The sequence below is a fragment of the Humulus lupulus genome, chromosome 7, assembly GCF_963169125.1.
Source record: "Humulus lupulus chromosome 7, drHumLupu1.1, whole genome shotgun sequence".
NCBI lineage: Eukaryota > Viridiplantae > Streptophyta > Magnoliopsida > Rosales > Cannabaceae > Humulus > Humulus lupulus.
Window position 1 is genome coordinate 51,481,436 of NC_084799.1, and position 72,089 is coordinate 51,553,524.

The 72,089-nt window shown below is 37.8% G+C and overlaps 3 protein-coding genes, 1 long non-coding RNA gene and 1 other non-coding gene across 6 annotated transcripts; 2 read left to right on the plus strand and 3 right to left on the minus strand.

Annotated features, from left to right (window-relative positions):
- Positions 1 to 28,700: 28,700 nt before the first annotated feature.
- On the minus strand, positions 28,701 to 29,842 carry LOC133792533 (uncharacterized). The gene is made up of 2 exons (XR_009874252.1): positions 29,489 to 29,842; positions 28,701 to 28,802 (listed from the first exon to the last, which is right to left on the minus strand). It is a non-coding gene; the product is annotated as an uncharacterized LOC133792533 (long non-coding RNA).
- A 102-nt stretch (positions 29,843 to 29,944) lies between these two features.
- Positions 29,945 to 32,913, plus strand: LOC133792532 (pentatricopeptide repeat-containing protein At2g30100, chloroplastic). Its single transcript, XM_062230441.1, has 2 exons — positions 29,945 to 31,097; positions 31,800 to 32,913. Exons 1-2 carry the CDS (start codon positions 30,354 to 30,356, stop codon positions 32,571 to 32,573), a joined length of 1,518 nt encoding a protein of 505 aa, XP_062086425.1. The 5' UTR covers positions 29,945 to 30,353; the 3' UTR covers positions 32,574 to 32,913.
- Positions 32,914 to 35,421: 2,508 nt separating this feature from the next.
- On the plus strand, positions 35,422 to 39,712 carry LOC133792535 (ethylene-overproduction protein 1). 2 transcript variants are annotated; one of them, XM_062230445.1, is made up of 5 exons: positions 35,425 to 36,561; positions 37,000 to 37,919; positions 38,018 to 38,309; positions 38,393 to 38,705; positions 38,888 to 39,712. In XM_062230445.1, the coding sequence occupies exons 1-5, from the start codon at positions 35,953 to 35,955 to the stop codon at positions 39,112 to 39,114; spliced, it is 2,361 nt and encodes a 786-aa protein (XP_062086429.1). In that variant the 5' UTR covers positions 35,425 to 35,952; the 3' UTR covers positions 39,115 to 39,712. The 2 variants fall into 2 exon arrangements, with proteins under 2 accessions (XP_062086428.1, XP_062086429.1); XM_062230444.1 differs by having other exon boundaries at positions 35,422 to 37,919.
- Positions 39,713 to 41,200: 1,488 nt separating this feature from the next.
- Positions 41,201 to 44,482, minus strand: LOC133792537 (inactive receptor-like serine/threonine-protein kinase At2g40270). Its single transcript, XM_062230446.1, has 6 exons — positions 44,244 to 44,482; positions 43,973 to 44,111; positions 43,065 to 43,576; positions 42,648 to 42,838; positions 42,435 to 42,567; positions 41,201 to 42,156 (listed from the first exon to the last, which is right to left on the minus strand). Exons 1-6 carry the CDS (start codon positions 44,344 to 44,346, stop codon positions 41,558 to 41,560), a joined length of 1,677 nt encoding a protein of 558 aa, XP_062086430.1. The 5' UTR covers positions 44,347 to 44,482; the 3' UTR covers positions 41,201 to 41,557.
- A 5,418-nt stretch (positions 44,483 to 49,900) lies between these two features.
- On the minus strand, positions 49,901 to 50,007 carry LOC133793039 (small nucleolar RNA R71). Its single transcript, XR_009874502.1, has one exon. It is a non-coding gene; the product is annotated as a small nucleolar RNA R71 (small nucleolar RNA).
- Between the last annotated feature and the right edge of the window lie 22,082 nt (positions 50,008 to 72,089).

Genomic DNA, 72,089 nt, shown 5'->3' on the forward strand with positions numbered 1-72,089 from the left:
CACGGGATTTACACTGACTTGCAAATCTACGATATGATCTACTTACACATTACAGTGTTATGTTCTTTCCAAAACATTAGCAAAGTAGATAAGATCGGATGTATTTGTTACATCGGACAAGACCGATATTGACAGTTGATAAGATAAGTAAACATACCGTTATTATCTATTCTAGTCGTATCATATAGTTGACCATAGGTCAATTCAATCTCAATTCTGAGTGGCTAGTATTCTAACTGATTGTATTATTTGAGTTCTTTGACTTGTTCTTTACCAGCTTACCCTACGGACTAGCCCATACTTACATCTTGGGAAATCGGTAGTATAATTGAGTGGGAGTATTAATCATAGATATGAACATCTATAGCTTCTGATGAAGAAGTGAAATGATGGTTTCCTTTTAGTTTGATTCAAGGTGTTAAATGATAGAGATCTCATTTCAGTAATTAAATTAGTTTACTGAAATATCATATATAAGGAACTAATTTTTTTAAGGATAAAATACAATAAGGGGTAAAACGGTATTTTAGTCCTATCTCATTGTAGACCGTTTATAGAGGATTGAGTGACAATTATGGTTGTAACAATGGATAATTAATAGCGTATCTATTTGTTATAGAGCGTTCTATGAATTCAAGAGTGCAATTCCGAGTCTATACTAGAGTCACGAGGAATTAATAAGTTAGTAAATTTATTTGTTAGATTTATGATAACTTATTGGAGCTTGATTTCATAGGCCCATGGTCCCCATTGTACCTTGGATAAAATCACCTAGATAGTCTCAATTAATTGATTTAATTATCAATTAGAACTATCAAAGTTGACCAGGTCAATTTTGGATAGTTTCACAGAGTTATGTAATTTTGAAAAGAAAAGAGAAATTATGGCAGATTTATTAATTAAGATAATGTTGACGCCGTTTTTCGTCAGCAGTGAAAGAAGAGCACGTAAACAATAATTGATAATGGCCAATTTAAATACGACAACACAAACACACGATTTTTACGTGGTTCAGCAGTTAAATCTGCCTAGTCCACGAGTCTCTGTTATTAAACTCAAGATTATCCCTAAAAATTCTTCAGCATGAATTCTTCAGAGTTTTCTCTCAAGGTTAAGAATTTCGGTCCATTACAATGGTGCATGACCTCTCTATTTATAGAGTAGGCTGCAGAATACTATCCCACATATTTTGGGTAGTTACTCTTTTTGTGAATAAAATTAATGGCCTTAAATGCCTATAATCAGATATAAAAGGAAACGTCCCCTGAAGACCAGGGGGCGTACAACTAACCAAATAATATCCCATGCTATTATGGGATTTACAACAATAAATGCATATTACATCTCCTATGGATAACACTTATAGATATTCAAGGTTTATGTCATATATCTCCAAGGCCTTAGCTTCCCAGGTTTCTCGTCAGCTTTCGAGCTAGAGACATCCCCCAAGGTCACATGGCTTTCGAGATCGTATGTGTGTCGAGCTCGGGACCCCTGATCCGAGGTCATCCCTGAGGATGGATGTGTCTCCGGAGCTACCTTTCGAGATCATGAACACTTCGAGGTCACCATATTCGAGGTCATATCGAGCCTTGACGGCTCGATATTCAATCCTGGAGCATACTTCAAACCATATGAGTCCACTTGCTGCGAGTCCAACTTTCAAGGTCATATTTAACATAGCTTGAAATCTAGGTATAACATCTTGCCCCCTCAAAAGTATTTGTTCGAATCCTAAGAGAAGGAAACTTTTGAACTACTTTCTTTGAGAACTGTACCGTCATACACTTTTGAAAATGGACACGCGTCAGCTGGGTATTGCTCATTTTTGGTACTTGAGTACCTTAGAAACATGCCCACAATCATCCGTCTGCCACCTTTTCGGCGCCATCTTGTCACTGATCCCCATCCGTTGGATCTTAGAAAGGATTTTATTCAACGCCCCGGATTAATCCCCTTTTTTCATCTATATATTTGAGACCTCATTCATCATCTTCTTTTTTATTTCCGTTCACCAGGAGCAAGAAAAAAAAAGGAAAAACAGAACCAGAAACCTTCCTATAAAGCTTCTCTCCCGTGCATGTTTTCTCAGCCAAAGAAACAAAGAAACCCTGGTTTGTTCGAGTCCATGAGTTCTTATTTGCAACCTCTCCTTCAATCAACGATCTCTCTGCAAACGCCATTATTGTGTAAGTATGCAATCTTTGTTTTCCATTTTGTTAGTTTTTGTTCATGCTGTTCTTGCTGTGTATGTGTATGTACTAGTTTACATCCTTAGCATAATATGATAGGAGGTTTCTATCCGATAGGTTCTTGGCTTTCTTTTTTTTTTCTTTAGACTCCCAACACAGGATTTACATCGCTGGTTCATATCCAGTTTTGATGTTTGAGCAAGATTCATGTTTTCTGGGTTTTAAAATTTTAAGAGACATTTCTTGTGCACCATGATTTCGGGTAAAAAACATGGGCCTTGACAAATGCACGAAACCCAAGGCTGCCTTTTCTGGTTAACCGCCACTCTTTTTTCCCTTGATTTTCGGGATTTTCAAAAAATTATCCACTCTCCTTCGTTTTTCGCGGAACGCACGTCCTGACTCTTTAATAAGGGCCTTAATATATAGCTTGTTTTGTTCCTAAACCCCGAGCTCGTAACTTCGAGCTCGCAATTCTTGCATGCATGGCCCTCACCATTTTTTCTTTCTCGCTAGATGTCACAGAATCTGGAAAGACGGTGGGGGTCGTTGCTAGCAATCCCTTACGAGCCAAAATCTCCGAGCCCATAATCGCTGTTCGCCCGGAATCATCGTCGGATAAGAGAATACGAGCTTGCACGCGAGCAGGAGGACATTCGAGCTCATTACCGCCGCCAGATAGACGAGGTCATAGAGGGGAAGAGGAGAGTTCTTTGGGAGGCCCTCTATCCAGAATCCAATTCAGGACCTAGGCCGATTCCCCTCGACCCTGCACTAAAGGTCACTGTCGCATACCATCCAGGAGAGCTCAAATTTTCACTAATGGGGGAACCTTCTTCCTTGCAGCCGAGGAGAGAAATGTTTGAGGCCGAGCACTATTGGAGCTCGGTTACCATAACCAGTCAGATAACTGAAATCCTGGCTTTCCATGGTCTCAGCTTGTCAGACTCCTTGAAGTGCCGAGCTCCGGCCGAGCATGAACGAAGCTGTTTCGCCCCTGGGGGCCATGACGCCAGGTTGAAGTACGCGACGTGGAGCCAGGAACACATGAGGGCGGGAGAACTGCTGCCCTTGAAGTCTTTTTTCAAGGACTTCACGGATTTCATTGGGTTGGCCCCATTCCAACTCAACACCAATTCTTACAGGGTGTTGTCTTCCCTGAGGTCCTTATACCACGAGATGGGGTGGAAAGGACCTTCGTCTCAAGAGATTTTGTATCTCTTTTGTCTGAAAAGTAACCCCTCCCGAGCTCGGGGAGGGGATGGCTTTTATTACCTCTCGAGCTATCCCAAGGAGAAGAAGGCCTTTGAAGATCTTCCCAATCATCCGCCTGATTTCGAAAGGGCCTTCTTCTGGACAGATGGTCTGTCCCCGTCTCGACACTACTCGTTCAGGTGAATTCGTAAGTATTCTCGTTATCTTTATTTCTGTGCTCGAGATTTTAGCTCTTAGATCCGTACTTAGTAGAAATATGTCTTGTCTTTCAGCCAATTTTCAGCGTCCCACTCTTGACGAGACAATGAAGGAGCATAGGGAGACCTTGCTCCAACTCCCCCATGGCAGGAGGTCTCTCTTATACCTTTTACACGAGGATAGGCTCCGAAAGTGCAGACTTTTGGGGGAGGGCCAGTCCACCTTTGACTGGTCCAATAAAAAATATGAACACTGGGAGCAGGTGCCCCTGCCACAGGCGCCCTTCCTCCGAGGAGAGAAACGAGGCCACAACTTCCAGTTCGCCTGAGGAGTCTGCTATCGGGGAATGAGGCTAATGATGAAGCCTCGAGCTCAGATTCGGATGAAGGTAAAGTCCTCCCTACCTCGAGAATGCGGTCCCCCGCCTTACTAAAACATAAGCCCAATAGGTTAGTCTCATGCCCACAGGATAAATACCACTTCTACATATGGAGTTAGGTAGATGACTATGTCCATAGGTTTGATAGTGGGCTCAGGAAATACTACACCATGTATACCACGGATGAGGTGTGGAACAGGATAGTTGTTCAGTACGGGACCAACGATTATAGGGACCTTTCGAGGTTATCACCCACATATAAGGAAGGCACTCCCCCCGCCTCCTCTGAAGACGGGGGAATTTCATGGTCCCCAAGCTCGAGCTCGGAGGAGAGTTCCAGTTAGGTTTCTTCTTTCATCACTTTATATGTCTGTGATACTAAAATAACTTGTACGCTTCTCTTTTATTAACTCACTCTGTGTTGTGACTTGTGCAGGCAAGATGGTCTCCGACCTCGACAACATCATCGATGGTGCTGGCGCCAAGAGGAGCAAGCGTCCCAGAGCGGGGTCGCTGAAGACCGACCGGCCGGGCAAGGGCCCCAAGAGGTCCAAGAAAACCCCTCCTCCTGCTCCGCCGGTTTCGAGCTCCATCGCTGCGGTGACTTCCCAGGCCGGTGCTTCCACAACGGCGTCGTCCTGGCAGGTCGTCGCCTCTGCAGTGGCGCCGACTTCGCTGGTCGATCCCTCCGTTATGGTTAAGTCCCAACCTCCTGTGGTGGTTCAGTCATCCTTAATTCCGCCTTCTAGAAGGCCTTCTGCTTCTCGAGCTCAGAAGCTATCAGTTTCCACCCATATGGATGCATATGTGGTCGACAATGCCGCTGGGTCCCATGGATCTACGCTGGTCTCGGATGTTATGTCCCGGATCGGCCAGAGCTTTGGCAGTCTCGAAGCTCCCCAATGGCAATGCTTGAACGATACCCAAGACTGCAATGTCCTCTATGAGAAGAGTATCGAGCTCGCTGCCGCGGTAAGTATCCTTCTATAGTCCTTCTTCTTGGTTATAATCGAACAGACTTGGTGTTAATGATGACTTTTTCTTTTTCATTCTCTTGCCTTCACCGCCCAGCTCAATTATAAGTTGAACAACGAGATTCATTCGAGCAAGTCTCATGCTCAAGAGGCGAAGAATCTCCACCTCAAAGCGAGCGATGATCTGAAGGCAGCGAATGCGAAGCTTGAGGCAGGAGCCAAGGAACGTGAGGACGTGGCCACCGAGCTCGGGAAGCTGAAAACTGAGCTCGAGGAGCATAAGAAGGAGATCACCCAGCTCTAGGAGACCAACAAGAAGCTTGAAGAGGAAAAGGCTTCTACCTTTGACATCATGGAGGATGCAAAAGCTCGTCTCCTTGTTGAGTACAAAGAGAAGAAGGATCAAGCGGTTGACTCGGCCATGTACCGAATGTGGGCCTACAACGAAGATCTGGACACCAGCTTCTTAGGTCCTCACGAGGCGACACTTCTCGACAGGTGGAATGCTCGGCTCGAGAAGGAAGAGGTTGATCAGCTCGAGAAGGAAAAGGCTGCTCGGGATGCCGTTTCGGAGGGAGCCCAGGAGGACAGCCATGTTATTCATCCTGAGCAATCCGGTGCTGCTAATGCTGAGATGGCCAAGGAGACTCCTCTTCCTTAAATCTGATCTCGGGGAAATCATTTATTAGGGCTGCGTCCCCTTATTTTTGTAATTATTTTAATTTATGCCCTCGGGGCTGATACAATTTCTTTAAATATTACTTATATATGCTTTAGATTTCTTGGCTCGAAATATTTTGCACATTTTTTATGGATGAACCATTTATGTTTATTTATTCATACAAACATATTGTGGATTTAGGTTCGAAGCTCAATGCATTCATGCACAGTTTGTTCAAATTATTCGCTTCCGACCTCGTTATTTTTCAAAGTCGGATATTACTTTAACCATGAACCCAAAAGTACTTATATGGTATGTAATGTGAATGATTTGGTTATATCTTTTTTGCTTAGTCACTTTTCCTCATCCTCAGTTTTTGCTCCAAGGTTAAGAGTTCGAAACTATTTTTCTTTAAGATATTCCAGCCTCGATCTCGACTTATTTCGAAATAGGTTTAGGTTCCTACTTATCATCAATTAGTTTTTTGGCTGGTTTGTTCCAAACCTGTTAAGTTTGCACATCTGGTTAACTCCAAACGTTTTCGGTTTTTGATAATTTGGTTATGTCCGAACTATCTAAGCTCGCGTATCTGGTTACATCCAAATACTTTATATGTTTTTGATAATTCGGTTATGTCCGAACTATCTAAGCTCGCGTATCTAGTTATATCCAAATACTTTATATGTTTTTTATAATTCGGTTATGTCCGAACTATCTAAGCTCGCGTATCTGGTTATATCCAAATACTTCATATGTTTTTGATAATTCGGTTAGGTCCGAACTATCTAAGCTCGCATATTTGGTTATATCCAAATACTTCATATATTTTTGATAATTCGGTTAGGTCCGAACTATCTAAGCTCGCGTATTTGGTTATATCCAAATACTTCATATATTTTTTATTTTTTAAGCTGATAGTATATCTACCGTTGATGCCCCCTTAATATCCTATGAGTGTGACCATAGGTTATTAAATTAAGAGAGATTGCAAAAATAAAAAATAAACAGAGATAATATACTGAATGAAATAAATCTTTATTTGATGGTAATCAAAAGGCAAACAAACTAATACAAATAGAAACTCATGGTTATAGGCAACACTTTTCCTATACTACTGATAGTAAGGTCTAAGGTGTTCGCCATTCCATGCTCGGGGTACTAGGCTCCCGTCCAATCTCGCAAGTTTGTACACACCAGGTCGGATGACTGACTCTATCTGGTATGGTCCCTCCCAATTCGGCCCAAGCACTCCAGCTGCCGGATCTCGAGTTGCCAAGAATACGCGTCTCAACACCAGATCTCCCATTCCGAACTTTCGATCTCGAACCCTCTTGTTGAAATATCTGGTAGTTCGTTGCTGGTAGGCAGCATTTCTCACCTGAGCCTCTTCTCTTTTTTCTTCAATCAAGTCTAAGGTTTCCTCGAGCTGAGTATGGTTTGAACTTTGGTCGTAAATCTGAGTTTGGATCGTTGGGATTTCGACTTCTATGGGCAACATTGCCTCGCAACCGTATGCTAGAGAGAACGGGGTATGTCCTGTTGAGGTTCGAGCCATGGTCCTGTATCCCCAAAGGACTTGGGGAAATTCTTCGGGTCACCGTCCCTTTGATTCCTCCAACTTTTTCTTTAAAGAACTCTTGAGAGTTTTGTTCACAGCTTCGACCTGGCCATTCGCTTGGGGGTGAGCCACTAATGAAAAACTCTTTATTATGTCGTTCTTTTCACAAAAGTTGGTGAACAGGTCGCAATCGAACTGGGTTCCGTTGTCGGATATGATCTTCCTCGGCACTCCGTATCGGCACACGATGTTCTTTACTACGAAATCAAGGATCTTCTTTGAGGTTATAGTTGCCAATGGTTCAGCCTCCGTCCATTTTGTGAAGTAATCCACGGCGACTACAGCATATTTCACTCTGCCTTTGCCAGTCGGGAGAGAGCCTATGAGGTCGATGCCCCATACCGCGAAAGGCCATGGGGATGTCAACATGGTCAGCTCGGATGGTGGGGCTCGGGGTATCGTGGCGAATCTCTGGCATTTGTCGCATTTCTTCACATACTCGAAAGAATCTGTTTTAATGGTTGGCCAGAAATATCCCTAGCGTATGATTTTCTTGGACAGGCTATGCCCCCCGGTGTGATCTCCGCAGAACCCTTCATATAATTTCTTCAATGATTTTCTTAGCTTCGGGAGGGGTTACGCACCTGAGTAACGGCATGGAATATCCCCTTCGGTACAGCCTTCCATCCAAAATTGTGTAACGGGGAAGTTGATACATCAACTTTCGAGCTTGGTTCCGATCTTTTGGAAGAACTCCGTTCTCAAGATAATCAACTATCAAAGTCATCTAGGTCGGCTCTGTTTCAATCATACACACATCTTCCTCTCCTGGCTCGTTAATGCTAGGTGCCGATAGGTGTTCTATGGGTACAACATTCAGTTCTTCGTTTTCGGCGGACGTGGCGAGTCGAGCTAAGGCATCTGCATTCAAGTTCTGCTCGCGGGGAACCTGTTCGATTGTATAGAATTCAAAACACTGTAACGCTGATTTTGCCTTCTCCAAATAAGCTGTCATTCTCGTGCCGCGAGCCTGGTATTCACCCAAGATTTGATTAACCACTAGCTGGGAGTCACTGTAGCAATGTATAGCTTTAGCTTTGAGCTCCTTAGCTATACGAAGTCCCGCGAGTAAAGCCTCGTATTCGACCTCATTATTCGATGCTTTGAAGCCAAATCTTAGGGCAGAATGAAATCTGCTTCCTGCGGGGGTAACTAAAATGACCCATGCCCCCGCTCCATTTTCATTTGACGAGCCGTCGACGTAAAGTTTCCACAGCTCGTGGGCCGTGGTTATTACCTCGTCGTCGGCTATACCAGTGCATTCCACTATAAAGTCCGCCAGTGCCTGTGCCTTAATGGTCATTCTTGGGTGGTAGGTGATCTCAAACTGACCGAGCTCAACAGCCCATTTAAGAAGTCAACCTGAAGTTTCTGGTTTAGACAGAACTTGCCTAAGTGGTTGATCAGTCAGCACATGGATGGGATGTGCCTGAAAGTAGGGGAGGAGCTTACGGGATGAATGAATTAGACTGAGCGCGAGTTTCTCCATCAATGGATATCTTGACTCTGCCCCCAATAATCTTTTACTGATGTAATAAACGGGTCTTTGCACCCTCTCTTCTTCTCGGACGAGCACTGCACTTATCGCGTGTTCAGTAGTTGAAAGGTATAGGTACAGTATTTCCTCCGTTTCAGGTTTTGACAGGATGGGTGGTTCCGCAAGGTGCTTTTTGAGCTCCTAAAAGGCCAGCTCGCATTCCTTTGTCCATTCAAACTTCTTACCTCTTCTCAGTAAGTTGAAAAATGGAAGACCACGATCAGTAGACTTCGAGATGAATCTGCTTAAGGCCGCCATCCTGCCAGTCAGACTTTGGACATCCTTGTGCCTTCGAGGTGAGGCCATGTCAATCAGGGCCTTGATCTTGTCGGGGTTAGCCTCGATTCCACGAGAGTTCACAATAAAGCCCAGAAATTTTCCTGAAGATACCCCAAAAGTGCACTTCTGAGGATTTAGCTTCATGTTATACTTCCTGAGCACGCCGAAGCACTCTTCAAGGTCATCAACATGGTTCTTGTTGGGTTGAGACTTTACAAGCATGTCATCAACATAAACCTCCATATTGTTCCCTATTTGTTCTGAAAACATCATGTTTACGAGCCGCTGGTATGTAGCTCCAGCATTCTTGAGCCCGAATGGCATGACATTATAGCAATATAGCCCTTTATCCGTGATGAAGCTTGTATGTTCTTGGTCGGGTGCATGCATGGGAATCTGGTTATATCCAGAATAAGCCTCCATGAACGACATCAGGCCATGCCCCGCCGTGGCATCTACGAGCTGGTCAATCCTTGGTAACGGAAAACAGTCTTTTGGGCAAGCTTTGTTGAGATCTGAGTAGTCAATACAGGTTCTCCACGTCTCATTGGGCTTTGGGACCAACACCGGATTGGCTACCCAGTCAGGGTAAAAGGCATCCCTAATGAATCGGTTCGCCTTCAATCTGTCAACCTCCTCCTTTAGCGCCTTCTTTCTGTCTTCGTCCAGCTGTCTTCGCTTTTGTTGCTTTGGGGGAAAGCTTTTATCTATGTTTAGAGCGTGGCTTGCTACATTCGGGCTTATCCCCACCATGTCTGAGTGCGACCATGCGAAGATATCCTGGTTTTTCTTCAAAAAACAAATTAATTGCTATTTTGCCTCGTCTTGGAGGTGTTTTCCGACCTTCACTTTCTTCGAGGGATCAGTTTCCTCGAGCTGAATTTCTTCGAGCTCCTCTAAAGGTTCGAGTTTCTCTTCAATCCTTGGATCAATCTCCTCGTCAATTTCTAAAACCGTTCCGTCTTTGTTTTGTATGATAACGAGTGCTTGAGCGTTTGTTTGTTTCTTTCCCCTCAAGGAGATGCTATAGCATTCCCTCCCTGCCAATTGGTCTCCTTTTAATGTCCCGACTCCGCTAGGGGTCGGGAACTTAAGGGCCAGATGCCTTACTGATGAAACTACCCCCATCCCGACCAGGGCGAGTCTCCCGAGTAGCACATTGTAGGCAGACGGTAAGTCTACTACCACGAACTCCATTATCTTGGTCACCGAGACTGGATAGTCTCCCAAGGTCACGGGGAGTTCAATGGATCCCATACAGGCATTTCCTTCTCCTGAAAAGCCGTACAAAGTAGTTGCACATGCTTTCAGGTCGCGAAGGGAGAGTCCCATCTTCTCGAGGGTTGCTTTATAAAGGATGTTGACTGAGCTCCCATTATCTATGAGAACTCGGTGGAACCTTTTATTGGCCAACTGAAGAGTAATGACCAGCGGATCATGATGAGGGAACTGAACATGGGAGGCGTCTTCCTCGGTGAAGGTTATTGGTTGTGTTTCAATCCTCTGGCTTTTTGGTGCCCTTGGTTCGGGTTCATAAGGAGACCCGTCCCCTGTCTTCAACTCGTTAACATACCTCTTTTGGGCATTCCTACCCCCTCCTGCGAGATGAGGCCCTCCCGAGATGGTTATTACATCCTCTCCATCTATCGGCGGGGGCCTGTCTTCTTCCCGAGCTCGAGAGTTATTGTTTTGTGTCATCGGAGGCGCGGCTACTCTCTGGCTCGAGGCCGCCTGACCAGTACTCTGGTTTTTGACATAATTCCGGAAGTAACCTCTCGAGATCAACCCTTCGATCTCGTCCTTCAGTTGTCGACATTCATCGGTTGTATGTCCGGTGTCTCTGTGGAACCGACAATATTTACTGGAATCCCTCTTGGATTTTTGATTTCTCATCGGGTCTGGGTACCTAAAGGGGACCTGGTTCTCATTAGCCAGGTATATGTTCTCCCGAGACTCATTGAGCTCGGTGTATACTCTATACACGGAGAAATACCTCTCCCCTTTCTTTTTCTTTCCTCCCTCAGCTTCAGGGTTACTTCCTTCGTTCTTTTTCCTCTTGGAGGGGTTCTCCGTGGCAAACTTTGGAGCTGCTGGGTCCACCGAGGTTGAGGCAGAGTTGATGTTTATCATTGTAGTTTCGGACTGGGAGGTCGCTTTGAGCGTCGACCTCGCTTCCTCTATATTGACAAACCTCTGCGCTCGTCTGTTAAACTCGGTTATTGACCTTACCGGTTTTCCTTGCATGTCGTCCCAAAGGGCACTTCCCGGTAATACACCAGCTCGGATAGCCATTAGGTGCCCACTATCATCCACGTCCCGAGCTCGGGCTACTTCCAGATTAAATCTCGTTAGGTAACTTTTCAATGTTTCGCCCGGTTGCTGGCGGACGTTAGTTAAGGTGGATGCTTCTGGTCTGACCCCCACCATTGCTTTGAACTGCTTCTTAAAGTCTTTAAACAACTGCTCCCATGAGGTTATTGAGTGTCTCTTATACTTTTCGAACCAACTTTTGGCAGGTCCTGCCAATGATGTTGGAAACAACATGCACCTGAGCTCGTAACTCACGTTACTGGCTCTCATGATAGTGTTGAACATGCTCAGGTGACTACACGGATCGATCTTTCCTTCAAACGTAGGGACGTGAGGAATCCGAAACCCTTGAGGAAATTGAGTGTCAGAAATATGGGGAGCAAACGGCTCGAGCTCCTCATCAGAGTCCCCATATCGACCATTTCCTCGTTCATTCTTTAAAAGCCTAAAGGCTCTTTCGAGCTGATCGATTCTTTCTTGGACTGGGTCAGTAGGAGGTGCTGTCTAGAATTGATTGTCATCGATCGTGATTCCAGGCTCGCGTCTCCGCAAGGGATCTCTACGCCTATTCAAGCGATCCCTTAGGTCCGGATTTGTTTGCTCTCCATTACCCCGACTCTGGTTCAGGTGATTTCGCAGGTTGGGATGATTCTTGCGGCTTCCAGTGTTATTACGACCTCGGTCATGTTTACTAACGGACCTGGTCTCTCCGGACTCATCACTGGTGAAGCTCATTGCTCGGTTATTCCATGATGGATTCTTTCTATGTTGCCTCGTCTCCGCCGTGCGAGATCGAGACGTTTGACTTTTCGCAGATGGATCGCCTCTCCGCTCCTGGAAAGTCTCCCTGTTTCCTTGTCTTTCCCCCGCGCGCCCTTCATTCTGATCTCGAACAGGTTGAGCGTTCCTGCGGGGGGGCGAAGGATATCTTATGGGTGACGGAGGAAACCGTATAGGCAACGATGGCTGCCACCCTTGTCGCGGCCTAGAAGGTCCGGAATTTGCCCGAGATGGGTCGGTCGCATTTGGTGCGCTCCCAGGTACCTGAGTCCGAGCCTCTGCAGGGGTTTGGTTATTCTCAGCTCCTGCCGGCACCTCCACAGGCGGGTTAACCGGGGCCCGAGCTCAAGTACTCCTCTGGGGCTTAGGTGGAGCGGATGGCTCTGCTGGTGTCGGAGGTTGAGTCGGCCTCCTTGTGGCAGCATCCTTTCGTGGACGCCCACGGGGCCTCCGGGGAGGAACATGCACGTCCCTTGGAGGAGAGACTTGGTTTTCGCACGAAGGCGGGGGCTGAGCCACCTGCGCCTCTGCGGCTATCCTTGTCAACTCCTCATTCCGTTTGTTGGCCTCTGCCAACAGCTGCTTCAGTTGCCGATTTTCAAGTTCCACAATAGGAACGTACCGCTCCGGATTGTAGTACATATCCTCATCCCTTGGTGGAGGGGGTGGTCCCCGGGAATCAGAGGACCCACTTCTCTCCTCAACATCCGGGTTTTCCATTGGTTATTTTCCAGGACGTCTTGGGTAATTTTCTTCAGGTGTGTTCTGATTGTTTGTGGCCATGATTTTCTCAGGGATGAATGCTTAAGGCTCTCAATGAAAGCACCAAACTGTTGACGCCGTTTTTCGTCAGCAGTGAAAGAAGAGCACGTAAACAATAACTGATAATGGCCAATTTAAATACGACAACACAAACACACGATTTTTACGTGATTCGGCAGTTAAATCTGCCTAGTCCACGAGTCTCTGTTATTAAACTCAAGATTATCCCTGAAAATTCTTCAGCATGAATTCTTCAGAGTTTTCTCTCAAGGTTCATAATTTCGGTCCATTACAATGGTGCATGACCTCTCTATTTATAGAGTAGGCTGCAGAATACTATCCCACATATTTTGGGTAGTTACTCTTTCTGTGAATAAAATTAATGGCCTTAAATGCCTATAATCAGATATAAAAGGAAACGTCCCCTGAAGACCAGGGGACGTACAACTAACCAAATAATATCCCATGATATTATGGGATTTACAACAATAAATGCAGATTACATCTCGTATGGATAACGCTTATAGATATTCAAGGTTTATGTCATATATCTCCAAGGCCTTAGCTTCCCAGGTTTCTCGTCAGCTTTCGAGCTAGAGACATCCCCCGAGGTCACATGGCTTTCGAGATCGTATGTGTGTCGAGCTCGGGACCCCTGATCCGAGGTCATCCCTGAGGATGGATGTGTCTCTGGAGCTACCTTTCGAGATCATGAACACTTCGAGGTCACCATATTCGAGGTCGTATCGAGCCTTGACGGCTCGATATTCAATCCTGGAGCATACTTCAAACCATATGAGTCCACTTGCTGCGAGTCCAACTTTCGAGGTCATATTTAACATAGCTCGAAATCTGGGTATAACAGATAAATTGGTATCTAAATTAATAAATAAGTTTAAATCAAGGTTAAAATTATAAATAATTAATTTGATAAAGGATTTAAATAATTATTTAATTAATTAAATCAATAGAAAATAATACAGGCCTTGATTTTAAGTCCAATGGGCTTATAATCAAATGGGAAATTTCACAGGCCTAAAGCCCGTGATAATTTCGACCTAGGGCTTTAAAATAGCTATTATTTTATTGATTTTTTAATTAAATTAAATGGCCTAGTTGAGTCTATAAAAGGAGTGCTTAGAGAGAAGTCATCAGTGAAGATTTTTGAAACGACAGAGAAGTTTAATCACTGGTTTTCTGATAGTCTTAGATTCTCTCTAAACACAAGTCCTTTTCTAAGCTTCTTTGTTATTTACTCTTCTTCTCTCTATATCTATCTCATGTGTTGAGAATTTCCCACACTAGTCTAGGTGATTCTAAGGATACATTGGAAGATTGTGAAGAAAATAGAAGAACGGTTCAGTTTCTTGATAATACTCTGCGACAGAGAGGATACAAGAGTTAGAGAAACTGAAGGAAGGACTCTTTCGTTCCGTTGCGTATACTGTAAGTATTCTATTCATTGTTTCTCTTTGAATTCAATTTTAGAAACATACTCTAGGTTATCTCATATTAATTTGTTGGCTTATTAGGATTTTTTCCCCCCGAACTATTACCACTACCAAATCGTGCCCCCTGAATTTTTTGGCTTGTTAAAAATTCCCCCTAAACTATTCACGTTACTGAAATGTGGGACTTCCATCCAAATTTGCTAACAGAATGGTGATATAGCGACATTGGACTGCTGATGTGGATTGCCATGTATATAATTTAAAAAAAAGATAGGATTTTACCCCTCGAACTTTTACTATTACCAAATTATGCCCCATCGAATTCTAAAATTTAAAATTTAAACAATAGTTTGAATATTGTTTGAATATTAAAAAGAAAATATAAAAGGCATTAAACTAAAAATTTATTTAAATTAAATTAAATCAGACAAAATAAAAACTTAAGGCAACATAGGCAACACCAAAGCTGAATGTCGCCAGGGGCCCAAATGAGCCCAGTCTATTGGCGATGCACTACCCAACCAACTTTGAGGTCATTCTGACGCATGCCCAACACCCAAGCCAATTTTTTGTCACCATCAATTTTTTTTAATGGTTTTTTTCTTTTTTTTTTAATATTCAAAAGATTGTTTAATTTTAAATTTTTAAAATTCGGGGGGCACAATTTGGTAATGGTAATAGTTGAGGGGGCAAAACTCATATTTATTCTTTATATTATAAACGAGATATTGACATGGCAATACAACATCAGCCACCAAACTGCCACATCACCATTCCGTTAGTGAAATTAGACAGAAGTCCCACATTTCAATAACGTGAATAATTCAAGGGGCACGATTTGGATTGGTAATAGTTCGGGGGGAACAAAATCCTAATAAGCCTAATATATTTAATATTAGGTCTACATGAAAATAAATAAAGATCATGTATAAGTTTCCCAACAACTGGCCTCAGAGCCTTTGATAATCTTTATTTTCATGCATGAGCATGTTTAAAATTGGGTTATTTGATATGTTTGAATAATTGGATGGTTTTCATGTTTTTATGAAGCATATTGATTTTATGTGATTATTAGCAATTTTTTAGGTTATTTTGTTGTGTTTTCTATGCTATTAATTTTCATATATGCTTTATTTTGTATAAAACATGTTAAAAATTAATTAGAAAATTGTTTTGGTTTGAAAAATTGCTCAAAAGAATTTTTAAATTTTTTTTGCACTGGCTGCCATGCGCGCGCACCTCCCGCTCGCCCCGCGCACCACCCCTGTAGCCGCGCGCGCAAGCCCAGCCAGCACCAACACGCGATGAACAGTACCCTGTGGTACTGTTCATCAAATTTTTTTTTTAAAATTAAAGAAAAATAAAATTTGTGGAAATAAATTATTTATAATCAAAACTAAAAATATCTTTTTTGTTTTATCATTTAATTTTTTTTAAAATAAGATATTTTTGTTAGTTGGCATTTAAATAATTAGATATTTTCTACAAAGATTCAAATTCAAATTTAAAAATAGACAAACAACTTAATTTTAAATCTTTTAATATATTAAAATATTATAATTATGATATCAGATATTTAAGATATTTACATTTAAATTCTTGATTTTTTTTTATTAAATCTTTATATGAAAATATAAATATATTTTTATTCTATAGTTTTTAATATTTGAATTATTTGAAATTTGAATATTGTTAGTTAGATATTTTTATGGATATTTGAATTTGTTTAACTATTTTGAGATATTTTAGGATTGTTATAACTATTTATATTTTATTTTTTTAATGGTTAAAATATTAGATAATAGTTGTAACAACACAAGATATTTTGGAAAATAGTTAAGATATTGATTTTAAAATTTAAAATTGATTAAATTTTGAAAAATATCTTTTTTTCAGCCAATTAATAAAATATTTTTTTTAATAAATGAGATATATATTAACTTTGGTTAATTGTTGATAAATCTTATTTAAATTAAATTAATATTTTTTTTCAAATTAACCTAAAACCATGTTGATTGTTATATTGACTTATTTTTTGTAAAAAAAATTAATTAATTTGAATTTTTTTGATAAATTCTAGATAATTAATTGCGGTATTTTTGCAAATGAAATAAATTGTGGTATTTTTGCATAAATTCATAGAATTGCTCATATAGTAACATGATTAGGCACATTCAATTATAACATGTCTGTTTGCACTATATGTGGTATTTTGCAATTGGGCTTAGATGCATATAGTGGCCCATATGTTTGTTAGATATATGGTATTTTGCCAAATAAAATATTCATAAAATGATAGGTTTTATTTGGGCCTATTAGAAAATGTAAAGTTTAAATTCCTCTCTTGTGGGTGATTCCACTTGTGAATGCTCATTTGCTTTGCATGACTAAGTTGGCCTAATCAATTAATAACAATTAATAAAACAAATGTTTAAATTCTTGTCTTTTGGACCTTGTATGGAAGATATGAGGCCTTTGTAGTGGGAACGACATACTGGACCCAGCCCTCCTCCATACAAGCCCAATTGTTAAGGCCCATTTACCTGAGTTGGACTTAATTATATAGGTTCATTATATTAGTTAAACCTAAATATTGATTAGCAACAAATTAATTGAATTTGTTTCAATGTGACATTTTAGAATTAATAAGAAATTATAGGACTTTGATTTTAAAAAAATTTAACCTGTTTAATTTTTTGGGAAAACCATAGTCATTAATTTTCTAAAAATAAATAATAAAAATAATTTTTTTTTAAAATTTTATAATGATCTTTTTTTAAGAATTATATTCGATCTCCACCGTTGGTTTAACATAGTCAATAGCTTAATGGGACCTTGAGGCGCTTTGATTCGTCCCCCTACGGAAGGTGTTCATTAGTTATTTTGACAATGTTAGATTTCGAAAGATAGATAATTATAGGTCAAATTCTACTAGACTCACCCCTACGGTGATTACTAGGACTAAATCTATGATTATTGAAACCGTGGGTCTAGCTCATAAAATAAGAGATTTTGTTTTCTTATCTTGATCGAATAGTAGGTTGTTAATAGTGGTGTCCATCATTAAATGAGTTTACAACTCTATTAAACTAGTTGTATTTTTTACTCTCGCCAACCGGGACAAGGATATCATAGATTAGTTAAAAACCTAAAGAAATAGAGATATGATTGTTTTTGGTATTTTTTCTCATATCTTACATATTTTTGGTATATGTTGAGCTATTTCTTGAAACATGTGTGAATAAAAGTTTTATTGAGCAAATGTGATTGATTTCTATTTTATTGGTAATTTGTAGTTTTGAGTTATGGTTGTGTCTACTCCCATCCTTTCTCAACTTTCGATGGAGAAACTCACTGGAGAAAACCTCCTTAAATGGAAGCAAACATCAACATTATGTTGATTGGTGACAACTCCAAGTTCGTCATGACTGAGGAATCCCCAGAAGTTCCAGCTGAAGGAGCTACCAAGTTTGTGAGGGACAAGTATGAGCGTTGGCAGGCGGCCAACAACAAGGCGCGGTACTACATGTTGACTAGTATGGTCGACACTCTCAAGACAAAGATGGAGAATCTCGTGATAGCCTACGAAATCATGGATCAACTCCAAGACATGTTTGGTGTAAAGTCAGCGCAGACTCGTTTTGAGGCCACCAAGAATTATGCCAATGCTCGAATGGCACCTTCTCAACATGTTCGTGATCACCTGATCAAGATGACAAACTACTTTCAGGAAGTTGAACTGCATGGAGCCAGATGAGGAAACTCAAGTTGGCTTAATCCTCAACAGTCTTTCTCCGGCTTTCCTTCCATTCACCACCAACTATGTGTTGAATAAACTCAACTATGGTCTGACGCAGCTCATGAATGAGCTTTAGAGTTTTGATTCTATCATGGGTGGACCTAGTAAGGGAGGAGAAAAGAAGACAACTACTACTACTGCTGCTGATCCAACTAAGGCTGAAGCTAACCAAGCTTCGTCTTCAAAAGCTGGAAACAAGAGGAATGGTGGGCAAAACAACAACCCCAAGCCTGCAAAGGCGAGTGCACAACCAAGTGCACAGACGCCTAAGGGGAAAAATAAGAAAAACAAGAAAGGTAAAGATAAATGTTTTCATTGTAAAGAGAAGGGGAATTGGAAACAGGATCGCCCCAAGTTTCTAGCAGATAAAAACAAAGGTAATGATTATAGTTCATTTATCTTGGAAACATATGTTTTAGAGAATGATAACTATGTTTGGATTATTGATTCTGGATCTACTAACCATGTTTGTAACTCTTTACAGCTTCTTGAATCGTGGGAGGAAGTGAACGAAGGCGGCTTAAAGCTTAGAGTTGGGAATGGAGCATTTGTTGCAGTCCAAGCTAGAGGAAGAGCTCATCTGAAGTTCGGAAATAAATTTTTAATAATTTAAAAGATGTATTTTTTATTCCGGATTTTAGTAGAAATTTAATTTCAGTTTCCATGTTGCAATTAGAACGATTTGTTATGACTTTCGCAAGTTTTAATATATCTATTTCTTTCAATGGATCACAATTGTGTATTGCATGTTTGGAAAACGGGCTTTATATTCTGCGACTTAACGAACCCCTCGCTCTTAATAATGATTTATTCAAAGTAGCTAAACATAGGACCAATAAACGTCAAAAGACCGATAACGATAATATGACGTATTTATGGCACTTGAGACTAGGTCACATTAGCTATGATAGCATTCAAAGACTTACAAAGGACGGACCTTTGAGGGAACTCACCTTAGGTGAATTACCTGCCTGTGAATCTTGTCTAGAAGGCAAACTAACCAAGCGTACATTCTCTGCAAAGGGTGATAGGGCCAAAGAACCACTTGGTCTTGTGCATTCAGATGTTTGTGGACCTTCGAATGTACAAGCCAGGGGTGGTTTTGAGTATTTCGTCACTTTCATTGACGATTACTCTAGATACTCATGTCTTTACCTAATGCATAGGAAGTCAGAAACATTTTCCAAGTTTCAGGAATTCCTAGCAATGGCTCAGAACTAATTAGGTAAAACGTTAAAGATCTTGCGATCTAATAGGGGTGGAGAATATTTGGATATGCAGTTCCAAGATCATTTAACTAAACTTGGGATTTTATCACAACTTACTGCCCCAGCTACTCCGCAACAAAATGGTGTAGCAGAACGGCGGAACAGAACTTTATTGGAAATGGTTAGATGCATGCTTAGTTACTCAACTCTACCAACTTCGTTCTGGGGACATGCAATTGAAACTGCGAACGACATTCTCAATGTCATGCCGTCAAAATCAATCCCCAAAATACCTTTAGAACGCTGGAATGGTCGTGAACCTAGTTTACGCCATTATAGAATCTGGGGGTGTCCCGCTCACGTCCTGAGGAAAAAAGAGGGAGAGCTAGAACTGCAAACTAAAGTTTGCATGTTTGCTGGCTATCCTAAAGGTACTCGGGGTGGACTTTTCTATAGTCATTCAGAAAAGAAAGTGTTTACTTCTACAAATGCAACTTTTCTGGAAAATTACTATGTCCAAAACTTTAAACCTCACAGCAAAGTAGTTTTAGAGGAGATGGTTAAAGAATTTACTCCAACCAATGTTCCATCGTCATCAACGCGAGTTGATGATGAAATTCCCACTCTTCACGTCCAACCGACGCAAGTCGATTTAAATGAAGAAAGTACCACTGTTACTGAGCAAACAGTCACGGAGCCTCGTCGTAGTGGGAGGGTTTCTAGGAACCTAGTTCGCTATGGCTTGGATGGTGAAACCAATATGGTTGTTGGTGACACTAGTGATGATGATCTGTTGTCTTTCAAACAGGCAATGGCTAGCCTTTAAAAGAAACTATGGCTTGAAGCCATGAAACAGGAAACGGAGTCCATGTACTCAAATTTCGTCTGGGATCTTGTGGAAGCACCTAGTGACTTTAAGGTCATTGGGTGCAAGTGGATCTACAAGAAGAAATGAGGTGTTGATGGAAATATCGAGACTTATAAAGCTCGATTAGTGGCAAAAGGTTATACCCAAAGAGAAGGCGTGGACTATGAGGAAACTTTTAGTCCGGTAGCCATGCTCAAATCCATTCGCATCCTCCTATCCATAGCAGTTGCTCTCGACTATGAGATCTGGCAAATGGATGCCAAGACAACTTTTCTTAATGGAAATCTTGACGAAGTCATTTATATGGATCAACCAGAAGGATTTAAAGTATCTGGACAAGAAGGAAAAGTTTGCAAGTTAAGTAGGTCCATCTATGCACTTAAGCAAGCTTCTCGTTCCTGGAATCTTAGGTTTAATGAAATAATCAAAACCTATGGCTTTGAACAAAATATTGATGAGCCCTGTGTTTACCAACTGAAGGCAAATCAAATAGTGGTATTCCTAGTTCTTTATGTAGATGATATCTTACTCATTGGAAACAGTGTTAAGAAATTATCAGATATGAAGAATTGGCTGAGCACTCAATTCCAGATGAAGGATTTGGGTGAAGCAAGTTATGTCTAGGTATCCAGATCATCAGGGATAGAAAGAAGAGACTCTTAGCTCTATCTCAAGAAGCTTACATAGATAAAGTGCTTGAACGTTTCTCAATGAAAAATTCCAAGAAAGGACATCTACCGTCCCGCCATGGAATTCATCTTTCAAAGAAGCAGTCTCCCAAGATTCTTAAAGAAGAAGATGCAATGAGAAAAGTTCCTTACGCATCTATAGTTGGAAGTTTGATGTATGCCATGTTGTGTACTAAACCAGACATCTGCTATGCAGTGGGAGTAGTGAGCAGGTATCAGTCAAACCCAGGACCAGAACATTGGATAGCAGTTAAGCATATCCTGAAGTATTTGAGACGGACTAGGGATTATATGTTAGTCTACAAGGGTGGTGTTCTGAACCCTGTAGGCTACACCGATTCAGATTTTCAGACTGATGTCGATGACAGGAAGTCTACTTCTGGAATGGTGTTTACTCTTGGGGTGGAGCTGTGATTTGGAGAAGCTTAAAGCAGTCTGCAATCTCAGACTCCACCATGGAGGCTGAGTACATAGCCGCGTCAGAAGCAGCTAAGGAAATAGTGTGGCTAAAGAAGTTTTATTCGGATCTTGGTGTTATTCTAGAAATGGATAAACTGCTTGTGTTGTTTTGTGACAATACAGGAGCGATAGCCAACTCGAAAGAACCTCGAAGTCACAAGAGGAGTAAGCATATAGAAATGAAGTATCACATTATTCGAGAATATGTGGCCAGGAGAGATGTGAAGGTTATGAAGATTGCAAGTGAAGACAATCTTGGGGATCTGTTTACAAAGACACTACCAAAAGCTACATTTGATAAGCATATCAAGGAAATGGGATTAGTAGAATTAAGGCATTAGTTTCAATTAGTGCAAGTGGGAGTTTGTCAGGGTTTTATGCCCTATTTAAAACCCAAATTCTTTGTAATCTCATTTTATTATCAATAAAAGAATAGAAATCATTTTTTGACTTGGTCAATCACTTTGCTCACATGTTTTGTTTTCATGATTATTTGTTTAATATAAACTTCAATTAAATATCGAGCATATAGCTAATCTTATTTATAGTGACGTAATAACAGTGGAATATAAGTATGATTATATGTTCAAAATAAGTTAGTCCTAAGATTAGTCAATGCACAGGATTTACACTGACTTGCAAATCTACGATATGAACTACTTACACATTACAGTGTTATGTTCTTTCCAAAACATTAGCAAAGTAGATAAGATCGGATGTATTTGTTACATCGGACAGGACCGATATTGACAGTTGATAAGATAAGTAAAGATACCGTTATTATCTATTCTTTGCTCCAACGCAATTATTCTGGATAGCAGAACATCATTTTCCTTCTCTAGCGCAGCTATGCGATTGCTTACATCTGACGATCCAGAGTTACGTCTTGCAGAGGAAAGATCCCTGATCCTCTCGTCCAGGCCATCTAGTTCCCCCACGCGCTTCTCAAGCGCTTCGATTCTCTGAGTGTTGCTCACCATTTGTGTGTTCTGCCAAGCTTTCTCTAACCTGGCTCTGATACCAATTGTCACGGGCCGACTATTTGGGTGCTCCAATGTAATGACCCAACTACTCTAGACCTTGGACCATTAACGAAAACTATACATAGACACTAATCTTAACAAAACTTACAAGTGAAAAGATCATAACTTTATTAAAACTTGTAAAAACAAATGTTAGACTTACATAAAATCTCAAGTAGGATATGAGATCCCATTGTTTTAAAAACAAAACATAACATAATGGTAATTAAAAAGAGATTACATAAATAGGTGCGGAAAAATATACATAAATCATAAATAAAGACTTCATCCTCAAAATCGAAACTCTCGACTCTTTGAATCCATTCCGCCTCAATACACATTCCCCAAGCTTCCAAGAATCTTACCTACCACTAACACTATTTTCCTGCACATATAAACAAAAAGGAATGAGCCTAATGCCCAGCAAGGAAAATCTAACATATAGTCATACACATAGAAATTCATAATGCAACATAAAACATACTATAACACTTATGTCACATGCATACTATAATGGCCATTATTACTTGGGGTCCCATAAACTAAACAAGTCATATGCCCATTAGATTAGTGGGGTCTTGCTAGCTAAGCAAGTCATATGCCCATAATCTATTTGGGGCTTGTTAGTCATATAGGTCATATGCCCAAGTCTACAATCATACTTAACATAACATATTACATAACATAAAATCATAAGATAACATATAAAATCATATAACACATAAATCCTATCCTATTTTCCTTACCAAAATAACCGGGATATGGGAACTGATTTGGGACCTTGGAACACTCCTAAAAACCATTTGTAATAAGGTGAGTATATTGAAGAAAAGGAATGAAGGTGAAAAAGGGACTATGCTATCAAAATATACTTACCAAAAACCTTGTGCTTAAGAACTTGGATTTCCTAACCAAGAATAAGAATAAGGTTAGAATGAGTAGAAGACTATGAGAATTTTTAAAGAACATAATACAGAAATGGACTAGAGTTTGGAAATACCTTGAAGACTTCTATGATCAATCTAAACCTTGAACTGAAATGCGAATAAACCTTACTTCCCCAAGTGTTTGATAAGCTTATAATGATCAAGCTTATAATTCTCAACCCAAGTGTTTACACTCTCACACTCACTTAGCAACTTGCAGCCTCTGAACTTAGAGTAATGGATGAATAAATGGCTGGGTACTAGTGTTAGGGTTTTAAGCCCTAATTAAAACCCAAATTCTTTGTAATCTCATTTTATTATCAATAAAAGAATAAAAATGATTTTTTGACTTGGTCAATCACTTTGCTCACATGTTTTATTTTCATGATTATTTGTTTAATATAAACTTCTATTAAATCCCGAGCATATAGCTAATCTTATTTATAGTGACGTAATCACAGTGGAATATAAATATGATTATATGTTCAAAATAAGTTAGTCCTAAGATTAGTCAGTGCACCGGATTTACACTGACTTGCCAATCTACGATATGATCTACTTACACATTACAGTGTTATGTTCTTTCCAGAACATTAGCAAAGTAGATAAGATCGGATGTATATGTTACATCGGACAGGACCGATATTGACAGTTGATAAGATAAGTAAACATACCGTTATTATCTATTCTAGTCATATCATTTAGTTGACCATAGGTCAATTCAATCTCAATTCTTAGTGGTTAGTATTCTAACTGATTGTATTATTTGAGTTCTTTGACTTGTTCGTTACCAGCTTACCCTACGGACTAGCCCAAACTTACATCTTGGGAACTCGGTAGTATAATTGAGTGGGAGTGTTAATCATAGATATGAACATCTATAACTTCTGATGAAGAAGTGAAACGATGGTTTCCTTTTAGTTTGGTTCAAGGTGTTAAATGATAGAGATCTCATTTCAGTAATTAAATTAGTTTACTGAAATATCATTTACAAGGAACTAAGTGTTTTAAGGATAAAATACAATGAGGGGTAAAATGGTATTTTAGTCCTATCTCATTGTAGACTGTCTATAAAGGATTGAGTGACAATTATGATTGTAAAAATGGATAATTAATAGCGTATATATATTTGTTATAGAGTGTTCTATGAATTCAAAAGTGCAATTCCAAGTCTATAGTGGAGTCACGAGGAATTAATAAGTTAGTAAATTAATTTGTTATATTTATGATAACTTATTGGACCTTGATTTCATAGGCCCATGGTCCCCATTGAACCTTGGATAAAATCATCTAGATAGTCTCAATTAATTGATTTAATCATTAATTAGAATTATCAAAGTTGACCAGGTCAATTTTGGATAGTTTCACAGAGTTGTGTAATTTTGAGAAGAAAAGAGAAATTATGGCAGATTTATTAATTAAGATAAATTGGTATCTAAATTAATAAATAAGTTTAAATCAATGTTCAAATTATAAATAATTAATTTGATAAAGGATTTAAATAATTATTTAATTAATTAAATCAATAGAAAATAATACAGGCCATGATTTTAAGTCCAATGAGCTTATAATCAAATGGGAAATTTCACGGGCCTATAGCTCATGATAATTTCGACCTAGGGCTTCAAAATGACTATTATTTTATTGATTTTTTAATTAAATTAAATGACCTAATTGAGTCTATAAAAGGAGTGCTTAGAGAGAAGTCAAAAAAATAAGATTTCTGATAAGAAGTTTGATAAATCACAAGTCAGATTTTCTGATAGTTTTAGATTCTCTCTAAACACAAGTCCTTTTCTAAGCCACTTTGTTATTTTCTCTTCTTCTCTCTATATCTATCTCATGTGTTGAGAATTGCCCACACTAGTCTAGGTGGTTCTAAGGATACATTGGAAGATTGTGAAGAAAATAGAAGATCGGTTCAGTTTCTTGATAATACTCTGCGATAGAAAGGATACAAGAGTTAGAGAAACTGAAGGAATGACTCTTTAATTCCGCTGCGTATACTGTAAGTATTCTATTTTTTGTTTCTCTTTGAATTCAATTTTAGAAACATGTTTTAGGCTATCTCGTATTAATTTGTATAATATTAGATATACATGAAAATAAATAAAGATCCTGTATAAGCTAATCCTACAACTAGGTCCTATTTATAGAGTTTAGGAATGAAAAGATCTCATTTAACTTGAATAAAAATAATGGCTTTTTAAGTGAAAATAATTTGAATTATCGTTTAGCAGAGGCTGAAGACTCGTTCAGAAAGGTGCTGGACTTATCAAGAGGTTGAAGGTTTGAATGGAAAACGTTTTTGAAAACTTTCAAAATATGCTGAGGGAGGCGATATATCGCCCCTTATAGGCGATATATCGCCTGGACCATTATGCCCGAGGCAATCGTGCATCGTTTCGTGCTTTCCGTATCTTCGTACTGCGATATATTGCCCCTTATAGCTGCGATATATCGGCATACGCTGAATATTTAAACATGAAATTACACATTTTTAGCTTAATTTGAATTGAGTAAACAGCCTTGACTAAGCCCTTTAACGTTTTCAAAGCTGCTGACTGACCTTAGAGTATTCAAATTTTACCCTTAATAAATTAAATCCTCAAAATACTTAATCATTAATAAACCTATACATAACATGTGCTATTATCTTATTGGTTCTTATCTAAACCTTATAGTATAATAAATATTATCCTCAATATCAGTCATATTAATCAAACCTTAGGTTAAAATTAATATTCCTAAACTATAGGTTAAACTTAGAAAATCTACAAGTACTACTATGAGTGTCCAAATAAATCTCAGTCTGAACCAAAAATCCACAGTCATAAAGATAATACTATTATTACTATAATACTACTATCTAACTTGCTAAGTAAAGTTCTTGGACTCTACATCCAAGTAGACAGAACGTGCGGTACTTGCAGACACTCCAAGCTAGCAAGTCAGCCTACAACACACACCTGTGGGCAAACAAACTCAGTGGTTAGCCACAAACACATCTCAGACATGCAACGGGAAATAACGAAGTATGAGCAAGCACAAAGCAAGTCATTCCTTACAACGTCCACACAACATGGCAAGTGGCATGCGATGGCCCAACGAAGACGAAAAACAAGTAACACATAGGCAATAAGCAAGCATACATGGGCAAGTATGGATAAACATCGTTTTATTAATATATAGCCTTGATAGGGCAAGGGAGTACACAACTTTGGCCCCTATCTACTGGTGGCCATGGTGCTTCCCTAAGTCACCAGGTCACCTCCCCCTAAGGAGCCTTCTAGGGATACAAGGTCTTTCCAGTAACATATATGATTTTTGTCTGGGAGACATATGTGTAATTACAAAATTGCCACTACCCTACCCCATGAGGTTGCTTGGTGCAAGACTTAACTAATGATCAAGCACCAAGGCATGCTCACTTACAAAATGCCCCATGTGGGTGTGCCAAAGGGGCAGCATGCCACATTAAGCAGCCCATAAAACAACCTGCTAAACAACTATTTAAACTCTTAAGCAACCATATAAATCAATATGTTAAGCAACCCTTTAAGCTACCTAACCAATCATTATATAAAGTAACTCAAATAAACATAATTAAACAATTCTATGAAATTTTTTAGTATTGATTTTGTTAGTTAAGTTAATTAGGTTTCTTATTGTTTTTTTTAAGTCATCATAAAAAATTTGAATGCCCTTCTGGCCACATTGTTTTAATATTTAAACAATTTAATCTTTAGGCTATCTTCATCTAATTCAGATTTGTTGTGTACAAACAAAAAAAAATTTCATTATGTATATGCATACCCCTTATTATATTAAAATTCATATATCATGGAAAATGTGATAACAAAAGAGTGAAGTGAAGATACACTAATTTTTGGTATTTGAAGGTAGCTACAAAGTGTCATTAATTCACTTATTATTTGTTGAAGCAAGTATAATATACTATTTATATATTAATTACTCTAACTCAACCTAATAATAATAATCTTCATTTCTAAAATGTCTAACTTATATAATATAGTTAAATATGTCTATCACTATTTTTTTTTTTTTAATAATGTTAGAATTGATAATTATAATGAGGTATTCATCACTTGATTTTAAAATTTGAAGCACATATATAAGGGATTGATCCTGGTTATATAAAATGACTAAATGAGATTATTGGATGAAAAAATATACTCTTCATGCACACTATTTTAGGACACGGGAAAGAGAAAGATAAGAAGAAATAGTAAATAAGAAATAAAAAATACAAATAAATCGCAATTTAACAAAAAAATTATAAAAATGAAAAGGAAAAGAAAATGACATAATTATGCAACCAAATCATAAAAATAGTACATAGGTAATTTCCCTTTATAATAACTACCAAATTCAGAAGATGCCAATTAAAAAGAAACATACAAACTTTGAAACAATTTTTTCGAGAAAAATATTTACATACCATTTAAAGAACAAAACAAAACAATATGACCAATTTATCTCTATGCATTGGGATGTTAGAAACAATCCTTTTGTAATGAATAATATAAAAAAGAGAAAATACAATTTTGGCCTTCTGTTTTTTTCAAACATGCGATCGGACTTTATGTTTTGTAAAGTGACAATTCGAACATTATGTTTTACAAAATTAATCAAAATAGTACTTTAGACCCGATTTTGATCAAAATATTTTTAATTATAAGAACAATTCTCGAATCGTTAATGATGCGATTAGAGTTGTAAATGTAGGCGGTCCGACCCGGCCCATATTTGAAAGAGTAAGCCTAGCACGGCCCATGGGCCTGGCCCATGTCGTGCCGTGCTCGTGCTGTATCGGGCTGACCCACTTTCCTTATTCGGGTTGGCCCACTTTCCTTATTTGGGCCCACTTATGTGAAAATGGGAAATTGAACCTTCTACCTCCTATTTAACAATCAATTGACTCACCTACAATCCAAATACATTTATTTGTTTAAATTATAGTTTTAGATATTTTTATATACTTTTTAACAATACTTTCCACAAAATTATATTAAAAATAATTATTAGAATTTGAATATCTAATAATAAATACTAAAAATTTTAACTTACAAATCTTAAAATAATTATAAAAATATAAATTTGAGAAAAATAATAGACTTTTATTATAATTTTAATTTATAGATAATTGACAAATAAAAATTTATTATCATTATTAATGTCAAAATATCGAGCTTTTTATGGTGTCGTGCTTTCGAGCTAGTTTGTTTGTGCTTTCGTGTAGTGCCTTCGGGCTTGTCATGTCGTGCCGTGTTCATGTCCATGTCGTACCGTGCTGTGCCGTGCAAATTTTCAATTCGTGTCGTGCCTGACCCAAGCCTATATTTTTTCGTGTCGTGTCGTGTCGTGTTCGTGCCTCCCGGGCTCGTGCCGGTTTTGTCCCATGCTAGAAAGCCCGGCCTGGGGTTCAGAGGAGTAGAGAAAGTAGTCGATGAGCTGAATATTTTTGAATATTTTTGGACCAAAATTGGGTAAAATATACTATTTTGATCAATTGTTGAAACACGACATCTAAATTATCATTTAACAAAATACAAAAATCAATTGCATATTCGAAGAAAAAAAAAAGTGTAAAAAATAGTATTTTAACTACAAAAGAAAATAGTGAAAAAATTGACATCATACCTGATTGATTGTATTAATAGAATATGAAGTAATAGAGTCAGAATTTGGAGATCGATAATAACACTATAAATGATGTGAACACATAAACCCTTTTTGAAAGAAATGATAATTCATACTAAATTATTGAAATATAAAACAAGACTTTGATCAAAAAATAATATGAATAAGCGTTTCAAGACAGATTATACTGTAGTAAAAAAGTTCTCCAACATGTCATACATTATAAAGTAACTAAATCAAACAAAGTCATTCAGTAACTTTGGTTCTCTAAAGCATTTTGTCAAACAGTTGCAAAACCCAAACATCCACAATAGAAATTATAAATAAAACCTTCATAAAGTTCATTTACATAAGAAAGACAAGAATCAAACCCGAGTAGAAACAGAATGAGAATGTGCGTGTGTTGGTTGATTAAAACCCTCACAGAATGACCAACCTCAGAGAGAAACAGAATGAAAAGCAACAAATGTCATGGTTGGCCAAAGCCACGAACAAACCTTTAAACAGAGGAAGATGATACAAAACCTGAATAATGTCTCCCGTGAAGACCGACGACCTAAGGAGAAGGAAGGCGCAAAGACCACTGGAAGCATTTGTTGGGGTTGGAAACCATTTGCAAGTGATGAATTTAAAGAATCAAAGAAAAAGAGAACGAGAATGTGCGTGTGTGCTGGTTGATTCACAAATTAGTTATTTTTTAAAACTTACCTCTCAAATAAAGCCACATAATTAGCTAGGATGACGAAACTAGCCCCACATTCTTAACTATAGCATAAGCTATTAACTACAAATCAATGCTACAAAAGGGTACATTCGTAAATTAAAACCGCGTGAAGAGGTCAGATTGGGTGGGCAGGCACCGTTATGACACGTGGCCAGAGCCAACGGTTCCAAAACCAAACAAAGAAGCTCACACACAGTGTCTCTGTCTTGCTCTTGGCCATGGTTAACAGTATCACTACGACCGCCATTAAAAGACCACCACCAAATTTCAAAACCCTAATACAGTTCTGGGGGAGCTTCAACGAGAACCAGTCGCCTCTTCTACTTTCTTCTTTGTTGCCCGTATTTTCCTTACGTTCAATTGCTGAATTCTTCTCCTTCTTAAGAGTATTTGTTTCGGAACCTGAGTTCGGTGTTTGGCTGCGGGGAAATTCTACGAAAATGGAAAGGAAAAAAAAGCAGGAAGTAGAATCTTAAAGGCTCCTCCTAATGCCTCTCCTTAACTTACTTGACGTGACATCTTATCTCCTCTCTATATTCCCAATTTTGTTTTCTTCTTTCTTCTTCCTTGGTTTTCCCGGGGACCGAACACTGTGAATTTAAGTTCCTTTCTTTCGGTAGAGTTGGGGGTTTTAAGAAATGGGCTCTGCTCAAGGGTTTACCCCGTTGACTGAATTTGGTGTTTCGTCTTCTTCGTGTATCTCTCTTCAACTTCAACGGAGCCGAATTTTCTTTCATCGAACTCATAAGAATTTCTGGGGAAGAAGGACTTCTGCCAGGGTTTGTCCCATAATTTGTTGCAAACAGCAAAACCCGGGTAAGTTTCGAGAGTTTAGGTTATTCAAATCCGTTGAGTTGGACCAGTTCTTGACCAGCGACGACGAAGATGAAATGGGGGAAGGTTTCTTTGAGGCAATTGAGGAATTGGAGCGAATGACCAGAGAACCAAGTGATGTGCTTGAGGAAATGAACGACCGGTTATCGGCGAGGGAGTTGCAGCTTGTGCTTGTGTACTTTTCTCAGGAGGGTAGGGACTCGTGGTGTGCATTAGAGGTGTTCGAGTGGCTTAGAAAGGAGAATCGAGTTGATAAGGAGACCATGGAGCTTATGGTTACATTGATGTGTAGTTGGATTAAGAAGCTAATTGAAGCGGAGCATGATGTTGCGGATGTGGTTGACCTTCTTGTGGACATGGATTGTGTTGGTTTGAGGCCGAGTTTTAGCATGATGGAGAAGGTCATATCTTTGTACTGGGAAATGGGTGAGAAGGAGAGAGCCATTTTGTTTGTGAAAGAAGTTTTACAACGTGGGATTGCTTACTCGGAGGGTGATGGAGACAAACACAAGGAAGGGCCTACTGGATATCTTGCTTGGAAGATGATGGTAATGACGTTTAAATATAGTTCTTAATTTCATGCTATTCAAACTCACTTATTTTCTTCACAAGTTATAGATTGCTATTTATTCTTGTTTATGTTATTTGGTGAAGTTGGGGTGGGGGGATAAAGAGGTCTTTGCTTTTGTGTTGTCTGCTAACTTGATGTTTAAGACCACATGCTTAATAAACTACCTTAGTGATACATTCCAGTATTGTATTTCTGATTTGAAATCGCTCTGGCGTTTTACTCAACGTAAAATTTTGTCTCACCATTTTGGCATACGGGTTGGCTCACTTTTCAAAGTTACTTGGATGATTTTAATTAATGATTTTGAGTCTTCAACTTGTTCTCACTTGTTTCAAAATTGAAATAGTGTTTATGTCCATTCTTTGTGGAACTTGTCGTCCTTTCAGTTATGGGATGTTTCAAAAATTGGGGTGTTCCCGGTTACACTTACAACCTCTTGAATTATTGTTTAATACCAACAGGGTCTCTTTCTTGTGATTATTTATTATTAGATGAGTAAAAAAAATTGTTAGTACTTGGTATTGGTGAATTCTCATAAAAGAAGAGTGAGAACAGTAAAAAAATTCAACCTTCTGTTTAGTAGTTCAACATTTTATTATATTGGGAAATTATTTTTCATTTGTTTTGGTTATCTAGCTTCTTAAGCTTCCTTGAACAAAATTGCGATGCATTTCATCAGGTTGAGGGTAATTACATGGATGCAGTCAAGTTGGTGGTTGACCTAAGAGAATCTGGGTTGAAACCAGAGGTCTATAGCTATCTCATTGCAATGACAGCTGCAGTTAAAGAGCTCAATGAATTTGCAAAAGCTTTGCGCAAGTTGAAAGGTTTTGCTAGAGGCGGGTTGATAACTGAACTTGACACGGAAAGTATTGAGCTTGTTGAGAAATATCAGTCAGATCTTCTAGCTGATGGAGTGCGCTTATCCAACTGGGCAATTCAAGAAGGAAATTCTTCATTCCACGGGGTGGTTCATGAAAGACTCCTTGCTATGTATATTTGTGCAGGCCGTGGAATAGAGGCAGAAAGGCAATTATGGGAAATGAAGCTCGTTGGTAAGGAGGCTGATGGGGACCTCCATGACATTGTTTTAGCCATTTTGGCCTCTCAAAAAGAGACTAGTGCTATAGCAAGAATGCTTACTAAGGTGGAGGTTTCTAGCTCTCTGCGTAAGAAGAAAAGCCTGTCATGGTTGTTAAGAGGTTTCATTAAAGGGGGCCACTTTGATAAAGCTGCAGAAACAGTATTCAAAATGCTTGATTTGGGTTTGTGTCCTGAGTATTTGGATAGGGCTGCTGTGCTGCAGGGGCTGCGAAAGAGAATCCAAGGACCTGGTAGTGTGGAAAGTTACCTCAAACTATGCAAGCGCCTTGCTGACAATGGTTTGATTGGACCTTGTCTTATATATCTGTATATAAAGAAATATAAGCTTTGGATCATAAAAAAGCTCTGAAGGATATTGGTTTGGTTAAACCATCTTTTAAAAGTATAGTTAGGTGATACTACAATGGCTCAAATACCTATAAATTCTCAACGCTCTTCATACGTAAATTTTGTATAGTACATGTGTTGATATGTACGGCTTTGAGCAATGCAGTTGGTCGGCAGATCAACTGAATTGCTCAAAAAATGTTTACTTGAATCTCTGGTGACTACTTAAAAAAATGTAATTAAGCTGATTAGTTGGATGATGTAGATTATTATGTGTGATACATGCAAATCCTACGCTTATGGTGTTCTCAGCATTAATAAAAATCTTAAAACAGGGAGAGGGTCTTGGTTTGTCTTATTCATTTGAAACTTCACGTGTACACTTTGTTCCTTTACTATGTTATGGTGAACTTGCTTTCTGAATTCATGTTCGTTCTGCTATTTCAGTATGGATTGTGACATCTAAAGACAGAGGAAAGGTATATCTTTGTTATGTATACATTCGAAAAAACAAAAAACAATATATATAAATATATATATATAAATATATATATATAAATATTTTTTTATTGCTTGTATGATTAACCAGGTCATTGTGGTGACCTGACCTCTATTACATGTGAATCTTATTTAAAAGATGGTTTCTTTTTGTACTTGATCTTCCTCATTCATTATTTTCTTTTATGATCCTGTTCACACTAGTCATTTCCTTCTCTTCTATTAGCTATGAAATTAAATGTTTAGTTGGGTACTTTGAAATAGATCGAACCAAGAACTAGTAATTGGGTCACACTATAATTGAGGGCTTTTATTATTCATTATTATAATGTTACAAATCCGTCGGCATGAATATATGATCTGGGTGTGCATTATTGGACTTGGAGGAGCTATCTTTTTTTTTTTCTTTTTCACTTTGCAGTGACTCTCACTTAAATGGTAAATAATTTGGCAGGCAGACTATGAAGTGGACCAAGGAATCTTATTGAGTGGGTTCCATCTATCTTCATGAATATATTATTTGATGTGCTGTGTTTTGTTAATAATTGTTTGGTTATGGCACTGTACTAATGTGGGTTTGTTATGAAGAACAGATCAGTAGCTGACATTAATTAATATTTTGATATTCATCTGTAGACTTGTCTAATGCATTAAATTCATTTTGAATCGCATCTAATCCCAACTTTCGAATTTCGATTACATTCATTTCTCTGCTACACCTTGACCTTCATGCATGGCCCTGATAGCAATTAACATGGGCAAACAAAAGCATGGCCCAGTGTTGTTAAATGCTGCTTACTTTGACTGTGTGTGATATAAACGTGAAGTAAAAAAAAAATCAAAAGAAAGGTTTAACCGACTTCATTAAAAGGATCTTTTAGACACTCAAATCAAACTTTTGACACAACATTTATAAAGAGCACCCTTCTTCAGTGTCGTTGCATAGATTTAAGATAAGGAAGAAAAAAACATGATTAGTTTTTTTCTCTTTTGGTACCAGCTGCTGCAAATTGACCTTTGTATGGAATCAAAAACAAAAGCAGCTTCAGAAATTTCACATGGGTCTTAGCCATATCATCACATTTCTTGGCTCTTTGTAAAAACATAACACTGTGACCTGTGACCTGATTTGGCATATATTCCCATATCTCTCTCTTCCCTGGACTGAGCCAATAATATATTCTCTTGTCTTAGTTTTTTAAGATAAGGTCATATGGGGATGCAAGTTGTTATAATTGTCTATAGCCTTTCTTAACGATTTAGCATTATTATTAGTTTTGAATAATAATATTTAGCCAACCACAAGTAGACGCTGCAAGTGGAAGGAACACCTACTTTGTATTATGTATTCCAATCTAAATTATTAAAATCTTTGGTTAGATCTAATCCTTTCCTAACCCCACTAATAAGCTTCATCTACGAGTCCTCTCACTTTCTTTATTTATAATTTTTGTAGTCTTGATCATTTTTTATTATATTATTATTAGTTACAGAATAATCATTTGTTTGAATTGTCTTATTCAACTTTTTCTTTTCTTTTCTTAGTCATAGTAATTATTAATTTTTACAAACTCGTACCATCATTTTCACTGCCACTAGATTATCTTTGTCCGCTTTTAATGAACGAAAAAAAAAAGGTTAGAAGGAAACTCATATTGTGACATTTCTCCTTTAGTCACTCAAAGCTGCAATTTTTTTTTCTTAACATCATTATTTTCTTTTAAAAAAATTGCTTACTATATACATGGTAGTATATGATAGCCAAGCTCAATCAACTATGGGAAAATAAGTTTTTTATTTTTTCCGAATACATAATCAGTTTCTGTGACAAAACATGATGGTTCATCGCGTATTTCAAAAAAAAATATTTTCTCATTAATTAATAAATAAATCACTTCTGCATTTTTTTTAGCTAATTGCTTATGTGATAAGTCCTCAATTAATTGAAACAAAACCATAGCTTTCAGACTCATTAGATTAGGTGTTCAAGCACGTCACTAATGATTTTAGCCTTTTTACATGTCATTTTCTTAGGCTAAAAAATAAGATAAAAAACTTCTCTTTTATTTTATTCTAATTTTAACCAATTTTAGATTATAGGAGGAGGGTAAGGTTAGGCGTTGATAAGACCCATTAACCTGTTATAATAAGAATTTTTGACTATCTCTTTCTCTTTAGTATTTCTTTAATGTTTCTTTCCTGTCTTAACACATTTTTTTAGACAATCTGCTTGTGCTTGACACAACTTCACTCCATGCTAATACTACCTTTACTTGACATGTAATTTCACCTTTATATTTTATTTTCTCTACTTTAATTATTGATTGTTAGAACTATAGGAGAAGCTTGCGAAGAGAGATAGCTCAGTTGAAGAAACAGATAAATAAAAATATGAAAACCAGATGAGTGAGTTGACCAACTCCCTTATGTGGGACCCTTCAATGGCGTGGCACTAATAGAGTGGCTCGTGCATCATGAAAGTGGGTACTGGAACAGAAGAACTGAACTCCTTGCTTTCCTTCCTTCAAAAAAATAAAATTAAAAATCTTGTTGCTTTGGGAGTTTCAAGTTTGGACTTTGGAGTTAGTCACCTAATCGACTATAGTATAGTTCCGGTACAAAAACTACGCACCACACACACAACACTGAGCTTTGCTTAAGCCTTAAAAAGAATATATCCCCATGATAGAAAGGGGGACAAGAACAAAGTCTAAAAAGCCATTTTCCTCGTTACTTTCCCGAGAAACTAACACCATGTTTAAGTTTCTTCAGTTGTCTCTTTCTCTGCTTTCTCTAGAGAAAATTAGCGAAACCCATTTGAGATTTGAGTTCATTTTTTCCATCTAATCACGTTTGAATCAAATATTCATTCTTTCATTTGATATTTTTCTTGAAGAGTAAAAATGCGTGGTCTTAAGCTTATAGACCGATTCAAGAGTGCCCAAGTTCACGCCTTTAATCCCACTGACACCTCCGGCGGGAAAACCCCACGTGGTGGCACGGTGAGAGCTAAGCTAGAAGCTCAGATAATCAAATCTTTCGTCTCGAACTCAAAGCCCAACAAGGCACACAACTCCGTTTCAGTCGCTGAAACTCTTCTTCCTTATGGACTCCCTGCAACTGACCTCCTTGAACCCCGTTTAGAGCCTCATCTCAAGCCTGTTGACCTCATCGGCTCATTAGCCGAACTCTACCGGCGCATCGAAGGCTGCCCATCTCCATCGAAAAAGTCGTTGCTTCTCGTCGAGCAATACTCGCTCATGCGTGGCCTTGCCGACCCGAAGCTACTTCGACGGTGCCTACGCGCGGCGCGTCTTCAAGCCGAGGATGTCCATTCGAAGGTTGTTCTCTCGGCTTGGCTAAGGTTCGAGAGGAGAGAGGATGAGCTCGTGGGTGTTTCGGCCATGGACTGTGGTGGGCACGTTCTTGAGTGTCCAAAGGCTGCTTTGGTAAATGGGTATGATCCAAACTCAACTTTTAAAGACTGCCATTGCTGTTGTGGTCCTTTTGAGGTAATTAATAAGTCCATGTTAGAGGAAAATGAGTGTCTAAGTTTTGAGAAGGAAAACGATGTTTCGTTTTACATTGGCGAAGAAGAGATTAAATGTGTTCGTTATAGAATGGCCACACTTTCAACCCCATTTAAAGCTATGCTGTATGGTAGTTTTAAGGAATCTAAAAAGGGAAATATTGATTTTTCTCAAAATGGGATATCTGTAGAGGGAATGAGAGCCGTGGAAGTGTATAGTAGGACTAAAAGATTGGATTGTTTTAGTCCAAAAATTCTTGTGGAATTACTTTCTTTCTCAAATAGGTTCTGTTGTGATGAGATGAAGGCGGCTTGTGATGCCCACTTGGCTTCTCTTGTCGTCACTATTGATGATGCATTGATTCTGATTGAATATGGTTTGGAGGAGACTGCAAATATTCTTTTGGCTTCCTGCTTGCAGGTCTTGCTGCGAAGGCTCCCAAATTCTCTATGTAGACCGAAAGTGATGAAATTTCTTTGTTGCTCCAAGACTAGGGGGAGATTTTCCATATTGGGCAGCGCTTCTTTCTTACTGTATTGTTTTCTTAGTCAGGTAGCTATGGGGGAAAGCATGGTCTCGAAAATGACAGTGAAGTTACTAAAGAGATTAGGAGAGTGTGCAACGGAGAATTGGCAGAAGGCCCTCGCATCTCATCAATTGGGTTGTGTTTTGCTTGAAAGACAAGAGTATAACACCGCACAGCGTAGTTTCGAGGCTGCAGTTGAGGCAGGCCATGTTTATTCCATGGCCGGTATTGCCAGAGCTAAGAACAAGTTGGGACAACAGTATTCAGCCTATAAGTTAATGTGCTATGTCATCTCAGAGTATAAACCAGCTGGTTGGATGCATGAGGAACGTTCTCTTTATAATATTGGGAAGGAAAAGGATTTAGACTTGAGCACTGCCACTAAAATGGATCCAACTCTTTTGTTTCCGTACAAGTACAGAGCTGTAGCAAAGATGGAAGAGAAGCAAATTCGAGCCGCAATTTTGGAGATTGACAAAATAATAGGATTTAAGCTCTCCCCTGATTGTCTTGAATTGCGAGCTTGGTTATTCATTGCACTTGAAGATTACGGGAATGCTATAAGAGACATTCGTGTCATATTAACTTTAGAACCCAATTACATGATGTTTGGTGAGAAGGTTAGAGGGGATTACTTGATTGAAGTTCTCAGTCGTCTGGTTCAGAAATGGAGTCAGGCTGATTGCTGGATGTGCCTTTATGAAAAATGGTCTTCTGTTGATGATGTTGGTTCTCTGGCTATCATACATCAGATGCTAGAAAGTGACCCTGCAAATAGTGTTCTCCAGTTTCGCCAATCTCTACTTCTTTTAAGGTAAACTTTGTAGCTATAGATTTAGCTGTCTTAACTATCTGCATGATTACTGTAGAATTTTAAAATACTAGACACTATAACAAGCATGATTGTTTCAGGTTAAACTGTCAGAAAGCTGCAATGCGCAGTTTGCGGTTGGCCAGAAATCATAGTAGTTCTGAGCATGAAAGGCTGGTCTATGAGGGATGGATTTTATATGACACTGGTAATCGTGAAGAAGCTCTCTCTAGAGCTGAGAAGTCTATCTCAATCCAGAGGTCATTTGAAGCCTTTTTCCTCAAAGCATATGTATTGGCCGATACAAGTTTGAATCCTGAATCTTCATCGTCTGTCATTCAATTGCTGGAGGAAGCTCTCAGATGTCCTTCAGATGGTCTTAGGAAAGGGCAGGTGAGAATCACTTATGCTTTGCTATTTGCCATTTTTGCCCAATGTACTTGTTTAATTGTGCATTGTTATGTATGATATTGCAGGCGCTTAACAATCTAGGCAGCATATATGTGGATTGTGGTAATCTGGATCAGGCTGCGGGCTGTTACAAGAATGCCCTTGACATCAAGCATACAAGAGCTCATCAAGGGTTAGCACGAGTTTACCATCTGAGGAATCAACGGAAGGCTGCATATGATGAGATGACACAGCTTATAGAAAAGGCTCAAAGCAAGGCATCCGCTTATGAGAAACGCTCTGAATACTGTGATGATCGTGAAGTGGCAAAGCAAGACCTCGATACTGCAACAGAATTGGATCCACTGAGAACGTACCCTTACAGATACAGGGCAGCTGGTAACTTTTATAATCCTTTACTTGACCTTTATATTTATTTGAATCTGATTCTCAATGGAAGTCATTTGGTAGATGGTGAGATTCTGATTTTGCCATCTGATGAGTTTTTGCTAACAATTTACTCTTTTCATGTTTTTTGAAATCTTTATGCCTACTAATTGTACTGAACTGCATATTATCAGTGTCGATGGATGACCAAAAAGAGAATGAAGCTGTGGAGGAGCTTACGAAGGCCCTGAATTTCAGACCTGACTTGCAAATGCTTCATCTTCGAGCTGCATTTTACGATTCAATGGGAAACACAACATCTGCACTTCGTGATTGTCAAGCAGCTCTCTGCTTGGATCCGAACCACACTGACACTCTTGATCTTTATAATCGAGCACACAATTCAGTGATTCAAAATTGAGTTCTAAGTATATTAGTTTGTTATGTCTGTTGCTCAACATCATTGGTGAAGGAGAAAGAACAGAATCCTGTAGATTTTTTTATTTTGTGGTCACTAAAGCCATTTCTCAGAGATCAAGATCAGCACGAGCAGCAGCTGTGTTTGAGCTTTTCAGACAAGAAGAAAGGAATGCACCGAGGGAAAACGAGAAGCAAAGTGGTGGTACGAGGAAACTCCATTGTTGGTTACAATAGTAAGGGATCAAAACAAGCGTTCTTTTATACAAGAGCTTAGGTTGAAGATAGGATTTTGTGTTGTAACTTAAACCACACCACATTTAGAATCTGTACAGCATTACTTTTTCGCGCCTTGTTTAAAGAACGAGTTCAGATTCAGATCCTTTTGTACATGAACTACAGTACACCTATGTTGTAAAAGATGAACTATTTTTCCACTTGAAAATGGAAACAAATGCAGCTCATAAAAGGGTGTTTGTCTGCGTTTATGGCAGACTTATAAACTCTTGCCATTTTATCCACTTACATTTGGGAAAGAGATGGAAAGTCTTATCACCTTAAAATTATTTGGTCAATAGATTTTGTTTCTTGGTTGCTGTATTTGTTTGTGTTTACTTAATTATTTGATATTGAAATATTTTTAGGACTGACATAATGAAGTCACTCTAATGTTAAAAACTAATGATATTATGAATATTTATACTTAGCATTACATTACATAGTACTATTATACATGAACAATAATTATTACAAAAAAATATATATATATTTGGTAGGCAGAGGGGAAAGAAAGGTGTAGGATGGAAAAGAATGTTTGTTTCTTCTATGGTTGTTTGGTATTGAAGAGGAAAATAATAGGGTGTTGTTTGGTAACAATTTAAAAAATAGTTTTTTGTTTAATTAATTAAAATTTTGATAATTAAACATAAAATGTGTTTGGTAACTCTATTTTTATTTATAATTTTTTTAAATTTTAATTAAAATTTATTAAATTTTGAAAACAGAATTTTTTTCACTTTCAAAATTTTTTTAGACTGTTTTAAACTATTTCTTTTTTTTCTTCTTTTATTCAAATCAACACCTCATATTGTTAAACAAAAAATAAAAATAAAAGTTATCAAACACGTTTATTATTATTTTTTTAAAAACAAAAAACAAAAATAAAATTATATTTACATTTTTGTGTTTAAGAAATTCAAAAACAAAAATTTTACCAAACACAAACAAACTAAATTTTTACAAGTAAAAATCTATTGTTTCTTTCAATAATAACACAAACTCAATGATAATTTCATAAACAACAAATTGCTACGTCAAAGGGCGCGAGTAAATGACAATAAAAACCAATAGATCTGTTGTATACAAACTAAAGTCATAGTCGTTTAGGAAAACCATACCATCTAACATAGTAGATATAGAAAAAACTCATAAAGTGAACACTACCAAATCTCAAGAGGCAAAATTCCAAAAAGAAAAAACAAAGACCAAATTCAACACAACAAAAATAAAGCTAACATATCATCTCTCAAAAGATTATAATTTGGTAGGACTTAATTTTTCTTTGTTCACTTCCTTTTCTTTTGTAGTCTCTCTTCTTTCCTACCAAACAACCATTTTTTTTTCCCTCTATATAATTTTCTTTCCTCTCACTCTTCTCATTTACCCTACATAATGCAAATTGAAGTTATTTCTCCAACTTAGAAATCAAGGGCAACAAAGACATTTTTATACTTTCATTAGGGTGTTAAAAAACCCAAGCTTAGTAGTATCCAAATCAAACCTTTTTTTTTTTTGTAATTGATTTTAGACTCAAGCTCAGTTGAGATTACCCATACCAAAATTAAGAGATAATTTCTATCCATACAACTTGTCAGGCTCAAATCCATGATTTAGATGATTATTTATGCTCATCATGTTTAATCAATATTTTAGAACACAATTTTTGCCAAAGTAAGAATAGAATGGTTCAATTTTGTATTCCTTCATCATCAAACCATTTGTTTATGATTCTATTAGCTCCCAAAAAAGGTACGAAAAACAGGAGCAGGGTGGCTATTGGGACGTTACAGGGCTAAAAATGAGACCAGAGAAGAGGCAGACACCAACTCATTGGCAGATTTATCTCATTTATTTATATCTCAGCAGTACATTTAAAAATAGCAAGTTTTAAACGTCAAATAGCCGGAAAGGACAGGATTGAGGGCGTGAACAAGAAGCTTAATCCCTCCCCTTTGACCTTTCTCACTTATGTACACATATACATTTACTTACACTACCAAGCATTAATTAGCAGTCACATTCATATACACATACCATGGTTAACATGACCAAATCAGAATCAGAAAAGATAATGCAAAAACAAAAAGGCCACTTGCAGAAAAATAATAATCATAAGGTAAAAGAATAAACGTAGGAAAAAATGAATTAATAGTTGTGACCAAAATCTCTCAGTTTCCTTCTGAGGACATAATTTCAAGCTCTGCCCACCAAAGAGGTGATAATTTTGGCGTTGCACCATCAGGTCCCATGGCCGTGATCTGCTTTAGCCTTGATGTGATTTCTACCATTGTCGGTCTCTCTTTCGGGTCGGGGTTAACACAATCTTTTATCACTTGAAACAATTTCTCAAGTTCGTCTTCTTGGAATGACTTCAAGGTTGGATCCACCATTTCTTTTGAGGAACGCTCAGCCTTCAGATAGTTCAATGCCCAGTCTGCAAGAGAGCAGTTGTCCAGAGAATATGGAATCCTACCTGTTATCATTTCAAACAAAATCACCCCAAAGCTGTAGACATTACTTTCCGGATCAGATGATGGGATTTCCAAGAGCTCCTTGGCAGCTGGTTCGATCTTTGCTTCAGTTACTTCATTCCAAATCCGGAAATCTGAAATTTTGGCTGCATAGTCTTCTGTTAGGTATACAGATGAAGAATGCAAGTCCCTATGAGCTATAGGAGGAGTCAGTTGGTGAATATGCTCTAGGCAGTATGCTGTGCCCATGGCTATACGTAGTCTCATTCCCCAGTCCAAGTGCTCTGCTTCTTTTACTGGAAACATAAAATTTCAACATTGTCAAAATCATGAACAAGTCTATCTTTATCCAAATGTTTCATACATCATGAGTTTTCTGTAAACTACAGACACAAGTATAACTGCCTCGATAATTTCGTAAAAATGATTTATGTTTAGAACATGTTTTGTGGTTCTTGAAGAGTTAGCCAATGATACTATTGGTGCAATTGACAATGAAAAAGATTAATCAGGAAGTATACTGTAAGTTATAACAAAATATATGTGAAATTAATTATTTTGCAGTAATACTCACTGTGTAGATGTTCAAAGAGTGTTCCATTTGGAGCGTACTCAAAAACCATTATCCTTGTGAATGGTTCTTCGTCTTCACAAAAGCCGATAAGGTTGACAAAATTCTTGTGGTTTACTTTAGACAGTGTTTCTACCTGTAAGAAGAGTCATGAAAATTGACAATTAGAAACTGATTTTGATTACATAAAGGCTGATGAAAACTAGTGTTATTTACCTTCTTTCTAAAATGTTCTTCCAAAGTTTTTGACCAGTCTTCGCGTGATTTCGCTGCACTAGATGTTACAGCTATTTCAACCCCACTAGACAGAGTTCCCTTATACACCATGCCTCCCGAAAAAGTACCAATTATATTACTGAAATCTTCACAAGCTGCTACAATTTCTGATCGATTGAGTTTTGGGACACCTGAAATGGAGAACCTCAAACATGAGAGCTTATACAATTTAGCTGAAAATGAAGCACATTTATTATCTTATAACCGCAGAGTGCACCCCAGAGTCTTTTTTTTTATTCATATGCTGACACTTGAGTCTTTTATTAGTAGTACAGATGCCTCAAAATGGAAGAGATACAATCATAATTTTGGTATTGGTAACTATTAGCCTCAGGTATCAAGAGGAAGAAGAAAGACCTGATACGAACGCTTTCTGCAGCTGCCCACTTAACCCAGTCGCCCAGGGTCTGACGGTAACAACTTTGCTGCTTCGGAAGAAAATAATGCCAATAGCTGAAACTAAAATAAACAAGATGCCACCAACAACTCCAGCTGAAATCATCATGATATGATTGTCTTTCTTCGCATCCTTTGAAGCTAAATCAGGAGGATGTGATAAATTAGGAATATCATTCTTTTGTCCAGGCATAGCAACTAGTGAAGGACTAGGCGAAGGGGAAGGGGAAGGGGAAGGTGAAGGACTAGTAGTGAAGGGAGATGGCGATGGAGATGATATCGGTGACTCAAATGGAGATGGTGATGGGGAATTTTGTAAATTTGAGGGTACGTTTGAAGCTGATGGTGATGTAGGCCGATTAAATGGTGGTATTAGATCCTTTTTATCTTCTTTAATGGGTTTGGGTGTGCTCGGGGAACTTGTCCCTTGCAAAAGCCTCCTGTAAGCTACATCTCCAGCTACAGAAGTGCTCCTAACAGTAAAAAAAAAGAGAAAAAAATTTCATGACAAAGATCTCTCAAATTCCTACAAGATAGTCAAAATTCAGTTCATAAAAATAGACACTTTCTCCTTGTGCATTTAACATTAATATAATGTTTCATCAACATTTCGATCTAGACTACTAACATCCTAAAATTGAGCTAACCACACTTGGAACCATGAAATGGACTTCTTTCTCTCACCAATCCAACTACCATAGACTGAATTAACATAAATATAAATTCGAATCTTTCATAAAATGTAACTAATTTATTACAATACCAACATAAATTAGTTAAAATCATCGTTTATTTGAGCCTTAGACACAATTATCTTTCTTCCCCGCAAACAATTAAAAAAATAAGTAGAATTAGCAGAGAACACTCACAAGGCCACAAGTTTTCCGGTTGAGCAGTCAACCCAGAACCATGAACACGGGTTCTTCTCACCGCTATCCTTATTCCAATTCGACCAAGCCCCAAAAGGGTCTCTAACAATCTTCTCCCCGAGCTCGAACAACGCTGAACCTGCATCCAAACAGTGATGAAAACACCCTTTACAACAAAGCTCATTTCACTCTCAAAAAACTCAGAACAATACTTTTACAAAGATGAAAAGTTAACCAGTGTATGGACTAGTAGAGCTTCCAAAACACTGACCTTCATTGTTAAGAGAGCAACACAAGCTCAAATTCTGGAGAAACAACAACACAGAGACCATCACCAACATCGCCGTCCGATCAAATCTACCCCGGTCGTCCATTTTCTAATCTATAGCAATCAAAACTTCTAAAACCGACACTGTATGGTTATATATACATATATATTATACATCAAGATGGAAAAAAAAGGAGAGAGAGAGAGGGAGAGGGAAACTTGTGTGAATGTTTGCAAGTTATATTTTAAAAGGGAGAGAAGAAGAAAACGCGTGTAATAAAATCGGTGAATTCATTAGTATTAGTATGACCAAAACGTATCCATGGGACTAATGGTTTGGGTGGGTCCGACACGACCAAAGTGACAGATGTTTTCGCCAAAATCCCGTACCACACAAGCAAACCCGGTTCGCATTAGACTTTGGATTCGGCTTGGTTCGGACCGGTTCGGGTTGAGTTGGGTTTGGTTGGTTCACATAATGTTGGATTTGCTCCTTGACTTCTTGTGTCTATCCAGACCAGCCCCAGCACAGACTTTAGGGACTTCATTTGTAGCGCCGTCCTCTATCACCCCACGTGCATTACAACCCTCCTTGCCTTTTCACTTTTATTTCATGATTTATGTTTTTTTTTTTTAATTTTAAACTAAAATCATAAATAATTTATAACATTAATAATTTAAAATAAATATAATTATTCTGTCTAATAATTATATTGTTATATTTATTTTTTTTCTTCGTCAAAAAAAAATTTATATGTTTATTTAAATTATTTTATAAAATATATAATCTAAAACATAATTTATTAAAATACAAAGTCTGTATAAACCATTTTTTTCATTGTCATTGTTATTTTTATTATATTCTATTTATTATTTGGATGAGAGAGAATCTAAATATATGGTATTGGATAAGAACATTCGAGGAAGTAATAATTAGGAGGATATAAAATAATTTTACACAGTTTTTAATCAGTCACTAACAATGTGATTTATTTAAAACAAAACTATGCACAAATAAAAAGAATATTTCCATATTATATAAATGTTGGAATTTTTTTTATTTTGCTTGAAATTGGGAAAGGGCACATGGAGGAAAGAGTATTTGAAATAATAGAGAACACATGACATGACATGATATGCTTGCTCAAAATTGATGGCTGTACCCTATTCTTCTTGTAGTTTGGGTCTAGTTACCTATTTTTCTTTAGTTTTTCACATGCAACTTATAACATGTGGCTCTACTATAGCCGTCTTGTTCAAATTTTCTTTAACAATATTTCTTTTCATTTCAATTTGGATTCATATGCATATACTCTGTCTGCATTAGTTGTACTGTTCCAAAAACTGTGAATACACAAATAAAGACCAGCCTTGTTTTATGGCCATTTCACATGTAGGGAAATTTGAACTTTTATGCTTAATGTGGTGTATTAATTAAAAAAATACTAGGTATTCTAATCTTTTTAAAATAATACCAATTCATTTGACAATGCCCAAAATATTTTTGTCATAATTTTTTCCCACAAATTTTGAGTATCACTTTCTCTCTCGGTCAAAGTTCCCCCCGCCCAACCCCTTCCCTCTCGCCGGTTTCCTCCCCTCCCCCAATCGTTTATTCCTCTCCCTTCACTTGGCCTTCTCCTTGTCACTTTCCCTCTCATTTTCACGTCTTTCCCTCAGCTCCACCTCGGCCCCATCTTGGCTCTACCTCCGTTTACGCCTCTGACACCGACGGTTCCTTTCCTCCCTCGATTTCTTTGAGTAAAGGTTAGGCTCCACATTACAAGCTTAAAAATTGATTGGGTTTTTTTTTTTTTAATGTTCTTGCATTTTTTGTTGTTGAATGTGTGGATTGAGTATATTGTTGTGATTTGTTTGTGGATTGTTTTTTGGGTTTTTTTTATGTTGGTCGATGGTTTGATCTGGTTTGTTTGAGTATTTTGGAATGGGTATGTTGATTTCATAGTGGGTTTTTGCTTGTTTTTTTTATGTTGCTCGATAGTTCGATGGGGGGTTCGATGCATACTCTATTCTTGCTCAATGATACTAGGGTTGACAGGAGGGGTTCCAGGTGCATGGTAGGTAGGGTTCGATGCATTCTCGATATAGACTCGATAGGGTATGCATTTAGGGGGTTCGCTGCATACTCGATGGGTGATAGAAGGGGTTCGATGCAAGCTCGATTGGGTTCGATAGATTAGGTCATTTGGGGTTCCAAGTTTATGCTTCTGTGGGTTTTATGCATGCTCGATGGGGGTTCGATGCATGCTCGATTGGGTTTGACAAGGTATGTCCATTAGGGGTTCTAGGTTTAAGAATGAGGGATTCGATGCATGCTCGATGGGTTGGGTATTTTGTTGGGTTCGATGGTGTTTGATGGAATTCGATGGTGGTTCGATGCATGCTCGAGGGTTGTTCGATAGGATGGGCCTTAGGGTTCCAAGAGCGGGTTCAATGATGATTCAATGCATGCTCGAGGTTGGTTCAATGGGGTAGTTTTTTATGGAAATGTCAAGTTTTCCGGTTCGATGTGGATTCGATAGGGGTTAAATGTATGTTCGATAGGGTTCGATAGGGGTTCGATGTAGGTTTGATGGGTAGAGGCATATGTCCTAGTTTTAGTTATCTTAATTTGGGTTCGATATGGGTTCAATATATGTTCGATAGGGTTCGATGTAGGTTTGATGGATTGATTTCCATCTTGTTATTATTCAAGTTTTTTAAATTTTATGTTGATTTTGTTACTAATGCAGTTTATGTTTCGTTCACAGTGGAGATTGTGGTGTGTACGCCATCGAGCACTTATTGGGTAGGCTACCACTTCACGTGATCTACGATGACAACATGGAATTGTGTCAGAAACAAGTGGACAATTGACTTATGGTATCAGAATGTTAGGCATTGAACATTCTCTTCTTGTTATATATCCTTGCTTAAAATTTAGGTTATTAAAAAAAATTATGTATCGAGCATGCATCGAACTTACATTGAGCATGAAAACATGGAGTAGCATCAAGCATGCAAATCATTAACGACAATTAGCACTAAAAATCCAAGCGTTGAGTACCCGTCGAGCATGCATCGAGTTTTATTCGTTAATTTAGCTAGTAACAGAATTATTAGGCATCAGGAAATACACATGGACAGTCATCGAGCATGCCATCGAGCATGCCTTGGCTTCCATCAAGCAGGACTCGAACATGCATCGAGCAGGCATCGAATAGATGACCAACACAGAATACAGTTTAAATAAAATACAAAAAAAATTATACTCAGAGTTGAGTTTTGCATAAGGACTTGTTGTGGCCATGACCACCAAATCTACTGCATTTACGCATTTTCACATCTTTTTCCCCGTTGGATGGCCAACGTTTTGTCCTTGGTCTTCCTAACTTTGGCTTCTTTGGACGACCAACTTGTTGTTTCTCTATGGGTACACCAACAACCATATTCTTAATGTCATCTGGAAGTATCCAATCATCCTCGTTCCCAGTTGGGTAAATGGTTTCTTTGTACGAATTCCTCCATGACTCAATGGTGTAAAACAGTGAACACAAAGAGTAAAGGTTCACCCCACGCTCTATAGTTGCTGCAGCTGCATGGGGATAAGGTATGCCTAAGAGTTGGAATAACCCACATGAGCATGATTTCTTCATCAAATTCACCTCAACATCACCATTTATACCGGTTACATGAAACTCGAATAGGCCAAGGGCATAGACATTCATGAACCTTCCTTTATCAGCATTGTTCGATACATCTGCCTCCATCAAGGTGGATAATTTGGTGGTAGTCTTCTTTGTCACACTACGTTGTTCAGAAAACCAAGATTGTAGTGTGAACCAAATGAATTCCAAAAAAATTGTAACTGGAAAGGTTCTTGCTTCCTTGGTCTTGTTGTTGGATGCTGACAATAGCGCTACAACACTATTAAAGGAGCGCCATAGCGCTGGGAATGACATGAAGGAGTTGATAGATTCTGGAAGTAGCGCCCCAGCGCTACAAAAGGAGTGCCACAGCGCTATCAAGAACAGTGGAGCAGCGCCCCAGCGCTACATTAAGGGCGCTACAGCGCTAGTGAACAAATTTTTAGAGTATTTTGGCTCTGACTTTAGCGCTACAGCGCTACAAAGGCAGCGCTACAGCGCTGTAAACGCATTTTCCAAATTTTAAACCACTTTTTGAAGGGCAAAATGGTCTTTTCACTTGGGAATCTTGGAAGGCTATTTAAGAACATTTTTTTGCGATTTTAGGAGGCTCTTAGTTTTTATAAACCCTAGATTAGAAGAGGCTGTTGTAATTAGTTTTCCTGTTTTCATCTATATTCATTAGGTTGATTTTTAAGATCATTTATTTGAAGTTTAATTTCATCATGTTATTTATGAACTAATTTCTTTTATCTAGGGATTAATGTAGTCACTATGATTTCTATTTAATTTTATTATGAACTTTTATTGATATTTTTTTTTATTCTAATCTATATGATGTTTGTTTAATACTAGTAAATACTTTATCACTATTTACTTGATTTAATGGTTTTGATTCAAAATTCGAAAGATGAGAATTGAATATGCTATCATTGTATAGACATAGGTTGCACATTGGACGAAAGTATCAATTTTTGGCGCCGTTGCCGGGGAGGTAATTCTACAATTAAAGGTTTGCATAGTAAATTAATTTTTTTTCTTTCTATATAAAAAAAGTAGTATAATTTTTAATTTCTCTTTTATTTTATTTTTCCTTAGTAATTTTTTTTATTTATTCAATTTTTTAATTTTATTTTTAGGTTTAGAATTTCATTTTCTAGATTTAGGTTTTTTTTTTCCGAAAAAAGCATAAAATTTTAAATCATAAAATTAAAAAAAAAAAAATCAAACAAAGTATTGAGAACATTAATTTTGGAAATTAGTAAAAACCAAACTTGTTCTGTCTTAGAAAAATTGGTTCTTAAATAAGGCATGTGTTAGCGTTACCCTCCAATCTTTTCTAAGAACCTCGGGGAGTTCTAGAAAAGCTCTTGGGCCTAAAGTGGTACCTTGGTAGCCTTTCCAATTGGCCTGGGAACATTTTTGGTGTATACTTATTACATTATTACACATTTGCGCTTATAATACTTACAAAATAAAAAAATAAAAAAAATATTTATGCCACGAAATAGAGACACACTAGGGAGATTTGTGAGACAACAAGTAGAAACTTTAGAAAACTCTCCTAGTTCGTCATTTTCTTCCATTCGTTCAAACACTCCCGATTCACCGAGACTTCCCGAACCACCCACGATGGCTCATCAAGATGAAGTCCAACCAAGAACGCTACAGGAATAGTTACATCCTACGCATACAGCCACACCTTCATGCATAATGTATCCCAACAATATGCCAAATTTCGATTTCAAACCCGGCATGATTAACCTCTTACCAACCTTCCATGGGTTGGAAAATGAGAGTCTGTACGTGCATATACGGGAATTCGAAGAGGTGGTGGCTACATTCAACAACCGAGCTGATGTCACTAACATTGTGAGATTGAAATTCTTTCCTTTCTCACTCAAAGACAAAGCAAGAAGTTGGTTGTATTCCTTAAGGCCTAGATCTATCTGAACATGGGATGAAATGACAAAAGTATTCTTTGCCAAATATTTCCCGCCCCATAAGACTAGCAGCCTTAAGAGGCAAATCTCTACCTTCATCCAGAAAGACCATGAAACTTTCCATCAGGTCTGGGAGAGGTTTAGAGACTTGATAAATCAATGCCCACATCATGGATACGAAAGCTGGCGTCTGATAAGCTATTTCTATGACGGTCTCATAACCGAACAAAGACAATTCGTACAAATGATGTGCAATGGTGAATTCCTTCAAAAAGATCCCGATGAAGCTTTCGAGTACCTCGACGATCTTGCTGAAAAGTCCTACACATGGAATGGACCGAGTCCTATGGACAAGCCACGATCAACTGGAATCTACCAATTAAGGGAAGATGACAACGTCAAAAGCCAAATTGAATCATTGAGACAACAATTCGAGGCTTTCAAATCTCAAGAAGGTAGAGGAATCCACATGGCTGCAAAGGTCGAGACACGAGATCCATGCTTCATCTGTGGAGGGATGGAACATCAACCGCAAGAGTGCCCAACTCTTGGTGATCTAAGAGGAGGAAATGAGGAACACTGCAATGATTTAGGGGATTACAAGAAGCCTTATAACCCTTTCTCAAACACTTACAATCCTGGTTGGCGTAACCATCCAAATTTCAGCTGGAAGGATTCGAACCAAGCATCTGGAAGCCAATGGAGGCCTGAGCAGCAACAACCACCTAAATAATACAACGCTCCTCAAAATAACATGCGGTCAAGTAATTCTCTTGAGAATACTTTGCAAATGCTTGCGCAAACTCAGATAGCCTCAACTCAAGAGCTCAAATCTTGTTTCACACAAATGGTAGAGGAAATGAAGGACATGAAAATCCAAATGACAAAGCTAAACACTACTTTGGCGATTCAAGAGCATGGGAGACTTCCTGCTCAACCTCTAATCCATCAAAAAGGGCAACACATGGCACAAACCTCCTCCTCTGCAGATACAAATTTCAAAGGGGTTAATGCCATCACTACTCGAAGTGGTCAAAGTATGGTTTCACCGTGAACTAAGACAACGAGTATGTCAATGCCCACTCCAGATGATGATGTGCCAATAAGCATTCCAGTAAAGGCGCCCTTTCCTCAAGCTTTGAAATCCACTGGAAAGGTACTGGAAAATCATGGTGAAATCCTTGACCTTTTAACACAAGTGAAGATCAACTTGCCATTGTTGCATGTGATCAAACAAGTGCCGACTTATGCCAAGGTTATCAAGGATTTATGCACCGTTAAAAGAAAGCACCATGTCAAGGAAACTGCATTCTTGGTAGAACAAGCTAGCGCGGTAATTGACTGCAAAACACCGCCTAAGTACAAAGATCCTGGTTGTCCCACCATCTCATGTCAAATTGGGGAACAGGAATTTGGTCAAGCACTTCTAGACTTAGGAGCAAGTGTAAATCTCATGCCATATTCAATATACTTGCAATTAGGTCTAGGAGAACTCAAGCCCACATCTGTGGTGCTACAACTGGCTGATCGATTAGTTAAGAAACCTCGGGGAATAGTAGAAGACGTTCTGATTCAAATTGAAAAATTCTATTACCCTGTTGGTTTTCTCATCTTGGACACTCAATCTGAAGTGAGTATAGAGTCCAAAATTCCCATCATTCTTGGTAGACCTTTCCTCGCAACAGCTAATGCACTCATTAACTGTAGGAATGGTCTCATGAAAATCTCTTTCGGGAACATGACTCTAGAAGTGAATGTTTTCCACATCGACAAACAACCACCTGACAACGATGAGTGTTTCCAATCCTATCTGATCGATACACTTATTTCGGAAGAGGTAGAATTGAAATACACATCTAATCATTTTAATCACCTCTTCCAAATTTCAAAAAGTTCTGAGCCCGATGAGTCTGTAATCAACCCTGAAATCATCAAACACTCACAGGCTAGAAGAACCATGTTTTGGAATCCAATCTTTGAGGAACTCCCTCAAGATCGAGAAACACCAAAACCATCCATTGAACAAGCTCCTAAACCAAAGTTGGCCCAACTTCCTAACGGTCTTAAGCATGTTTTCCTGGGAGCTGACAATACTTTTCCTGTCATAATATCCTCCAAGATCACTGCCACACAAGAGCGCCAACTCATCAATGTGTTGCAAGAACAAAGAGATGCATTAGGATGGACGATAGCTGACATCAAAGGTATTAGTCCATTAATTTGCTCCCATCACATTCAATTGGAAGACGGGGCTATACCACGTCGTGACCCTCAAAGAAGATTGAACCCAACGATGAAGGAAGTAGTTAAGACTGAAGTCTTGAAACTTCTGGATTCTGGCATAATCTATCCTGTTGCTGACAGTAAATGGGTCAGCCCAACTCAGGTTGTTCCCAAGAAATCTGGGGTAACAGTGGTACAAAATGAAAAAGGAGAACTTGTTCCTACCAAGGTCACAACTGGGTGGCGCATGTGCATTGATTATAGAAAGTTAAATGCAGCCACCCGCAAAGACCATTTTCCATTTCCATTCATCGATCAAATATTGGAACGTGTGGCAGGTCATCCTTTCTATAGTTTTCTCGATGGTTATTCAGGGTATTACCAAATCGAGATTGCCTTAAAAGATCAGAATAAGACCACATTCACTTGTCCTTTTGGTACTTTTGCCTTCCGGCGTATGCCATTTGGCCTGTGCAATGCTCCAACCACTTTTCAGCGATGCATGATGAGCATATTTAGTGATATGATCGAGAAATGTATGGAAGTATTCATGGATGATTTGACAGTCTTTGGAGATTCCTTTGAATCAAGCCTTCTCAATTTAGAGTCCGTGCTTAAACGTTGCAAAGAGAAAGGCTTGGTACTTAACTGGGAAAAGTGTCATTTCATGGTACCATCAGGCATAGTCTTGGGGCATGTCGTGTCAGAATGAGGAATTGAGGTTGATCAATCAAAGATTGAACTCATATCAAAGCTTCCCACCCCCAAGACTGTTAAAGACATTCGGTCTTTTCTTGGGCATGCAGGATTCTATAGGAGGTTCATGCAAAAAATTTCGACAATTGCTCGCCCTTTGTCAAACCTCCTAGCAAAAGATGTTGTGTTCAGTTGGACACCTGAGTGTGAGGAATCTTTCCGAACGCTCATTGCAAAACTCACTTCCGCCCCTATCATTCAGCCACCAGATTGGAACTTACCGTTCGAAGCCATGTGTGATGCTAGCAATTATGCTATAGGGGCTGTCTTAGGTCAAAGAAGGGAAGGGAAGCCCTTCGTTGTCTACTACGCAAGTAGAACTCTTAACAGTGCTCAAATGAACTATTCTACCACTGAAAAAGAGTTACTTGCTGTAGTATTCGCACTTGACAAGTTTCGTTCCTACCTGATTGGTTCACCTATCACAGTCTTTACGGACCATTCCGCCTTAAAATACCTCCTTTCCAAAAAGGATGCTAAGGCGCGTTTAATTAGGTGGATCCTTCTGTTACAGGAATTTGATCTGACCATAAAAGACAAGAAATGAGTTGAAAACGTGGTAGCGGACCACTTATCTCGTCTTGAATTTTCTGATTCCGCTAATGGCCCAGCCATTCGAGATGACTTCCCTGATGAACATCTCTTCACGGTCACTAAGTTGCCATGGTACGCTCATATCGTCAATTACTTAGTGACTAGCGAACTTCCAACTGCATGGAGTGCACAAGATAAACGTAAATTTTTTGTCGAGGTTCGTAACTTTTATTGGGACGACCCATATCTTTTCAAGTATTGCCCCGACCAAATTATGAGACGTTGCATTCTAGATGATGACATTTTTAGTGTTCTGAACTTTTGTCATAATGAAGCTTGTGGTGGTCATTTTTCTATGAAAAAGACTGCTGCAAAAATCTTACAGTGTGGTCTTTATTGGCCCACTTTGTTCAAAGACACTAACAATTTCTGTCGATCATGTGAAAGGTGTCAGAAATTAGGTGCCCTATCCCGACGACATATGATGCCATTAAACCCAATTCTTGTAATAGAAATATTCGATTGTTGGGGGATAGACTTTATGGGACCATTTCCACCTTCTTATGGCTACCTTTACATTCTCCTCGCCATAGACTATGTCTCAAAATGGGTGGAAGCTGTGCCTTGTCGAAATAATGATAACACAACTGTTGTGAAATTCTTAAAGGAAAATGTGTTATCTAGGTTTGGCACACCTCGCGCTATCATAAGTGATCAAGGCACCCATTTTTGCAACTATTCTTTTGAGACCTTAATGCAAAAATATGGTGTAATTCATAAGGTTGCATTGCCTTATCACCCACAGACAAATGGCCAAGCTGAGTTAGCCAATCGAGAAATTAAGCAAATCTTAGAAAAGACAGTTAATCCTGACCGCAAAGATTGGTCCTCAAGACTTCTTGATGCTCTCTGGGCGTACCGCACTGCTTACAAAACTCAGCTCGGTATGTCTCCTTATAGGCTAGTCTATGGTAAAGCATGCCACCTTCCTGTTGAGCTGGAACACAAAGCTTATTGGGCAGTTAAAAGCCTAAATTTTGATCTCAAGGCGGCAGGACTCAATCGTAAACTTCAGTTGTCAGAAATTGAAGAGTTAAGGAACGATGCTTATGACAACTCTAGGATTTACAAGGCTAAAATGAAAGTGGCCCATGACAAGCAGATCCTAAGAAAAGATTTTGAGCCAAACCAACGAGTGCATCTTTATGACTCTCGTCTGCATATCCACCCTGGCAAGCTGAGATCAAGGGGGACTGGCCCATATGTTGTGAAATCTGTCTTTCCCAACGGTGCTGTTGAGGTCATAGACCCAACTGATGGGAGAGAATTCAAAGTAAATGGCCAACGACTGAAACACTACATAGAGAGGGTGACCCAGCCTGAAGAAGTCACTCTCGTGGAACCGGTTTACAAAGTCTGAGTAGTGTTCCAAATTGTTTGTACATAGGTTTGTTTTCTGTTTATTTCCCTTTTGTCATTTTATTTTATTTGTTATCATTTTGTGTTTTCAGTTTTTCATGTTTTAGAGAATCAATATTCGCTCTATCACTCAACACTCACTATCCAGGTGTTCTCTTTCCCTGCTCTTTTACATTTATTATCTTTTGAGACATTGAGGACACTGTCAGATTTTGGTTGGGGGTGGTGAGCATATTCATGCACGTTCATGTTGATTTTTGTCATATTAATATTTTCACGGCCAATTTTTTTTTAAAATTACTTATTTATTCTTGCAAAATGTTACTTTTAAGTCAATTTTTGTTATCTATATTACTAAGAGTTTCTCTAGAGTTACCTAATGCACATGCCAAATGTTGTGGTAAGATGGTTGTTAGCACATATTTGCTTAGAAATTTGCCATGTTTAAGTAATTCATTCTTTTGTGTGAGAAGTGAGACTTGAGAAAACAACTTTTAAATTTTTATTGATTCTTAGAAATGGTTATAATTATTTGGACAAGGTATTGTGGTATGAATGGATGATCTTTTAGGGATAATATTTTCTATAGACAAATTTTATTAGAGAGCCTTTTATTATGTTGTTCATGAAAAAGAAAATGAAAAAAAAAAAGAAAAAAGAAGAAAGAAAAAAGAAAAAAGAAAAATATATATATATATATAGAAAAAAAAAGGAGAAAGACACAAGAGCAATATTTCTATCATTTTCAATTATGTTGTCCCTTGTGTCCAAAAAAAAAAGTGTGTTTATTAATTTCATGTTTTATTTTATGGCTCTTAGAATAAATGTAAAGATTGTCTATTTAACTTAAAATCCTGAAAAACTGGTTTTGTGGTACTCTTTATGGTGGTTGTCCAAATAGTTTATTTCCTATATTCGTTTCAACAATTATTTAAGAGTTTGTCCTAAATATATACCCATTTGATGAGTGCTTACTTCTTTTCCAACTCCATAAGTGAAACCCTTAAACTTTAAATATTTTCAATTACATGAGAGGTCAATGGAGTTAAGACTTTTACTTGGCATAATTTCAAAGGCTTTATGTGCTATGGTTTGCGGTAAGAAGGTTCAAGTTTGGTGCACACACTCACAACTCTAGATTTATTCGTAGTAATTTTGATAACTCTTGTTGACTTGTTACTAACATTTTGTGTTAATACTTAAGTTCTTTTATAATTTTTAACCGGAAATATATCATGTTGACATCTATCATTTCGCTTGAATTGCTAGAGACTAGCAATAAGCTGGTTGGGGGTTGTGATTAGTGCTCAAAAATATCATTTTATTAATCTTAAAGTGTAAAATTAATTAAGTTTTAATTAATATTTTCATGGATTTATTGTCAAATATTTTATATTTGAAAATATTAATTTTAATTTAATTTGTGTTTAATTTTCAGGAAATAAAATATATTTTTGACACAAAGAAAAAGAAAGGAGAAAGAATGAATTAAAATTGAAGAAATCATGAAGAAAATGACATTTTTGAATATGAAATGGCCCAAAATAGAGCCCAAACCCAAGCAAAATCTACTCCCCACGCTGCCACTTGGCAGCCCTCCATTCGACCAGCCAAGCCACGCTAGCCGAGCCGCAAGCCACGCCAGTCGAGCGGAGCCGTGCACCTGACAGCTGACGCCGTCTGACGCGCCAGCACCCGAGCCAACCGGAGCACGCCACGTCGCCAGTCTGTTCCCCACGTGCCCGACCACGACTGATGCGCCTGACGAGCGAACCAGAAGTCGCCACCTGTCCCTGTCGTCAGTCCGTGTCCCCCACTTTACCAGCAGCCACTTCCCATTTTTATCAGCTTTTTGAGCCATTTTCCCACTATATTGTACACGATTTTACACATTTTGGGTCCTATTTTCACTATAAATAGAGGACCAAATTCAAGGAAAAAATCATCAGATTGTGAAGTGAGAGTAGAGAGTATTGGAGAGAAAAACACTTATTTTTCCTATTTTTCTTTTACATTTTTGTGAGTGAAAACAATGCCTATTTTAGGATAAATTCTCTTGTGGAAAGGCTAGAGTGGAGTTTATGTTTAACATTATATTTTTAATATATTGATTCTTTATTTTGTTCTTCATTTCTATGTATTTGTTACAATTAAATTTATTTTCTTCTAATTTTTATTCTAAATTTATTAGTGTCTTTTACATAAGTCTAGTCATGCTCTTCTTATGTAATTTAGGCTTTTAATTTAATTTAGGATATTTGTTATATTATATGTTTTTTACTGCATTCTGCCATTGGTATTTTGTCGCTCTAAGGTATATAATATGATAGGTTTTTAAAATTAGAAGTTAGTATAATTTAATTAAAGAACATATTTTAAGGTGAGCTTTATTATATATATTTTCCAACTATAATTAATGGTGTAGAATTATAGTTGAGTAGAATGAATCAATTTTATTAAAATATATATATGTTTGCATGAATGAAACTTATGCCTTCCATACTTTCTTTCTGATTCTAATTCCTCGATTTTATTCATTTAATGTTTATATTCTTTTTCAAATTTACATTTTTCCAAAGTTTATTATTTTTAATTTACTAATCTTTCTTTTAATTTTGTATTCTACCTCTCTGTGGATACGACATAGCCCGATTACTACTGCGACCGCTTAGAATTTATTGGGCGATATCACTGAACCTGCTCTATATGTGCCACATACGAGAAAAAGGGGTAAACGCCGTGTCGAAACGGAGATGGAAGAAGAGGCTAATCTGGTGATATCGAGCAGTAGTAGTGATCAGAGCCTGAAAAACGTCAATGATAAGTTGGATTATCTTATCCAACAAAATCAATATATGGTTTAGTAGCAGCACATGATGCATAAATATATGGGCCAACAATATGAATATGAGGAGAACCATGTGGCTCGCTTAAACAACCTAGTGAGTCTGTGAGTCTTTACATGAATCAGATCAAACTTATTTTGCTCCACCACCACCATATCTGTCGTATGCTCCATTCTACTCTCCGCCTCCGCCTCAGACATTTGCGGGATTTCAGGAACCACAACCTCCGCAGTCTCAACCTTTTGAGGGACCTTCTTCTCAGCCGCCACAACCGCCATACTAAAGTGGTTGGTCAGGTAAGTCTCGATTCTCATTCTTTTTGTATTTAACATTGGGGAAAATGTTCGGTTTTAAGTTTGGGGGAGAGATTTATTTTTGGTGTTCTTTGCGTTTGTTTTACAATTTGTTATTTTAATTTTTGTTAGTTGTTTGTTTTGAGTCATGTTTTAGAGTGTAAATTAAGTTGATAATTATTTCCATGTGAATATGATTTACTGTTTTGTAGTATAATCCAAAGGAAAAATTAATGTGCTTCTAAAAACAATTTGTGTGCTTGGTTAGATTACTTTGTTTTTCATTGTGATTTGTTGACATTGGAGATATATTGCTTATAAATTGCAAATTTTATAATTGAGTTATTTTATGCATGTTGAATTTGGATTGTGGATTGAAAAGTTTGAAAAAAATTCTAGAACCTTCTTGCTTACTATTTGAGATGAAATTTGAAACAGCGCACATTTAGGAAAATGATATAGGCAATTTTTGGACTAGTTGTGCCTTTCAAGCTAACCCTATTAAATTTTATCCGTAGTCAACCCTTTTGAGCCTTATAACCATTTTCTTGATTAACACATTCTTTTGAGCCTAGTTGTGAAATGAAATACCATTTTCTCTTTTTGACCCATACCATGAGCATGAAAATTATTATATGAAATGAGTGAATGTATAATGGGATGTTTGTATTATGTGCTATTTAGAAAATTACTTGTGATTGAAAATAATTAAAGAAATAAAAGGAAAAGAAAGTGAAAAATGATTATGCTCCCAAACAATTATCTATTGAAAAATTAAAGTTTGGGGGAGTGTATTGAAAAAAAATATATATTCTCAATCATTGCATAGAAAAAAAGGGTAACAAGGGATGAGTGGTGTGAATTTTCTGGGAAAGTTTGTTTAGTTGGAATGCTTGTGGTATGAATAAGTCTAAAAATGTCTCTTTATCTACCTATACCTAAGCTTTCTATTACAACCCTTATAAAGTCCTATTGATTCTTATTATTTGTTTATATTAATGGAGAATAGTAAGTAATGCATGCATATGGAATATTTGACTATGTGGTTAGTTGATGAGAATTTGATGTGCATAAAGTGGTTTAATTATTTTATCTGCGAGTTATGAGTGAATGAGCTTTGGTGTTGATAAATTGCAGTGAAAGGGTGAAGTAATTGAGACTGAAAATCTAGATTAATGTTCTAAATAGCATGATTGTTTTTCCTGCGAATTATATATGCATAGCAGTATTAAGTGTTTAAATTGGTTAGTTATGTCAACTTGATTTGTTTAGGTTTGAGTCTAGTTAGATTCTTTACTCGAGGGCGAGTAAAGGTTTATTTTGGGGGAGTTTGATAAACGAGTTTTAGGCTCGTTTATGGTCTAGTTTTAGGGTTTTTTTTTTCATTAGTTTAGGATTATTTTATTGCAGAATTATGCTTGTTTGTTCATGTTTCAGGTTTTCCATGCTAAGTTGGTGAAAAGAGTGAAAGTGGAAGAAAATATAGTAAAGATGGAGAAAATTGTGTTTTTCGGAGTCGATATGTGCGAGTTTGGATGCTGACAATAGCGCTACAACACTATTAAAGGAGCGCCATAGCGCTGGGAAGGACATGAAGGAGTTGATCGATTTTGGAAGTAGCGCACCAGCACTACAAAAGGAGCGCCACAACGCTATCAAGAACAGTCGAGCAGTGCCCCAGCGCTACATCAAGGGCGCTACAGCACTAGTGAACAAATTTTTAGAGTATTTTGGCTCTGACTTTAGCACTACAGCGCTACAAAGGCAGCGCTACAGCGCTGTAAATGCGTTTTCCATATTTTAAACCACTTTTTGAAGGGAAAAATAGTCTTTTCACTTGGGAATCTTGGAAGGCTATTTAAGAACATTTTTCTGCGATTTTAGGAGGCTCTCAGTTTTTATAAACCCTAGATTAGAAGAGGCTAATGTAATTAGTTTTCCTGTCTTCATCTATATTCATTAGGTTGATTTTTATGATCATTTATTTGAAGTTTAATTTCATCATGTTATTTATGAAGTAATTTCTTTTATCAAGGGATTAATGTAGTCACTGTGATTTCTATTTAATTTTATTATGATTTTCTATTGATATTTTTTTATTCTAATCTATATGATGTTTGTTTAATGCTAGTAAATACTTGATCACTATTTACTTGATTTAATGGTTTTGATTCAAAATTCGAAAGATGAGAATTGAATATGCTATCATTGTATAGACATAGGTTGCATATTGGACGAAAGTACCTGTATGACTTGTGTAGTAATTAGGTTTCCATGTTTAATGCCTTCTATGTGTTAAAGTTTATCATAGAAATGTAGAAAACCTGCATATAGATTGAGATCTTATATCTTGAAAAAGAATGGGAATCGATTATATTAACCTGATATTAGAATTAAAAGAAGAGATTTAGAATTGATTATTAAAATTAATAGAATGAATAGTTGATGAAATTAATTCCTAGGTTTTTTTTATTATTATTGATTTTTGATTAGTTAATTCATTGTCTTGTTTCTAGTTCTTTAATTTTTGTTCATAGTTTATAGTATTTCTTTTTACCTTTAATTATTTACTTAAATTTTAATTTACCAAATAGAATTTGATAATCAATTAGTGATACTTGGAAGATAGTCTCTGTGGAACGATATCCGATTTTCTGGAATTTACTACTTGACACGACTACGTATACTTGCGTACATATTTTTCAGATCAGACGACAAAATCTGAATCCCCTCCTACAAACTCCAAGGGAAAAGAAGCAACATAGGAAACAACCATCTCCAGTGAAAAAATCAGTAATTGTACCTGGATTCTTTTATTGCAACATGTGCAAGTAGGATGGTAACTTACAATATGAATCTCATATGTCCCCCTAACATACGTAAGTGCCTTCTCTCTACATCTCCATGTCATTTCATAACTCTTATCAATACTAAAATGTTTCTTCATATCCTCATTTATGTTGTTTGCCATGTAGCTAGTCCCATCAACTGCGTATTTGTTCTTTATGAGGTGCCCAACGACCCACGGTGCAGCTTGATGATAACCTTTTTGTTGCACTTCTAGTGAGCATGTGTGTATGCTCTTGTACACTGTGATCTCAAACATGGGGGACATTGGTAGTTTTTTCCCTCTCAGGCTCCAACAACAGCCAACATCTTTGCATGTGATATACCACACGTCAGTACCAAACTTTTTCAGCACATACTCAAAGTTATTCTTCATTGCAAATAAAGCAGATTTGGTTTTTAAATCAATCTTGTCCTCAAAAGTCTTCCCAACATATATTTCTCTCATTGGTGCACCAAATGATGAGGTATGGGTTTTAGCAGATGCCTCAATATTTTCTTTTGTGAACATTGGGGCACTCTATCTGGTGTGATCCTCTCTTGATACAATTGTCTCCCTCCACCTAGTGTTATCTTCTGTCCTAGTAGGACGATTACTGCTTCTGGCAAGTGTTCGACGTCCTTGAGTTGGGGGGTGTGCCTGTGCAAGAGGCAGTCCTGACTCTTCTTCTACTTTTTGGGCTTAGGACATATCTAACTCCTCATTTGAAACATCTACACTATAATACGAGTCATCCTCAGAACCATCATCATTATCTTCAAAGAAATTACCAACTGGATCATGATTCACATAAGGATCATACCCATATGCCTCAAGCACACCTATGGGACCTCCATGTGGTATATCAAGTTGAACGGTAGCCATCGGATCAGTAACTGGAACAAAAGTTCCCACCTCGGTAAGATTCTTGTAACTGCGACCTGTAGGAGATGGATCAACACTGGTCATGTATTTTTTGTTCACACTATGAGAAGGATCTGATATGACATTCTTCTTAACTGGAATCACACATAAGGCTATCTGTTCTTTCAAGCTTATTCCTAAGAATACACGAACAGGATGATCATTCCTCAATTGAACCGATGCAAATGGTTGGTCGTCGCATATGTACGACACCTCAAGTTTCAATTCATACACCTCTCTATCCACCTAAAATGTCTCGTGCAGTATGTTAAGTAGTTGCAAGTAAGTGACATCATTCTCTATTAGTATCGCTTTACCTTCAGCATCCTTAAAAATACCATTTCCTACCATATGTTTCCCATACACCATTGTAAGAAACAAATACGTAAACAGTAGAACCTGAAATAAAAAAAAAATACAAATACAATTAGATGAAAAACTAGAAAAAAAATCAACAAGCATGCGTCGAGGATGCCATCGAGTATACCTCGACGGTTATCGAGCAAGAAACAATACCCATTGAGCATACCAAAAACAGAATGAAAATGCACACCATCGAGCCTGCATCGAGTAAACATCGAGCATGCATGAAAACATGCAAAATCACACTACCATCGAGCTTATATCGAGCAAGCATCGAATAACAATCAAGCATGTATGAAAACATGCAAAATTACACTACCATCGAGCTTATATCGAGTAAGAATCAAGTAACAATTGAGCATGTATGAAATCGTGAGAATGCACATGACCATCGAGTTAGCATCAAGCAGGCACCGAGAAACCATCGAGCTTGCATGAAATCGTGAGAATGCACATTACCACTGATTATTTAATTATTTTTTTGAAAAATAATCTTTAAGACAAAATATAAATGTGCCAAAAAGATTATTATTTATATATATTAAGAAAAAGTCCATTTTGATAAATGCCTCTTGTTGACCACGATTTTGCCCAACGACGAATAGACGTCAAAACTACAGTAACCTTCAAGAGAAAATACGACACCGATAATTTTATAGTGGTTCAGCCCCAATGTATTGGTAATAGCCTAATCCACTTGGAGTTGTGATATAAAGAACCTGCACTTAAGATCAGATGAACCTATGTCAACTGAGTTTCTTAAGTGTAAATGAAAAAGTACAGAATTTCTCTCTCAAGAAAATACAACCTTTCTCTCAGAAAAATAACTCAAGAATATCCGAGTTCCCAAAAGCTTAGAAAAAAAAATCTGAATCAGAATCCCTTCAATGATGCCATGAGATCTTTATTTATAGGCTCATGGATCGTACAATCAAAACCCCCAATAACCAGGATAATTGGGATAACTGAGAGATTCCCGCTGTAGCTACGGATGATCCTAATCGAAGTCGTTACTGAAACTTTGAAGAGTCACTGGGTTGAGTTTCTGATTTGTCTGGTCGGCCAATTCCACTCCCTGAAGTGAGACTGGTCGGCTATATCACTTTACTGGTTGGGCAAAACATCTTCATAAACTGACTGGCCGGATAAACATGATTCCTAAAGTGACTGGTCGGCCAAAACTCTTTACTGGTCGACCAAAACATTCTGCTGGTCGGCCAAAACATTTTGCTGGCCGGATAATACTATTTTCTGAAGTGACTGGTCGGATATAACTTTTTACTGGTCAGACATAAAGTTTACCTGGTCGGTTAAATTACTTCCCGACCAGATAAATCAGTTTTGTAACCAGTAATGTCACAACTCTTAAAATTAATATCAAACATTTGCCACATTTATTGACTATTAATGTGTCATTCACTACCATGTATTGCCACTTGTCACTTTTGATTGCCACATCATCATATTCAAATTTAGAGGATAACACCTTTTAAATTTTCTATCCTTTTATGCTATACAAAATTATGAATATCATTTACTACCTAAAAAATGAGATCAAGAAATAGAATTTTCGAATGTGCAAGTTAGTTAATTATGACTAATATATATTTTTTTAGTTACAAATTTTTAAATATATGGATGAGTTAAGTGGAATTAAAAATATTTTTATTTTATTTTAATTTAATCATTTTTATAATAATAATATTTTTAATAAAAATAATGATTTTTTTTTTACTTATAATGTCAAGACTACAATAAAAGTACTACCTAAAAGTACATTTGTAACGATAATACTTAAATATGTAAATCATTGCACTTAAATATCTAAATCTTACTATGGTGTTTTGCTAATTTATGTTTAATTATACAAATATATTTATAGATAGAAATATATAATCATAATGTTTTAATGGGATTTGATTTTGGGGTGAAAGTACACCAAAGTAGTTTGGTAATAAGAGGAATTGAAAGAGGATTTTTAAGTACAAACTTTACATGTCTTAAGATCATGATTTTGGCCATACCATTTTACAGGTCTACAAATCATTTTGTGTAGGCAATTTCGATTTCAACAATAATATTCTCTAATTTTCTTCTATTGTATACATTTTATATTTGCTTGAATTAGAGTATTGGGAATGTATCTTTATCTTACTTGTCTCCATAATATGACATGTATTGTACATGTAAATAATAGAAATCTTTGATATTCTGCCATATAATATCATCAATGTATGCTATACAATTTTTATAGGTCTTCACATCTTGAACCCATGTTTATGTAATCTACGTCAATTATACTAATACGTGTTTGAATGTCATTATTACTAAGTTATATAAATAAAATCATAGTATGTTGAAATTTTGAACTAGAAAATCATATGTTCTCATTACTTTATCTGTTATTTAGTTTATTGAAACAAAATTTACATCTTATTCACAATTAATAATTTATGTAAGTATAGACACATAAATTATAATTATGTTATATATGAAGAGGAAGAATCTATATACCTTGACATTTTAAAAATAATTGGCTCAATGTAGTATCCATTTCTGTTATTGGCTTACCATCAGTTAATAAAGTGGCCTCTTCTCACTTCCCAATCCTTGTGGTTTAGATTGTATATGGTTGTGGTCTATATTTTAAGCTTAGTGATTTAACTTTTAAGCATTGTGGTTTAGATTTAAACACTAATGGATTAAATTTTAAAAAGTCGTGATTTAGATTTTAAATGATCATGGTTAATATTTTATATGGTCGTAGTTTAGATTTTAAGTCTATTAGTTTAACTTTTAAGTCTTGTGGTTTAAATTTTTTAAAGTTGTTGTTTAAATTTTAAGCCTTATAGTTTAAACTTTAAGCCTTGTGGTTTAAATTTTAAAGGGACGTATTTTAAATTTTAAGTCTTGTGGTTTAAATTATAAGCCTTGTGGTTTAAATTTTAAAGATTAGTACTTTAAATTTTAAAGAGTCTTGATTTAGATTTTAAAAGGATCATGATTTATATTTTATATGATTTTGGTTTAGATTTTAAGCCTAGTGGTTTAACTTTTAAGCTTTATGGTTTAAATTTTAAAGAGTCGTGGTTTAACTTTGTAGCATTGGGTTTAAATTTTAAGCATTATGGTTTAAATTTTATGTCTTGTGGTTGAAATTTTAAAGAGTCCTAGTTTAAATTTTAAGCCTTGTAGTTTAAATTTTAAAAAGACGTGATTGAAATTTTAAGCCTTGTGGTTTACATTTTGAAGAGTTGTGGTTTAGACTTTAAGCCGTGAGGTTAAACTTTTAAGGGGTCGTAGTTTAGATTTTCTGTCTTGAGGTTTATATTTTAAATGAATGCGGTTTACATTTTAAGCTTTGTAGTTGAATTTTTAAGAGTTGTGGTTTAGATTTTAAGCCTTAATGTTTACTGTAACATCCCAAAATTACCTAATAAGGCTTAGGACCTTGATTAGGGGCTAAGATGGCAATATATGGAATTATATATATATTTTTGATATATTTGATTGTGATTATGTGAGTTATATGATAATATAACTAGTTATGCATGTTTAGGGATATTAAATATGCATGTCGACCCATTTCTTATTGGAAGGGCAACTTTCGTAATTTGGCTCGTTATGAGCATAATTGTATATATGTTCATATATGTGATATATGTGAGAGACCACGTTATTATGTGGGTTTATTTGGGTTACTCGGTACGAGACCATCGTAGGGAGCAGGTTAGTGAGAAAGTCACAACGGGACCCAATACTCGACTCGGGGTGAGTCAATGAGTATTTTAGGTAATTGGCATTAAATCGGGTTATCGGGTAATGAGAATGAATAATTGAGGATATATTTGGAGTTAGTGAGATTAGGAGGAAATACTGGGGATTTTGACAATTTTTCCCTCGGGGACGTTTTTAGTACCCCGAGCCTCGGGATTAGCTTAAGTAAACTTAAGCCTTAAGAAAACACTTAAAACATTTCCTCACCCAACTGACTCTCCCTCTCTCTCTTTCTCTCTCAGCTTCTTAAGTAAGTTTTTGAAGAATTAGGAAGAATGTGGCTGGAAACCAAGGAATTGAAGGCTTGGGAATAGAATTCGGGATAGCTTGTAGCTAGGGGATCACCATTCACAGCTAAGGTAATGTTTAATCTCTTCTTTTAACTAAATTTTGTTAGAGTTTATAGTTGTTCTTGAGGTGTTCTTGAGCCTTAAAGCTCAAGATTTGAATTGGGAGTTTTGATGAGTTTTGCATCTAGGTTCTATTTGGGTTTTGTTGCTGGGAGGATATTAAAACTGTAATGATGATTGAATTATTGCTTTAGGGTGGAATTGTGATGGTTTTGGTTGAATTTGGTTGATGAAAAATGGAGGAAATCTGGGTTTGTAGGGCCAAGTCACGACCCTGTTCTTGAGGGGCCACGACCCAACCGAACCCAAGGCCTTTGGGGGCTTTTGTCTTGGAGGCGCACCGCGGCCCTCAAGGGCAGGTCGTATCCCGTGTTCCATTTCCAAGGGAGAAGGGCCTCTGACTTGAGGGGCGCGCCGCAACCCTCAAGAGCAGGTCACGGCCTGCCTGGGCTGTTTTGGTCATGGTGAGATTTTAAAGACGATAATCTTTTCCCTAGGGCTCAGAATCAATTCTACTACTCGGTTTAGTAGAATTCAAGGTCCCGGAGGCTAGGACTTGGTTGGGAAGCCTTTATTTGCTCGTTATTGATGGAATCCTATATTATGGTTGTGACTAGGTTATCGCTAGGGGCTCAGATTCGGGATCGTGCTCGATGGTCGTTCTTATTTTATGCTATACTCGGACCTAAGGTAAGAAAACTGCACCCAATACGTGTTATATGTGATTAAGGCTTGGCCTAACTGTTAATAATAATTTTGAATAGGGCTTAGGCCCCTGAGAATTATTATGATTAAGTTATCGTTCCATTATTGATTAAACATACTTGAATATTCTATACCTGCTTAAGTGTTTCATGGCTGTTCGCATGGTTTGCGTGACTAGGGCTTGGCCTCGTTAAATTAGCATGATTATTACTATGATTATGGTTACGTGATGATGTTATATGATTAATATGTATGTGTGTTTTTCTTGTTGAGGTATGCTTATCCATATCTGTTTCTGTATTGATATTCGAATACCTGGATCAGGGCTTGACTTATTAGTCAAGGACGACAATAGCGCGCTGCGCGCTGGTCGAAAGGCTTAGGCCTAAACCAGCAACGTGTTGGCCGATGGAAAATAAAAGTGTTTGGATAGCTCTATGGCTAGTTACCCAGAGCTAAGGGCGAGGGCCCTAGGTGACTCTATAGTCACATATCTAGGGGATAGGGCCTCGGGGTTGACTCTAAGGTCAACTGTTTAGGGCAGCGGCCCTAGAATGGTCTAATGACCGTTTATTTATGATTGTATGTTGATATGAGTAGATTATTACCCCTATTTATACACATGTTTAAGTTTTCTTACTGAGCCTTGGCTCACGGGTGCTTTGTGGTGCAGATAAAGGAAAAGGAAAGCTTGACCAACCATGAGTTGGAGAGCTTCGGTGGCGACGTGTACGTATGCGGTTGCTCGTCCACCACGACCGAGGATATCTCAGAGGAACTAGGGTTGTAGCCCTGATTTTGTTGCTTAGGTCAACCGAACTTAACTTTTAATGGATATACACCCTTTCAAACATTTGTTTGTAATATTTTGGGATCTTGTGTATGTATAAAGTTTTTAGATAAAAGTCAACATTTCCTTTAACCAAAATTTTTAACCCTAACCTTTGACGTTAACCTTAGTTACATGTTTATAACCAATGACTTGATTAGCAAGTCTGACACAATTTAAAGTACACAGTGTAACAGTCCTTGATTAGGTGAGCGTTACAACTTGGTATCAAAGCTGCCAAGGTTTAAGGGTTCCTGAAAACTAGTCGGGCATGTACACTCGCTACTAAAGATAAGCTCGACTCAGGATTCGGCAACTATTATGTGATTATATGTGTTAACTGCTTAAACATGATATGAATGCCTTATTTGCGTGCTTGTTTAGGAAGCATGAGATAATCTGATAGGGCCTGGCCCTTGACTGCTGCATGAATGATAAAAAAAACGTGATTATTAGCATTGTTACTGCTTTTGAATGAAAGGGAACCGTTTATTTGCGTTATTATTTGTATATAGGTCATGAACTACTTATTAGCACTGTTAACACTGGCAGGGATTAAAAAACATGCTTATTAGCCATGTTATACTTGCGTAAATGTTTAGATATGTCTATGTGCATTGTTGTTTGCTAATGGATATCAGGAAGTGCTTATTAGCACCATGAATGAGCATATTATGTGTTGCTGCTTATTAACATTACATCTTTTATTTGTCTATTTGATCTTGGATCGTCAGGCAGCAAGAGGTATTGTTATTACGTACCTAACGGCCGATTTGATCACTGTATAGTGGATTGAATAACAGTATGAATCCTCAAAGGTCAGAAAGGTTGGATGGCCAAGAGTTACGTGGCAGGGAAGGGAATGTCCAGGGCCAGGCCCCACCACCAGCTCCAGAAAACTGGCAACGGTTGTTTGCTGCTATGCAAGCCAGATTAGAGAGGCAAGAAGAGGAGATTCGCCTCTTGAGACAGCAATAGGTTCCAGTAGGGAACCCACAGCCCGCAGTACCGGCAGTGATACAGCCAGAGGCATCAGCAGTAGTGCAGCCCCAGGTAGGGGGAGATAGATGGGAACCCCTGTATGAGAGGTTTAGGAAGCAACACCCTCTAGTCTTTGAGGGCGGATCTGATCCACTGAAGGCTAAGCAGTGGATGACCATGATAACCACCATCCTGGATTTTATAAGGGTAGGTGGTAATGAGAGAGTGGCCTGCACCACTTATACGTTTCAGATTGATGCCCAAATTTTGTGGGAGGTGGTATCCCAGACCAGAACAATAACCACCATGGAATAGGAAGAGTTCAAAACCTTGTTTGATGAGAAATACTACAACGACGCAGTTAAAGTTGCGAAGGCTGAAGTTTTCAGCAAGTTACTTCAGGGTAACATGACAGTGACTGATTACGACCTAACGTTTGACAGACTGGCAAGGTTTGCCGGGGATCTGGTGCCCACTGATGGGACCAGAAGAGAAAGGTTTCTTCATGGGCTACAACCTATGATAGCTCGGGATGTTCGTATTTCCATTGTGCCAGGATTGGCTACCTATGCACAGGTTGTGGAGAAGGCGCTTACAGCTGAGAGCGCAGAGAACAAGGTCTAGCGTGATAATGCAGCCAGAAAGGATTCTAGGAGGTTGGGACCTCCATTTAAAGGTTTTGGTAGGGGTGGAGGCCCCAGTGACCAAAAGAGGAAGACTCCGGACATAGTTTTAGCTTCAGGGCCAGATAGGAGGCCACGAGGCCTACAAACGGGCCGCCAGGGTGGTGGTGAGACCTGGAGAGCATTCCCAGAGTGTACTCGAAGTAGGAGGCGCCGTATTGGGGAATGTCAGGCGAAGGCCTACTTTGTTTGCGGCAGTGTGGGGCATTTGAAGAAGGACTGCTAGAGAGCCAGAAAAGAAGAGCCAAAGAAGGTGGACAACCTGACACCAACTCGGGTGTTCACCTTAATTCAGGCAGAGGCCGATGCTAGTCCCTCAATGGTTACAGGTCAGCTTTCTAGTGCTGGAACCTTCTATACTGTTTTGATTTATTTGAGTGCTATGCACTCTTTTGTTGCTAGTAGGATAATAGATGGATTGTGTAGACAATGTGACTTCTATCATGTGGGGTTTGGTACTATGCTGCCTACTGGAGAGTTAGTGGTTTCCAGAAGATGGGTTAGATCACTTCCTGTTATAGTGGATGGTAGAGAATTATCAGTTGACCAGGTAGAATTGGTAATGAATAATTTTGATATAATTCTGGGTATGGATTGGTTAGAGAAGTATGGGGCAACGATAGATTGCAAGAAGAAGACTGTAACCTTTGAGCCTGAGGGTAAGAACCCCTTTGTATTCGTTGGCACTGTGCATGGACCCCGTATACCTATAATATATGTACTTAGAGCTAGAGACCTATTGCAGGGGGGATGCATAGGATTCTTAGCTAGTGTGGTGGATACCACTTAGGTCATGCCAGTGGGACCAGAGTAGACCCGATTAATTTGTGAATTTCTGGACATGTTTACAAAAGATCTACCAGGGTTTCCTCCACACAGGGAGATTGAGTTTGTGATTGAATTAGCACCAGGGACAGAGCCAATATCTAGGGCACCTTATAGGATGGCTCTAGCTGAGCTGAAGGAACTAAAGGCTTAACTACAGGAGTTACTAGACTTGGATTTATCAGGAGTTACTAACTACGGGAGTTTCTCGCCATGGGGCGCACCGGTTCTCTTTGTGAAGAAAAAGGACAGTTCTTTGAGGATGTATACCGATTACAAAGAACTAAACAAGTTTACTATCAAGAACAAATATCCACTACCAAGGATTGATGGTTTGTTTGACCAGTTGCAAGGTAGAACGATATTCTCTCAGATAGATCTTCGATCTGGTTATCACCAGCTGAGGATCGGAGAGGAGGATATATTGAAGACAACTTTCCGCACCAGGTAAGGGCATTATGAGTGTTTGGTGATGTCTTTTGGATTAACTAATGCCCCGACAACATTTATGGATCTGATGAACAGGGTGTTCAAAGATTGCCCGGATCATTTTGTGATCATCTTTATTGATGATATATTGATATACTCTCAGACAGAGATAGAACACGAGAAACACCTCAGATTGTTACTACAGAGGTTGAGAGAACACAGGCTGTATGCGAAATTCAAGAAATGCGAGTACTGGTTGCCACAGGTGACTTTCTTAGGCCATTTAGTCAGTAAGGATGGAATTAAGGTGGAACCAGCGAAGATTGAGGCGGTTAGAGATTGGCCAAGACAAAAGAATGCTTCAGAGATCAGGAGTTTCTTAGGATTGGCAAGGTATTACAGACGCTTTGTGGAGGGATTTTCCAAGATTGCGTTATCACTGACAGAGTTAACATGCAAGAATCAGAAGTTCATATGGTTTGTAACGCCTTGGTTAGCCAAGACCGTCACACTGTGTACTTTAAATAGTGCTTAACTCGCTAAATGAGTCATTAGGCCATAAACATGCATCTAAGTGTTATTAATGGGCCAGGGTTAAAATCTCGATCAAAGGAATGGATATATTTGATCAAAAACGTTAAACTGAACATGAGATCCCATAAAAGTGTTTACAATGTTATTTACAATCCAAAATGGTCATTATAGTTCAAAAGTAACAATCCACTGACCTAAGTGGCAAAAATAAGGTTAAACCCTAGTTCCCTTGAGAAACACCTTGGTCATGGTGGTCAAGCGACCGCATATGTACACATCACCACCTAAGCTCTCCACTCAAGGCTGGGTAAGCTTTTCTTTCCCTTTACTTGCACCACATAGCACCCGTGATCCAAAGCTCAGCAAGAAAACTTATTACTGCATGTATACAAATAATAATAATAATAACGATCATGAAATTGTTCTAGGGCTCGCAGCTTTAATCAGTTGATGACTATTAAGTCATTTTGGGGTCCTGCGCCCTGGATAAATGACGATTAAGCCTTTCTGGGGTCCCATGCTCTGAAAAAGATGACTAATGAGACATCCTAGGGTCCTGCGCCCTGAATAGATGACAAATAAGACATCCTGGAGTCTTGCTCCCAAAGCCATGTGACCATCAAGTCACCTAAGCCTTTTAGCCCTGGCTTTGAGTAACTAGTCATAGACTAGCCAAGCGCTTTAGTTTTATTCGACCAATAGGTCGGTCAAGCATTTAAGGCTCATGTTGATTAGATATAATCATTTCAGCTCGCGTTCAATAAGCTATTGCCGCTCTTGACTCATAAGTCAATTTCATACAACCAGTGCTCAGTACTATTGCCAATCATAACTGATAAGTTAGAGCTTCACGACCAGGATTAAACACCATTGTCGTTTCTGACTAATAAGTTAGTGCCATTCACGAGTAAGCAATGCTGCCAGGCATTTACAATGCAACCAATGCCCATATATAGAGCAC

What these genes read in the sequence shown, in the direction of transcription:
- LOC133792537 (XM_062230446.1), bottom strand. Translation starts at nt 44,346, where the DNA reads ATGGACGACCGGGGTAGATTTGATCGGACGGCGATGTTGGTGATGGTC. An exon ending in ACCGGAAAACTTGTGGCCTT is followed by an intron (nt 43,577 to 43,972) that starts GTGAGTGTTCTC and finishes TTTTACTGTTAG; the next exon opens with GAGCACTTCTGTAGCTGGAG. An exon ending in GCAGAAAGCGTTCGTATCAG is followed by an intron (nt 42,839 to 43,064) that starts GTCTTTCTTCTT and finishes TCTCCATTTCAG; the next exon opens with GTGTCCCAAAACTCAATCGA.
- LOC133792532 (XM_062230441.1), top strand. Translation starts at nt 30,354, where the DNA reads ATGGGCTCTGCTCAAGGGTTTACCCCGTTGACTGAATTTGGTGTTTCG. An exon ending in ATCTTGCTTGGAAGATGATG is followed by an intron (nt 31,098 to 31,799) that starts GTAATGACGTTT and finishes GCATTTCATCAG; the next exon opens with GTTGAGGGTAATTACATGGA.
- LOC133792535 (XM_062230444.1), top strand. Translation starts at nt 35,953, where the DNA reads ATGCGTGGTCTTAAGCTTATAGACCGATTCAAGAGTGCCCAAGTTCAC. An exon ending in ATGGTCTTAGGAAAGGGCAG is followed by an intron (nt 38,310 to 38,392) that starts GTGAGAATCACT and finishes ATGATATTGCAG; the next exon opens with GCGCTTAACAATCTAGGCAG. An exon ending in TTACAGATACAGGGCAGCTG is followed by an intron (nt 38,706 to 38,887) that starts GTAACTTTTATA and finishes GCATATTATCAG; the next exon opens with TGTCGATGGATGACCAAAAA.